Raw genomic sequence first — 72,089 nt, forward strand, 5'->3', positions numbered from 1 at the left:
TGAATGAAATGCGAATTGAACAACAACACCGTAGAGAAAGATTAGTTTACAATGATAAACGTCAGCAGAAATCTTGATATAGATTGAATACGACTACTAGCTTTCCTATTGCGATATTTCTCCCACAAAGATACTTCGGTTATGAGACCGAAAATTCACAATGAGATACAATTAATTATATCAACCGATTAGTACGAACCGATCGAAATAAATAATTATGTGTTTTGAGATCAAAACCAGAAAACAATAAAAGAGTTAATTACTCTCTTCTATGTTTCAAGAGATTGAGAGAAAGATGACAAAAATGGATATTCCAAAGATATAAATAATTTCCATGCACTCACTCTTATTTATAGAGTTGAAATGACATATGGATTCATCCAAAACCATACATAAATGATAACCGATGATAATCAATTAATTATGATGTAAAACATTCGTTCATAACAACACTTTACTCCATGAAACAAAGTTTCGTATCATGAACAAACGTTCTGTTTCAATGTGCTCGAACGAGCATAAGCCAAAACACTTTTCAGAAACTTTCTGACGCGAAAATTTCAAAGTGCTCGAATGAGCAAATGCCAGACCATCAAACAAAAGCATTTGAACCAAACTGTCAAAGTTGCACAAAAGTGCTCGAACAAGCATAATAGTGCTTTAACGAGCACCTCCTTGCTCGAACGAGGTCGAGTAGGCCAATATTGCTTCGTTGTTACGTTCTTGCTTAGTCTATGCTTTAGTACATGTCTTAAGCCTTTGGATATAGTCCTACATGCTCTAAAAACTTAATAGACCCGGACTTTTTTTTGGATCCAGATTCAAATTCGGATTTGCTCGGTCTCAAAAATTTGACCCAAATCCTAAAAATAAAGGCCAATCTAGATCAAATTTAATAGAATCTTGGACTCATAACCACCTGCAATGCTCTTAGTGAGCAGGATTACATGACTGGCTGCTTCAATTAAAAGTAACAAAAATAGAAGTAGGTTCAACTGGATTGTGATGTCAAAATTTGACTACTACCCAGCCCACTTTACCAAACTGCATGTACTTCTGTTTTACCACTCAATTAATTGTACCTACCAAGTACCACCTATATCTCACTATAATTAGTTCCTCGGTTCTTTTTCTTTCTTTTTTTTTTTTTTACTTTGTATACTTTGTGCAGTTTTTTTAAATATATACTTAGAGTATAGGATCAATTAATACGCTTTTTAAAAATATATATGTGTATGTAAAAAAATACACCAAAACAAAATTAACGAGATTTCATTTGCATTTATTTTAACTTTTATATATTTCATATCTCAAACCTATATTCAAACATAATCGGGTCTTATCTTAATTAAAGCATATAATGTTTCTGAAAATTAACAAAAAAAAATAAAAAAAAGAATTTCGGGTAAACTTAAGTACAAAAATAAGCGTCTTTATGTACGAGCCTAAGATCAGGTTAGTTCGCAGAAACTAACAGCAAGTAAAAAAAGGTCAATAAAAGTCAAAATTGATTGTTTGCAGTTATTAACTACGAATAAAAGGGATACAATGCCATAGCATTAGAAGGGCCAAAAAAAACTAAAAACATGTTTGCGAACAAACATAATTTCTATTTTTTTTTTGTTTCTTCTAACAGTATGATATTGTCTCCCTTTTGTTCGTAGTTAATAACTGCGAACTAACCAATTTTAACTTTTTTTGACCAATTTTTTTATTCGCTGTTAGTAATTGAGAACTAACCTATTCTCAAGCTCGGACATAAAGACGCTTATTTTTTTTTAATTAACTTTACCTGAAACTCATTTTTTTTTATTTTTTTGTTAATTTTTCTTGTTTGTTTCACATTTTCATATTTTCTTAGGAGGAACCTAGGTTCAATTCTCATTGCTCCTTTCTTAACCCTTTCCTTCCTCAGCCTATACTAACAAACTATATTCAAATTTCTCTCTCCTTGAATAAAATGTTTTTAATGTTTTCACTATAGTTAAATTCCATAAAGATGAAGAAAAAAGAGTTACCGGTCATCACAACGTAAGTCAACCTGCGAATCAGTCCCATGTTGATGTCAAACAACTTTACGCATCGGTTTAATTTTACTAAATGGTAAAAATGATAAGATCACACTGTATCAATTGCTGATTTGCTGTAAATAAAAAGATCACAGATCATCACAGTGCAGCAGTTGCTGTTATATAACATTGATGTGCTTAACCAAACGCATTATAGATATACAAAAATGGTGCCGGAAGCTACAGAGTAATGTCGTTTGTAAAGAACAGGACACTCAATTACCGATCTTAACTATAATAGGTTAATCGTAGCTTGCAAGACGTGCAGAGAATGTATCAGTACGTATAACTATATGTCTAAGCAATCTATCACGCATGACAGGCAATTCAGAGAACCGAGCAGAGAGGGCATAGAAAACTTCGGGCATACTGTCGAGAACTTCCATGCTCATTATGTAGAGCAGGAAACTCGGATCGCAATGCATTACGTTTGCCGAGTTAGACACAGCTGCACGGCCCTGTACAACACAGCCTGTCGATGATAGCTGGTGTTAGTAGTGAATCATGAACGAAACCCTCTTTTACTCTTATATCTTCTGTATAATTTCCTATCTGACATTAGACAATTTCAATCTTATTACATAGATGCAAAACTATCCCAGTAAGGCTACAACAATGCATTGTCCCTCACATCGTGAAATCGTGGGAAAATACCAATGATGTGTTTTTGTTAATCAATCAATGGCATTGGAACAATAGATAACATCAGACTCGAGAATGATTGATAAGGAAGCCAAAAGTCATGTGTGTGGCATCAGTTGTTGGCTAAAGCTATTAGATGGTTTGACATGTTATAAACATTGGTTGATAAGCTAGTTGTTATGGAGGTATTTGGTATAAATTAATTGTTGATTGTCGTTTGTTGTTTATTAGAAAAAAGCAGGTGAAAAGCCAAAAGCCAAAAGCCAATGAGAAAAGTTACTCCTACACGTTTTGATTTTGACTTAATCCATCTTTTCAGCTAGCTTAAAAGTTGTTTACTAAACATTTTTTATGATTGCTTGACTAACTAAAAAGCAAAAAATCCAAAGCCAACAATAAGGTCACATAATAGTCCTTTGCCAAACACTCTTTAGTGAGTTAGTGACACTTCACACTAGACACAAGCATACACTATAAATTATATATCTACCGGGTCAAAGATTCGTAAATAGAATCTTCACCAATATTCCCGAAGCTCCCAAAAGTATACTTTTAATGAAATTTGTTGGATTGGGGTCGTACTCTAGATGTTGGTAAAACAAAAACAACTCAACTTATACTAAGGGTAGCCTCTATCCAAGACCATCAGGGATTTAGTACCATGGATGACACATGATCATTTTATGGCCTATAAGGTAACAGCAATAATTTCTTTCGGTTACTTTGACGCTTTTGTATTACTATCCATAAAACCCATTATCTATGAAGAATCATCTAAGGGGAAGGTAAAAGTTATTCGTGCAAGATCCTATCTCCATCGGAATTTTGTTTCTTCAGCAATGATCATTCCTCATTGTTTGCTACATTATTCCCATCATTCATCCAGTTTTTGGTCACCAAAAGACTGAACATTGTAATTTCCAACTAGGGTTGCCTTAACAAATTACCTCAACAGATTAAGATAATGTACCCTAAGCAGTCCTGATACTGTTGCAAATGAGAAAAAATAGATGCATTGAGGAGGATGCTATTTACGGATAAGGAGGATCTAATCTAACAACAGCTGCACACTTGAAAAACAATGTTCCAACACTAATTAGGTAAAAAAAACAAAAAAAAAAGAGGCCACACTAGTATAGAAGCACAAAACAAAAGATTACTCCTATTTTGGTAGAATAAAAGAACCAATTATTACACCACTACCAAAATTTTAAAACCAAAATTAATCGAATTTAAAACATGGGTCATGGAAACAAAAGCTACTAGAAATGTAAAAAATGAGAAAAGGCTCAAGTCTCACAATCAATGGCGTTAAGTTATCTATGTATATAATATTATTTCTGTACACAGAAGTCAGCGTACCTCAACAAATAAGTTGAAGCAAACACAAACAGTGCCTCCAATTCTTCATTTTTACATGTTATCGACTGCCTCTGCTTGCTCCGAATCAGCTGGCATGTCTTCCCCATCTTCTGATTGGCTATTCAATTCTGACTCAAGTTTTACAAATCGTTTGCTACGTGCTAGTCTAATTATTCTTCCCATCAGCTCCTACAAGAAAACAATAACAAATAAATGCTCAATAGAGAAACTAGCGTTCAACTAAACTAATACTCCCTCTGTCCCTCTCAATTTGCACCTCTTTTATTTTAGTTTGTTTCATTCATTTTGCACTCTTTCTTTTTTTGGCAATGACCCCATTTTCTGTTGAATCTAAAGTAACGCTTTTAGATTGTTATATGTTTTATATGAATAAAACTTGAAGAGATTAAAAGCACCACTATGAGATTACAAGTCTTTGCAACTTAATACAAATTTCTAAAAATTGAAATTACAACGAACTTAATTAACTTAAAATAAATAATAACCTTAAACCGAAGATACTTTAAGACAATATTGTCTACGGAAACTTGATACCAAACCGAGGCACTATATAGTTTTCCTAAAGGCGTTATTCCGCCTACTTGGTGCTTAGGGTTAAAACCTGGAATACATTTTTGAGATACAACGGTTTGCAATTAATTATAAGCACTATATAACTAATCTTTGTGAAGTATTAGAGATTATATTGAGCAATCTTAGAAATAGAATGAAAAGCAGTGATCAATTTCCTTCACACTTAATAACTTGTAGAGAATTTAACTTGGGGAGGTTGAGAGGAATAATATTGCAATCATTTAAAATAATTAAGAAATTGCACTTATTAATTATTTGTGTATCTCACTTAAGAGAAATTGAGTATATATATATCATGACAGAATTAACTACCTCTAATTCCATGATTTCCTCACTTTCCTATTTTTTAGGAAATAAAATAGAAAATTAATTTTAGGTTATAATTTTTTAAAAATACCCACCACATTTCAATTAGATCAAGCTGAAATTCAGCCGTTTAACGTTAATGCCCTAGAAAATAGCTATTGATACAAATTGATTTGGAAAAATTCAAGCCCAACAGCAAATTAATGGAAAATCATTAAGTCAAAAAATCAAAAAAATGAACCAAATAATACCACTTTCATAATTATTCCAAAAGTAAGCGTGAAAATCCCAAACCAGAGGTTTGGAGCTGTTCGCAGTTAAAAAAAGAAGTTGATCTGCGTATTTGTGCAGCATAACTGTTCACAGTTACTAATTGCGAACATGCAAATAGGACAAAACAGCTATTCGCAGTTACTAACTGCGAACAACTATTTTGTCCTATTTTCCTGTTCGCAATTAGTAACTGCGAACAGCTATGCGGCACAAATACGCAGATCAACTTCTTTTTTTCCCATTTTCCCCAATTCTCAAAACTCTATCTTCACACTCGACATTCTCTCTCTAAAACCATAGATTCAATCCATCAATTCTTGCATTCCTCTTTCAATTCGACACTTCAAAATTAGCCTGGGATACTCTAACTTGCTCAAAGGTAAACTTGTTTGTGTTTTTTTAGTGTATATGTAGTTTTTTAGGGTTATAATTAAATTTGTTTATTTTTTCAAATGTAGGTTACTAGTTGTTAAATCAAGACTCTTCTTAATTATCCATAACTATTCAAGGTAGTTTTTAATTGTTTTTATAGCTTTATGTTGTTTTTTGAAGTAATGTTGTTGAATTAGTTGAATTCAATGTTGATAATATTATTAGAAATGTCGATGTTGATGTTGGTATTAGAAATATTATTTATGAACTTATGAATTGATTTATTATTTGGATTTTATGTGTATTATATATGTATGAACTTAGTTACATTATGGACTTTAATAATTTTTAGACCGAAAAAGATTATAATCAAATGAATATAATGTACTTGTATGGGCATGAAGCTGATGATGATGTTGATTTTCTCTGTATTAATGTAGAAAATGGCATCATTTCGCGTGACTGTAGTATGTTTTTGGAATGGTTGTATTCGAGAAAGTAGTGGCAAAGTTCATTATGTTGGGAAAAGACGTAAGTTGTTTGCATGCAATTCAAACATGATTTGAATCACTTTAAACGTTTTATATGTTCTAAGATTGGATTGGACCCCACTAGAAGCACCGTAAATATAAGCTTTAAATATGACATGAGTGGAGAATTGCTTGCCTTTCTTGTTGAGGATGATGAGGCTATAGATGCTATGTGGGAGCATTCAAAGTCCACCCAAATTCCCTCTTTGGAGTTATACATAGAACTAGTACCCTTAGGGAATGTAGTTGCTTCTAATCTTGCTCCTACCCCTATGCCTATATTATCTCCGGAAACTCCTAATCCTTTCGTTCCTTTTGCATCTTGTACTTTTTCTCAACCCCCTACGAATCAAGTTCCAATTGATTCAATGGTTAACTTAGGAGAAACTGCTAAGATGGGACTTTGAAATGATGGAAATGAGAGTAATGCGCTCATTGACGATCCATCTGAGGACGATGTGGATGTCAATGAGGATGCGCTAGCAAATGACATGACCCTAGGCAACATTCCTACAATCATTTCTCCTACACCTTATGCCCTATGTCCACCTTTAGACGAGCATGAGGAGGACAATTCATAGAGGACTTGGGCTTGTGATACCACTTACACCGAAGACGGAGAGTTGGAGAAGGGTATGATGTTTGATAGTAAGGAAGCGTTGTTGGAAGCTATCAGAGTGTATCATATTCGCAGAAATGTGGAGTACAGAACGACGACCTCGAACCAAACTTTCGTTACCTTGAACTGTAAGCGGGGTCGTTCGTGAAGACTTAGGGCTACGTTTGATTCTTATTTATCTTCATGGCGTATTGTTACGTATAAGGGTAAGCATAGTTCTTGTGTTTCGGCTGGATACATTCACCTGACATCTTCTGTCTTTAACAATGTCATTAGAAATTGTGTTGCTAAAGACCCATCCATTAAGATATTTGTAGTACGGTAGATGGTTAAAGATTGTTTTGGTGTAGATGTGAATTATAAGCGAGTGTGGTGTGCAAAGCAACAAGCCTTGTTGTCCATATACGGGACCTGGGAAGGTTCTTACTCACTCCTTCCACGCTTTTTAGAAGCTTTGCAACATTCCCACCCGGGGTTAGTACTTGAGTGGTATTTTAAGGAGGACAATGATAGGGGTGTATATGTGAGACCTAATATTAGGACCTTCCAACGTGTCTTTTGGGCCTTTAAACTTTGCATTGAAGGCTTCAATCATTGTAAACCTCTTATCGCCATTGACGACACACACTTGTATGATAAATATCGTCATACCTTATTGACTGCCATTGCCCAAGATGGTGATAAGGGAATCTTTCCATTAGCCTTTGCCTTGGTAGAGAAGCAGAATATAAGTGCATGGTCGTGGTTCATGGCTTGTATTCGTAAGCATGTCACACAGATGATGGGTTTAAGCGTTATTTTTGATAGACACACGGGTATTTTAGCCACCATGGAAGAACCGGAGTGGCAACCACCTAATGCCTATCATAGGTTTTGCTTACGTCATTTGCTTAGTAACTTCAATCGTGCTATGGGTAATGTTCAGCTGAAAAAGTTGTTTGGTAAAACAGCTGAGCAAAGACAACAAGCTAAGGTAATGAATGGCTTAAAGGCATTTGCGACTGCAAAATGAGAGGCAATTTTCTGAATTGATGATGTGGGTAATATGTCTAAGTGGTTGTTGTGTCATGATGGAGGTCATAGGTATGGCGTTACTAACACGAACTTAGCTGAAGTTTTCAACTATGTGATGAAGGGTGTACGTTTCTTACCTTTGACAACACACTTGTTGAATTCACCTTCTATTGGGTAAACGACTACTTTGTTCAAAGACGTAAACGTGCTAGTGCATAGTTACTTGGAGGACACATGTACACAGCGCATGCCACCGGGATTATCAAAAGAAACACCGAGAAGGCAAATTTCCATGACATAATTGCCTTTGTTTATAGAAGAGGCGTATTCGAAGTTAAGACTGGGAGGGGAACTAGAGGATCGTCCAAGGGGGGTAAGATTCAAAATGTGGACTTGAATCAAATGAAGTGCACATGTAACAAACCTGAGATATACCACCTACCTTGTTCTAATGTACTTGTTGTTTGCATCAAACGACACCTTTCATACGAGAGATTTGTGGATCCGTGCTATACATCTCAAAGTTATGCAAGTACATACGAACATTACTTTATGCCAATGATCGATAAGAGGTCATGGCCGCAATACACGGGCTTTGAACTTAGACATGATCCTGATCAAATTCGTGGTAAAGGGAGGCCTAAGTCTAGGAGAATTTCCAACGAATGGATGAGGGTAGAAAGAAACGAACTAATTGTCGTCATTGTGGGAGCGAAGGTCAAAACACTAGAACCTGTAACTCCAGGTAATATGTTATATATATTATACTAGCATGATAATCTATAATACATATAATAATGTTAAACTGACAACACAGCAGTAGAGGAGATGGATTCAGCAGCTCCAGGACCCCTAGACCCTAGTGTCTTGACTATGCAGCATGAGCACAGGAGTACTCCTCTTTGGGATGCCCAGGTTAGGTGTACAAGAGTTGTGATTTGCATTTTACTAATGATAACATACAAGTCACTTATTTATATGTCAATATTCATAGGTGTAGATGAGGGTCGTGAACGTTAATGTTTAACTTTTGTGTATTTGGATCGACTATGTATATATATATATATGTTTATTTAGTTGTATATTTAAAAAATTTGTATATATTTCGTTGTATATATATGTTTATTTACTTTATCATAGCCTTCAAGCTTTCACTTACGAATGATCGGAGTTTTGGCGATGAATCATCCCGCCTGAAACATACATTGACTTGTAATTACTTATTTTAATGTCTCTAATGTAAATACAACAAATAATAACTCAAAAATTAGCCAAAAAAAAAATATGTACATAGCTGTTCGAAGTTACTAACTGCGAACAGGCAAATAGGACAAAACAGCTGTTCGCAGTTAGTAACTGTAAACTGTTTTGTCCTATTTGCCTGTGCGCAGTTACTAACTGCGAATAGCTCCAAACCTCAGGTTTGTGATTTTCATGCTTATTTTTGAATAAGTTTGAAAGTTGGATTATTTGGTTCATTTTTTTGATTTTTTGACTTAAATATTTCAAATTTTGAAATTAATGTTGAAACCAATTCAGCCACTAATTGGGCCAGCCCAAGCAGCCCACGAAGCTTTCTTCAAACCCTACCAGCTGCTGGCTTCTAATGAAGCTTTTGAGCTTCAATTTTCAGCCCACTTTATTCCTTTTCAATATTTAGCACTATTTTCTTATTTCTTTTTTGACACAGGTTTTTAGCCTCTTGTCCTTAATTATAAAATTAATATTTTATAATCTCCTTGGTCCTACTATTTTCATAGTATTGCCAATAATTTTCATGGAATTAAATCCTAGTATAATTAGAACTTATAATTATACTTAAACTTTTATGCCTTTTATACTCTAAATTATCCAACGCTTTCTTTTATTAAATCTCTTTTACAAACTTATTTTCTCTCTCCATCTTAACCACTCATCTCTATCATCTACTTACTTTTTGTCTTATTCTCCAAGTCAATTTCACCCACTAAACTTCGCCCAAAATAATTTGGGTGTATTCTCATAGGGACGGAGGGAGTAGCTCAAACAATGGGAAATATATATAAAGGTAATTTATTTTTTTTAAAAAAAAGAAACTCCATGTCAAACGTTATGAAACACAAAGGTGACACTGAGCATTACCTTCGCATCAAAAGTGGTGAGGGCTTCATCAGCTTCTTTTTTAGTCTTAAAAGAAACAAATCCATAACCCAAGGATTGTCTAGGATTTTCACTAAAAATGACCTCAGCTGAAACAACATTACTACCATTTGATTGAAAAAATTCCCTAAGATCTTTAGACCTCGCAGCGAAAGGTAAATTTGCCACGAACAGGTTGTACACAACAGCAGGCTTAGGTTGCACAGGAAGCGGAACTTTCTTCTTCTTTAGCTTAGCATAATTCAACCTTAGAGTTCGCCCTTCATATTCCTAAAAAGCAAAAGGCATAATGTTGAATTATTAAGATATAATGTAAAAATAGGAATTTAAAATACAGGCCATATTAGTATAAATGTGAAAGGTCTTTCAAAGAAGAAGAATAAGGAAAACACTTCAAAGAAAATAAATATAAAAACCAGATAGCCAATTTTATTAGTTTTCTGAAGTCTTTACGCAAACACAATCATGGCACATGAAACAAGTTCTTATATTCAGTTGCTAAGAGCGTATCTACAACAAATGACAGGCATACATGTCAAAGTGTTTAACGACTTGGCTATGTTAAGGGCTATGTTAGTATGTTACCCGAACTTTAGCTATTTTTAACGAAAATGTGTCTTCTCTACCATTTAAGGGCTATGTTAGTATGTTACCCGAACTCATATATCCAAGTCAAACAAGCATACATGTCAAAGTGTTCGACTTGGCTATTTCACGGAAAAATACCATGATTTTGGCCTAAAACCAAGTGTCTAACTTCCTACCATGTTAAAGTGTCAAGGATCCAACACGAGTACTTGATGTAAAATGAAGAATCTCGGCAACAAAAGTTAACGGAAATAACACAGCAATTTCTTCCATGAACTTTTCTTACTCAACAACCTGAAATTGGATTACTTGGGAACCCATGATAGATTAGAAATATTGAAACATTGGTAGTATTGCATACCCTTTACTTACGACTCCTACACAGAATCAAGCACTATTTTTTATTGCTCTCTCTAATCATAATATATCAATATCAATTTTTTCACATAAACTATACAAGTCTATGATATGTAATTTTAGTTATGAGGTGTTGTGACAATGTGCAGATATTTTCTCCTAAGACGTCCACCGCCATATCCTGCCTTGGGTATAGGGGTAAAATACCATATATTTGTACCATAAAACGTAAACACATACATTAGCCAGTGTACGCATCTGTATTGGCTGGTAACCAGTCCTAGAAACAACAAAGATTAATAAAAACACTAAAAGAAACGAAGAATGAAAATATACCCACATGGGTGACATGAAGCTACAGTGTCATACACACTTCTTAAGTGCAAAGTACTAACTACTTTACCAACAAAAGTAGTGTGCTTGTATATTTTGAGCAATAGGGCGAACAATGTTTTTAATGCCCTACTTCTCATCCATAGAAGGACAACTCAGAAAAAAGGTTGACCCATGGTTAATTTGTGCTACTAAACAAAGAGTGACAAGCGAAAAGGCAGAAAAGGAGATGAGCTTTCTAACAGCCATGACATGGGGTATGAAGAGTTTTCAACCAACTTAGGGTTTACTTACTTCACCAACAACATCCTACAATAAACATAACACCTGCCCTTCATTCAAGATGTAGTTAAATGTCTGGTATTCATTCATTATCATTGGATAACCATTGTTTACACTAATGGCATTCATTGGAACATTTACTCACAAAAGACCTCAAGTTAAAGAAATCCAAGTTCATCCAAGCTAAAGGCCATTATTCACACACTTTGAATTAGGAAACCTAGTTACTCATTTCTAACTTAGGCATCGAGTTGGTCCCCAAAGAAAACCCTCAGCACTATCTTACGTGCATTCATTTTGCAGTGGTCATGGAAGAAAAGCTAGATAGCAATTACAGTCCCTCAGTACAAGTCATATTTGTGCTAATTCATTTGTGTCTGGAACAGCCAGGCTGCTTCATCAAAGCAAATACGCATTACACTAAGTCTAAGTTGAGTAAAATATTCCAAAAATCCATCATAGACATCCAAAGCTGAAATTTTCAATCAGTAATTTGAAAAATAAGTAAAATTGGCATAGTATACATAGCCATCATTTCCACAGGAATAAAGTAATAACAAATTGAATTATTAAAAGGATGAAAAGAGAGAAAATAGGAACTTACAAAAGCTTCAAGTTTAGCAAGAGCTGCAGCAGCTTCTTCAGCAGAATCCATCTCAACAAATGCCAATCCCCTGTTCCTTGTCATATTATGCATCGACAACTACCATAAAACAATCAAAAGTTATGAAAATTTTGAAAAAAAATTTAAAAAGCGCGAAAAAAGAACGAAAAAAGGGTAGAAGTAAAAACCTCAACATCAAGAACAGTTCCATGGTTTTGAAATAAAGCACGAATGTCATCAGCAGTAGAGGACCAAGGTACATTTTGGGCAATTAATCTTGTTCGAGAGAACTCTTGTTCTTCTTGGGTTGTTTCAGATTTTTGGTTTTCAATTGTAATACTTGAAGAACAATTAAGAGGGTAAATGCTGTTGAAGCGATTGTAACGTTGAAAGGAAAGGGAAAAGGGTTTTTGTGAGGAGATAGAAAGAGAAGGAAGAAGAGAGAATGAGTTGGGTTCGACTAAAGACAAGGAGATTGGTGAAAAGGCTGCCATTTTTGCTCTGAAATCGGAAGCTCAAGCCTCAAATGGTGTTTACTGTCTTGCTGCTCCCTATAGATAAGGAATTCTAAGATATTTTTCAAGAAAATATCATTCTTTTATCGTTTTATATTATTGGATATTTGCGAAGGTTAAAAGTAAATTAAATAGGGACCAAGTTTGTCTCAATTGGAGAAAATAGAACTTATTCTACGTAGCTACGCTAATTATTTCTTTTTCTCATATAATAATAAATTTTCATTCTGATACAAAACCATTTGAAAGTGTGATATTATGTAATAATGGAAAATTATAAACAAATCAAATTCAAGCTACCTCTCTTAGGAGTGGCTATGAATATAGTTTGTTTGTCGTCTTCCCTAAACAATTTCACCAAGCGGAATTTATGAGATATAATAATATGATACAGTATATAAAATTATAACAAAATTACATATTTGACAATGAGAACTCATTTACCATGAGGACGATAACTTTTATAAACTTTAACTCAATTCATTCTTATCGCCATAAAAAAAATTATTACCAATAAGCAAATGCCCTGATGACGTTGATGACGTACCCCAATGTAGTTCATCTTAATAGAAGAAAATAAAATTATTCAAAACAAAGTTAAATATGTAATTGGGGTGAACATTGCTTGCCCTTTCCCCCTTCTCTTCAAAGAAATTGATCAGTGAGATATACAGGTACAAAACAAGAAAATGTAGCCATCACTTAGTTCCTACGCCTGCATTGCATCTCCTATAAAATAAAAGTATTTGTTCAACGACTTTCCATAACAGGAAACATACATCACACGAATCGACATAAAGAAAAGCAGCTTTCTCTGATTACTAACAAGTTCTACCAACATGTATATAAACTTTCAAACAATTCAATTAGGAAATACAACGATCCTGTGGTGGCCTCATGGATCTATGAATGCACACTTTCAAGTCACTACGATAAGTCACAATCTACAATGTTGTCGCATTTGTTGCTGTTGCTGTTGCTGCTATAGATGTTTCTCGCTTAATGGATATGGAGTCATTTCTCTTCGAGGGGAGAGATAGATAGACACGGAAGGCTAACGGCTTCACTACAAAATATCCTCTGTTGAACTGGTGGACTACTCACCACAGGGCTGGTTCGTTTATACTTCTGCAATACATTCATGGATGAAAATTGTTCCAATAGAGCATAGCTTTGTTTATAAGAAGCAATACGGATAATCAAGTAGTTTAATCTCACCTTTGTTCTAGAGCTACCATCATGTTTCGTTTCTGGATTACTCAGCCTTAGCAACCTCTTGTTCTCTGCTTCCAATATATTGTTTGCTTTAGCTAGCACTGTAACCTCTTCTTCAGCTCGGTGTAAATTCATTATTAGATGTTCCTTGTCCTTTTGTAGTGTCCGCACATGATTTGCCAAGGAGATAATATTTTGGGTTTCTGGTCTCAAACTGTAATACAGAATACACATTCAGCAAAGAATTGAGAAGGGAAGTAATAAGCAGCTCGGTATTTCAATAACAGGTTACCACTAAACATGTGAACATGATCAAATGCCGCAAAATGCTTTTACATTGTAGTTGTCAAAAGGGACAACATTTCGGGTTTTTGGTCTGACTATAACAGAGTTTTCACATTCAGCAAAGAATTTGGAAGGTCACTAGAAAGCAGCCCAGTAACTTAATAAGAAGCTACCACTGAGCAAGTAAACAGTTGTATGCGTCTAGACTCTAGCCCAATATTCTGCAAAGAATTAGGTCACTAAGCTGCCCCGTAACTTAATAAGAAGCTGCCACTGAGCAAGTAAACAGTTGTATACGTCTAGCCCAACATGCTAAGTGTGGGCCAGGCACCGAATGTCCAAATTGGATTAGTAACATGTATCATGAACTGTCTGGAGTTTGGGCCTGAATCGTATAGGATATTCTCATAAAGTCCACCGGTTACCTTGTGTCCCACGATAGGTTACACGAGGGAAATCTTACCCACTATCTACACCATCTGAAAACAACCATGTGATTGAGTAGTGAGAAAAACTTGAAGTCAGCAACAAAATAACTGCTATTAAGGAGAAACGTGGTAGAAGGTTATTCAAGCCTCTGACCTAATTTCTTACTATAGGTACATGTATGTTCATGAATGACAATTACGTATTATTATCTTCCCTCAAAACATTATTATCATCACGAGTCACGACCAATTTTACAAGGATCGAGGGACGACTCAGGTCGAGGAATGGGGTTGGGAACGAAATGCACCGATTTTCAAAATCATAGGTCGGATCGAAATATTTTAGGGTCGAGTTTTCTTGGGTAGCGGGACGATACATTCCGGATTGAAGTAGGAGGAAGGGTCGATTAATAGAATTATACATACAAAAATAACAACTTAGTGAAAAACAAAGAAAATGAAAAAGAAAAAGAAAAAGAAAAGGCATTTAGAGTGCAGTCATGTAAATGATCCCTTAACAAGTCAAAAGAAAAGAAAAGGTGAAAGATATTTTTAAATTGTCTTACAATTTGGCTTAAAGCAAAGGTAGCCTTAAGCCTTGAGTTACACTATAATAAAAGGAAAAACCTGACACTTATAACAATACTCCTATGATAAATAAATTTAAATTAAGACAAAAAGAAAACAAAAAGAAAAGTTGAAATCGACATCCCGCAAAAAGTAAGAACCAATGTAACTTCTCACATGCCTCCATGTACTTTGTTTGAACTTCTTTTTTTTGCTTCTTCTTCCTTATGCTTCTTTCTCTTACCTTCACACATGCCCAGGTACATAATCTGAACTTGTTTCTTTTGCTTCTTCTTTCTTCTTATGCTTCTCTCTTGTCTGTTGTCTTCTTCTTTTCCCCTTACAATTTTTCTCTTCCATTTTCCACTTAAAATTTGAATTACAACTTTTCTCTTTAAATTTTTGAGTAGATCCGAAAATGGATCCCAATCGCGAAACAGAGCGTTTTAGGTCACCAGTGACTCGCAATTCGGATCGAACGATTCAGATCGTGGTTTGCCAACGGATTGAGCAATCCCAGAAACAATGCTCACGACATTAAAGAAATCCTAGTATAGATCATCCAAGCTAAAAGCTACAGTGCACTTGAAATTAGACTATCTAGGTACTCCAACTCATACAAATACTGACTTGAGCATCAGAGACGATCCTCGAAGACACCCAATAGGACCCCTGACATGTGTTACTTGTGCAGTCATAATCTCAGGTGATATTTGGCGAAGAACAAATTAAAGATTAATAAACAAATCTCTCACCAGCATTACATCCAACTATATTTGGAACCAATTAGATAGGAACAATTTGACGCTAGAAAAAGGTATGTTATTCTTTCATAGCTAAAACAATCAAGTATGACAAATCTCAAAAATATCAAGAACAAGAGTTTTTCGAGAGCAAAGAGCAACACGCTCTGACCGACCCAGTCACTCATGATCATGTGACTCAAAACACTCTTAAAGAGAAAGTTTTCAACTCCTATCTCCAACTTCGAGGAAACCGATTTGGGATCCTAACAACCCTATGATCCTTAACCAACAAGGAGTTACAAAAAGATACATCAGGGTACCAAAACACCATTACGCCTGGAGATAGTGAAGTTCCCATCACATGAGTTACAAAGGAGAAACTTTCCCCAGGGTACATCTTGCAACCATCAACAAGGAAATTTTGATGGAAGGCCACAGAAGCCTGCTAGTGCAAAAACTTCATCTTGACTCTCATAGGCATCGCCCAGACGTAGAGGTAAAGTCTCCTAGCTGGATTATAATAACAAGCTTTGATGAGCTAGGAGAAAAATTAAAAAGTACTTCATAGCCAATGCTGCCAGAACAAAGCAATCCTTAAAGATGGTGAAAGCAACGCAAAGATGAATCTCTACGTGATTATATGTCAAGATTTGACAAGGAAAACCACCTAATTTTGAGTTCGGAAGAAAACATCCTAACCCGTGCCTTCAGACAAGGACCGGATGAAAGCAAGGCTAGAGCAGAACCATTAAGCATAACACCATTGGTCGTTCCTTAAGATCATACATGTCGTAAGGGAGTATGCACAGTCCCACGTAGATGTAGAAGATTTCAAAGCAAATCAACAGATAAAATCAGAGCAAAAAGGGCAGATTGACTCCAAAAAGAAGGTGCTGCAGGCCAGGATCGAGATATTCTCAGAATTTAGAATTTCAAAGAGTATACCCCACTAAATGAAAGCAAGGCGAAAATTTATGCGATACATAAAAATGATGATAATTAAAAACGCCTTGGAAGGGATTCAAGAGCTTATTATGATAAATCACAATCATCCAAGGCACAAGACAGCACACTGTAAGTCTTGAAAGAATAATATTGGATATCTCATTAGAAGGTTTCTTCAAACAATATAAGAAGTGGTGTGAGTCCCTTGAAAAAAGCATGAAAGAGAGACGTAGGCGTGTAAAACATCAAAGAGGAGGAAGAACCTGAAACAAAAAAAGCCAGTTTATGTGATCTTTCAAAAAGACGGGCCATCCTGGATACCACGTTCCATCTCAGAGCATGGTGGCTCCAACAACTACTCTAATGGAACTCAGAAAGCAGAGGGAACCTCCTCATATGCCAGACGTAATGTTCACAAGGCATAATTGCAGAGGAGTATTATATCCACACTAATCCTCTAGTCATGGTTGTGGAGATTAATGAACAAAGTGGGCCAGAGGTCAATGTGATTTACATGTCCTTGACCAGATGGAAGTCTAAGACAGGGTAATGAAAACTACAATAGATTTTTCAGAGACTTTGTCTTGAGAGAAGTAAACATTGTCTTCCCAGTCACCATAACAGATGAGGAAGGGGTTACAATAACCACCCCTCAAGAATTTTACATCATACTCCCCAATAAGCTACAATAGCATTTTGGGTAGCAAATTAACTGGAATCCAGTCCACTCACCAACAAACACTCTTATTCGTTGGCTAGGATGAACGCGTTAAAAGGGCATGCAATTTCATATCTGAAGATAGGTCAAAAATTAGAAAACAACCCTCAAGAAAAGAACCAAGTCCTCACCAGAAGTAGAGAAAACACTACCCCAGTTGAAGTAGATCCCAGACCCCTTAGGACAAAGACGTAACAAAATCGTCACCTCAGATGTAAGTAGAATTGAGAATGTAGAGGAAGTGCCCCTAGTAGTAGGGATAGAGAATAATGTGATGATCAAGAAAGAGCTAAATGCAGATGTCTATGTGAGCTTGGTCCAATTGCTAAGGTATAATGTTGATCTCTTTGCATTCTCAGCAACAGATATGCCAAAGAAGGAAAACCCACAAGTTGAGTGTCCAGAAGAAGATAAAATTCAGCCTTGAGAAGGATAAACTAATAGAAAGAGGAAATCAAAAAGCTGTTGGAGGCAAATTTTATCAAGCCATGAAGAGCTTAGAAAAAGTGCAAGTTGTTCTAGATCTAGATTAACCTAGATCGTTAAGATCTGGCAAAACGATGAACCTTGAATGATTGGATACCAAGGTGCAACTTGGTTTATTTTTCAACATGTTTAACAAATGGACATAAAGAAACTCAAAGTCAGCGGGAATCCCATGTAAACAAAAGTTCATATAAAGGACATTATTTTCTTGGTTGCTTAGGGCACCAGTTGGAAAATCATAAATATAATCTTTGCAGTTGAAATCAAAAGTCATGGGCCAACGCCTCATCTGTAAACAACCACAGTTTAACTTTTATCATTATTGTAAAATAACGGTTTCTTGAAGTTCTTGAAAGAAAAGGTCTAAAAAAAAGAGTAATTCTTGAAAGAAAGTCCTTTGATAAAGAAGTTCAAGAAAGAGAGAAAATACAAATGCAAGTTCAAAGAAATGACAGTAGGCAAATGAAGAAAAGTCCTTTTATCATTATCGTTTGTGGGCATGCTCTTTTAAATATTCAAAAAACAGCCAATGGTGTGATCGATGCTAATGAATTTAGTGGATCACGTTACACGCCCAGAAAGAAAACTTGTACAAAACGATAAGTGTAAGTGCAAAAATAAGCAAGAATATGGGCATACACTTAAGCAAGAGGTCTCCTAATATTATCTTCCCAGAAAGTGTCTCCCCAGCGATATGTTTCCAAAGAAAAAACGCCCCAAAAGCATTCTCCTAGAAGAGAGGTGTTCTAGTTACAACCTTCTAAGAGTAGGTTCTTTGAAAATGCTGGACGGAATGAGAGATTCAGAAGCTACAAATGTGTCCTCAAGCAAACCCATGGAACATGTTTTCACAACTTTTAGGGTCTAGTAGCAAATGGAATGCGTCTAGCCCAACATGCTATGTGTGGGCTAGGCCCAAAATGTCCAAATTGGATTAGTAGCGTGTATCATGAGTCATTTGGAGTTTAGCCTAGACCGTACATGATATTCTCATAAAGCCCACCAATTACCTTGTGTCCCAAGGTAGGTTATACAAGGAAAAGTCTTTTCAACTAACTACACATCTGATACGATATCAAGTGATTGAGTAGTGGAAAAACCTAAAAAAGGTCATTAACAAAATAATTGCAAACGGTTAGGAGAAACGTGGGAGGAGGTTATTCAAACCTTTGAACTAATTACTTACAATAAATACTTGTATGTTTATCAATGCCAGGTATGCATTAACTCCTACAAGGTATTCTGTGATTCATTAAGCATTTATTGTGTCTTCACGACTTGTAAAAAATCTAGCATAGATCCTTCTAGATAAAGGCTACAGTGCACTTGGAATCAGAAAATCTAGATTCTCCAAGTTATATAAATACTAACTTGGGCATCGAAGACACCCTCCGCCCCCTAACTTGTGTTACTTTTTCAGTCATAATCTCAGGGAAGAACGAGCTAAGGATTACAAATCTCTCACCCGCATTATATCCAACTCTATTTGGATTGTGTCCAGTATCCAACAACAAAAGAAAGTATTAAAGTGCTGCAAAAGAATTTTGCATTATAACTCAGTAATTTTTTCAAAAAAGGACGCAAATGTAAACTTTGTAAGAATAAACTCACCTATTCAACATTTTAAGCAACTCACTACAAGCTTCGTTCTCACTGTTATCTTGTAGATAAGCTGAAGCCGTCTTTGACACTTCATTATTGTTCACTAAACTTGCAACTAGTGTGCTTACCAACTTTTGCTCTTTTATTGTGTCATGCGCCGATGATCCATCCTAAAGAAATATAGATGTTCTGATTAGTACACTCTTAACACAAATGAACTTAGAATTACTCCCCTAATTTTTTTGCAAAGTATCATGAAGTAAAGCAGCGGGTCAAAGGAATTTACATCCAACTGACTTGCCCACATTCACCAATAGTGTATAAGTTTCGTCTCCATACCCAAAGTGGTAAATGGATACAGGTGCAACGTCTCACTCAATCAGTAAATTGAGGATACACATTCCATAATATTTTCTATTTTCCCTCTCCAAAGACACTGTATAATATTTTCCCCCCTTCCCCCAAAACCCTTCAATTTTCTAACAAGTACCGACACTAGAAGCTATATAGTCACAATCACAAGTCCATGTAGTAACGACCGTCATTCTTGCACAATCAAATGCCGAAAAACATGAATTAAATTCAAAACTTTAACATACGGAGAACCATAATCCTTTTTAAAACTATGATCTAAAAACCAAATTTCGTACAGAAAAATGAACATACAAAATCAAATTAATAACACAGAAGAAAATTGCTTCACTCACCGAAAGCATTTCAATTTGATGCTTATAGTACTGAACTTCAGCAGTACGTTCCTTCAACTCCTCAACCAACTTACAAACTTTAGTCTCAGCCTCTTTGGCTCTTGCATCCGCTTCATTTCCAAAGTCCATTAAAGCATCCCGATCCCGATCATACAGCGAACATTCTTTCTCCAATTTCGAACGTTCACTCAACAAATTCTCACATTCCGCCGCCAATTTAGTATTTTCTTCCACAAATTTCTTCATTGCTTGCGCATTCAAACACGCCTCTGCCTAAGAAAACCCAAAATCAAACATAAGTCAGAATCAAGAAAAGTCGGTAAACCCTAGAATTGAACAAAATTAGGGTTGAAAATCACAAACCCTAGCGAGTTCAACAGCTTGTTCTTTCTGCTTCAATTTGGAAAGAACGGATAAGTACTGATTCCGAAGAATATGACTTGATGATTCAAGTGATCGAATCTTTAATTGAAGGGAATCCTCTGGTACAGGAAGCCCTAACAAGTTATCGATGGAATGTTTGACAAATTCATCAGATTCCTGAGGAAGTTCCATTCTTGAAAAAGCCCTAAAATAGAAGTGAAATTTGTGGTCGGCGATTTGGTGAGGGAAATTGAAGGGAAGAGAGATGAATATGGAAGAAGAGGAGGGTTTTGGGGAGTGAAATTTGAAAAAAAAGACGTTGCCGTTAGTTATCTTATTTTGAAAAAGGAGGAGGGAATGTAACGCATAAACTAATACGTGGGTGCCTCGGTAGTAATCGAATTCGATTTCACTGAGTTGTTTGGAATTGATTTAAAATTAAATTTTGTATTTATGATGATTTTTATAGTAAATTCATTTTTAATAGAAGGTTAGTTCAGTTCGATTATAAGTTTGAATAGATATCAGATCGTCGAGTCTACATTAAACATTTGATCTAATCGTAGTTCTAGTTTCATTTGGACATCTTTTCTTATGCAAGTGAAGTTGTTCTATCTAATATAAATAATAACATAAAGAGTACAGATAAAATACAGATAAAAGTATAAAATATTAAAGAAAATGAAATCATGTAGGGTTCTCATATTGATAAAAGTGCACATATGATATTTTTTGGATAATTGCAGGGTAAGCTTAGGATATGAAGCCATGAAGGACTATATAAAAATCAAATCAAATATCTTACATTACAAAAGCGGTGCTTTAAATTATGACAAATTTCAATTTTTAGAACATTTGATATGTTTACAGAGATTTATTAAAGTAAATTTGTCCATAATCTTTTCATAGAATGAAAAGTGGAACAAATAAAAGAAATAATTTGAATAAGAAAATAAAATATAATATTGGAATGGAGGGAGTAGGTTGATTTAAATTACGATCCCAAAATTATGATTAAGTTTTAATTTTTGATTTGCAATAATGTTTGATTTTGAAATTTTTAAATTGATCAAACCGTAATTTAGAGTAATATTTCACATAGGTTGGGTTTAAACCGTGATGTAAGAATAATTTTTTACTATATTCAATAGGATCCTAAGTAAAGCAAAAATCGAAAAATAAGATCCTAAGTAAAGCAAAAATCGAAAAAGAGACAGAGTACTCTAAACAATCTTCAATACAACAAAATTTCACCCATAAAGTCTATTGTTTTCTACCATTAATTATCTCATTGCCATTTAATAATTAATTTTTACCACTTTTACTTCAATTGGTCATACCAGATGCAAAACCTAATATATATATATATATATATATATATATATATATATATATATATATATATATATATATATATATATATATATATATATATATATATATATATAACGTTAGTATGATCTATATTAATCTATAGGGTTGTTTCTCTTCATAAAAAATATGCCAACAAATTTCTTAGTCGTGCAAGCTAAGGATGTGTTATTGTAAATCATGCCCTACTCTTCTTGATACTAAACCAAACTTTGTACATCCTCTTCTTCATTAGAATATCCTAATACCTTCTATCGTAGTGTTGGTGGTGCATTGCAATACTTAACTTTAACCATATATCTCATATGTTGTTCAACAAGTATATCTTTTTATGTATAACCCAATGTCTTCTCCTATGCACACCCTTCATCGAATTCTAAGATATATTCGTGGAACATTTCATTGTGGTTCACTATTTTATCCCTTATCCACCACCACTCTTGGTTCATACACTAATGTTAGTTGGGCTGGGTGCCCCGATACTCGACGTTCTACTTTTGCGTATTGTGTTTTTATAGGTGACAGTTTGTTGTCTTGGTTCTCAAAATGACAAGCTGCCTTGTCTCGTTCCAATGCCAAAGCCGAATATCGTAGTTTTGCCAATGCAGTCTCTGAATCTTGTTGATTTTTGCAATTTTTTATTTGAATTTCTTAGTCCTATTAAGTGTATTTTGATAATATAAGTGCTATTATGTATTTGTCTAACAATCATGTTCAACATCAAAAAACCAAGCACATTGAGATAAATATTTACTTCATTCGCGAAGAAGTTGCTTGTGGTCAATTTGTGTACATCATGTTCCATCTAAATATGAAATTGTAGGCGTATTCACCAAAAGTCATCATGTTATTCTGTTTTAAGATTTTTAAGACATCTCAGCATCTATGAGCCTTTTACGTCCACTGTGAGGCTATATTAGAATAATCATAGTATCTCAATGATATAATTTTATTCTTGCATATATTGTAAATATTTTATTCTAATAATAACTATTATTGTATAATATTTAGTTATCTAAAATCATCATTTTACACTTTCTATATATTTAAATAGAAAACAAAGAAACATTCAAGATAAATATTACTTTCATTTTGTATAAATCTTATTGGTTATTATCCTAAAATAAATTGACAATTTATACATAGAGTATCTTAAAGTCAAACATCATTCAATGTTTGGGCTATGTGATGATTATATGGGTATTATTTTAAAATGATAAACTCGTCTATAATTGTTTTGTACTCCTACATTCTTAACAAGTTAACTTTGCTTTTGTTTCAAATAATTTTTAATAGAATGTCATATTGAAGTTAGAAAATCATTTTCTTGCTCATACGATATGCCTTTGAATGGGTGTAGGCTGAAGCAAGACGCGTTGAAATTGTTGTTTTTTTTTTTTTTTTCATTTCTTATTACTTTTTCATTTGAATCTCTACGGGAAAATAAATTAATTTTTTCCTATATATAATGAAAATTAAATTCCTTTTATAAGAATAAAAAAGAAAGCATTGAAACATTAAACTAACATGTAATACTTGCTGAAATTGAGATTATCTAACATCAAGATAAGAAGCTGACGCAATACTTTTTTTTATGTAACCTTCATTTTATCACTAATTTTAAATTCTTTTTTTGCACTACTCATTTCTATAATCTACTGATTTTTTGTATTATTCTCAAATTTGATTTTTCATTTCACTAAATTTCACTTATTTTACACTAGATGCGTGCAAAATGAGAGAGACGGATGAAGAGTATTAATGCTTGGTAGTTGCTCTTCTTAAAAAAATGAATATGACTGGCAACCTAGTCATATAAAAAATTTATAATTAGGTTTCATATTATTATGCAAATTTCATTGCTAGTTCTTACCAACCACAACATTACAAATACATTGATAAATTTTAAATTAAGAGATAAAGAAATGGACAAAGACATACAACCGAAGTTTAATAATAAAGTATGTATAGCAATCCGACAGCTAATCGGCTATTAGGTTGTTTAGTTAAATGCTAAGAAACAAATTAACACAATTGTGCACATAGTTTTTTAGCAGGAAGTGAAGGACTAGGAAAGATTATCACTATCGATCCGGTCAATTTTTGATCTGATATGAAATTAATTTAAAAGTTTATAAAAACTAGTGGATTTTTCACTCGAAAAGAGTTTGACCCTAAATAATTCAATAAAAATGATCCAATTAGAAATTTAGGATTGCCACTTATTTTGTTATTTTGACAGGTCTAGTTAGTATCCTATTTTATTTTTTATCTGTTTTAACTTAGCTATAATAAATAATAATAAAGTTAAAAGTTGCAAAAATAAGAAGGAAAGTGTCACACGAATTAATAACCAACAAATGTTTTTTTTTTAAAAAAAAAATTGACTAAAGCACTTGTTTACATTAGTATTAATTTAAACTAATACTTTTACTACTTTTGAAATGATATTAGGAGACCATGAGAAATAGAGAATTGTAAGCATAAAAATACATTTCATGATTAAAAAATATAATAAATTTTCATAGTTAACAAGTTTGGAATTATAATAAGCCTTGCACTTTTCATTAATGTAAATTATAGATTATTTTAATTAGTTAGAGTCACTCAAAAACATCTATTTTAATTTATAAGGGTAACTATATCGAACTCTTTCAAATTTACTCGAGATAAAAGTTTAATAATACTATCTAATGCATATAAAGGTAATTAAATATATACTAGTAATAGTATGTAATGCTATGAAAGGATTTGAATAAAAATGAAGAAGCAATTGGAAAAACCCTAGGATGATACTCCCTTTTTCTCTTAAAAGTACCCAATTTAACTAAAAAAAATTTCACATAAAATGATTATTAATAGCAAAATAATGAAATTTACAAGGAGATCCGAGTAATATAAAAATTCTTACATAAAATAATTTTATGATAAGACCATTTCTATTAAACTGAGCCATATATATTTAGTGAATTAAAATAAGCACTTACAATATGATATAAAAATAGCTATGAGTAACATACAATGACACTAGCAGCTCAAAAATAGTAGTGGCTTACCACCACCTAAAACAAGAAAAAGAAATAATTTTCCAATCACAACAACTTTGTAATCAAATAATAACGTGTACAACAAATCACCTTTTTCTCCTTTGTCTTCTCTTCCACTTCCTCTTCCTTAGGACAACCTAAGGCTTAGCCTTTACTTAGCCTCAATTTCTATTCTTTTTCCCTCCTTTCTTTTCTCCTTGTAGATCTCAAATAATGTCCTAATTATGGCCATTCATATTAGAAAACTATTACCTTCTTTAACTCCCACTACAAATTACACTAATACTATCCCTTGCACTAATTTTTGTGACCCCACTTGTGGTGATTTTGATGAATGCTACACTTTTCCGGCCAATTCGACCTTGCTTCCGCCTCTTCCTCCACCTCTACCACCAACGGCAGTTGTGGCATCCCCGTCTACCACCTTTCATGATGGTTTCCACTTATCACCCCTTATAATAATAATCATTATAGTTTTAGCTTTCGTATATCTTTTAATATCTTATTATGCTATTGTGATCAAATATTGTACGTTTTGGACCCGTCTAATAACTAGACGGGTTCCAAGACATGTACCTCAACATGATCAAAATTCTAACCCGTCTCATAGAACGGATAATAATCCGAATGATATCGAGGCAAATGGGTTTGATCCGGTGGTTGATCATCCGATTTGGTTTATTACAACCCTTGGATTGCATCACTCGGTTATTAACTCAATCACAGTTTTTAGATACAAAAAAGAAGACGGTTTAATAGATGGATCGGATTGCTCGGTTTGTCTTAGTGAGTTTCAAGAAGGGGAGTCTCTTAGACTTTTGCCTAAATGTAAACATGCATTTCATATTGATTGTATTGATACTTGGCTTAGGTCACATACCAATTGCCCTTTATGCCGGGCGGGTATCGTGAATTCTGGTAGACCCTCTATGGGTTCGAGCAACCCAAGTTTTGGGAACTCGAGGCGATACGAGTTCACACCGATGTTTGATTCGGATTATAGTGATATGGTGGAATTAGGTAGCACCCATATAGGGAATAATACGAATAATAATGTTAGTTTGGTAGGTGAAAATAGAGGTGATATACGTACCCATGATTATGAGGTTGATCAAGACCAAAATAAGGTCCAAAATGATATTAATCATGTTACAACACATATAAGGAGGGCTTATTCTATGGATTATAGAAATGATAGTTCTTTATTTTCGCAACAGAACTTAAACCAAAATTTAAATCCAAACTCAAATTTAATTTCGAACTTGAGTTCATATTACATAATGGGTAGTTCTTTATTTTCTCAACAAAGCTTAAATTCGAATTCAAATTCAAACTCAAACTCAGACTTAGACTCAAGCTCGTATCGAATAATGGGTAGTTCTTCTTCAAGGCCAATACCTCAAAGGGAAAGAATTATGAAGAGATCATATTCATGGAGTGGGAGGGTATATTTGTCATCACATAATCATAATGATGGCAATTCAGATAAGTCACCTTGAAGAGTTTTATTAGAGAAACCAATTTTTATGGCTTTGCTCCACGCAAATGGTGGATGGTCATTTATTTTATTTGTTTTAATTTTTTTTTTACCAACAAAAAGTTTGTAGGGTAGAAGTTGAATGTACATATTAGTATAGAAATTAAATTCGTTGAGATGCGAATATATATACATTCGCCATTTTTCGGCTTTGAATGTTGTGTATTATTATTACCACGTAAAAAATGTGATCCTTAGAATAATCATACTATAAACTAAATGAACTACAAAATTCTACGTGGCATCCTCATAAAAATTTGCCACGTGAAATAATTAAATTAATTAATAGCTATATTTACTAAACTAAATAAGGTAAAGTTGATTTATTAAACTAAAATAAATCCCCCAATTATTTATAACCATCTTCAAAGTTTTTTTTGTAACCAAGCAATCATACTATTAACTAAAAGAAGTGGAAATTATTATGTGGCATCCTCACAAAAATTTGCCATATGAAATCATACTATTAATTAAAAGAAGTGAAAATTTTCATGTGACATCCTCACAAAAATTTATCACATGGAATAATCAAATTAATTAATTGATATCATACTATTAACTAAAAGAACTAAAATTCCATGTGGCATCCTCACAAAGTTTGGCGCATGGAATAATTAAATTAATTGATTGCTATATTTACTGAACTAAATAGGTAAAGTTGATTTTATTTTATTAAACTAAAATAAATCCCCCAATCGTTTATAACTATCTTCAAAGCTTATTTGTGACCAAGCAATCATACTATTAACTAAAAGAAGTTGAAAATTCCATGTGGCGTCATACTATTAACTAAAAGAAGTTAAAAATTTCATGTGGCATTCTCACAAAAATTTACCACATGTGATAATCAAATTAATTAATTGGTATATTTGCTAAACTAAATAAGGTAAAGTTAATTTTATTTTATTAAACTAAAATAAATCCCCCAATTGTTTATAACCATCGTTAAAGCTTCTTTGTGACCAAGCAATTAGAAATAAACAATTGTAGAGTTTATTTTCAATATTATACCGAATAGGTGGGTATTTCTATAAATAATCAATATGTGAATTTATTTTCAGCGGATCTAGAAAAGATTAATTTATTTTTGACAATTTACCTAACTAAATAAGGTAGAGTTGATTTTATTCTATCACATGACATTATAATTTATTATATTTCTACTGCATTGATTAATTGATTGAAATAAACACTAAAATATGATTCAACTAATTAAGGTAAAAAAAAAAAAAAAAAAAAAAAAAAACTACAGCTCCCTAATATTTGCTAAGAAATTTTTTTAACAGAACAGTGTAAATAGAATTTTAAAAGTCAAAATTAAATTATATTTAATAGAGCTCCCTTTTATTAACTTTGAAAAAATAATAAATTGTTTGTATACACATCTTAATATAAAACTTACAAAACAAAACATTAGAAAAATCTAAAAATATTAGTCAAGCAGAGGTATATGTAAAATAAATATGAGAGTATAAATTCATTTGAGACACTACTTTTAATGAATATAATTCTTACCAACTAAAAAGTTATGATTGGTTAATTCTACACCTATGTATGCGTGTTTTATAATTTTTGACGATAGTATATTTAATATTTATACAATTAATTATTATTATGATTATAAAATTGCTTTTATATGGAACTTTTACCACGACTATAATATATTGATATTTTTTAAAAAACAATCAATTCAAAGTACGAAATAGTATACTTTAAATATATATATATATATTATAATTATATTGATTATAAAATTTTAATGTGAAAATTTCAACTTCATAATGATAATATATGATTATATTTTTGTTTAAAAATAAGAATATTTTTATATCTTAATAGTAACGGATCCGTGAATTGCACGGGTTTTTATACTAGTTAATACTATTTATCAATCGATTCAATTTTACAATTTTTGAATGTTTGAAGAAATACATAATAAAGTGAGATTTTATTTGATTCATGTTAATACATATTATTTTTATATTACCTTTTTATTATTTTTATCATGCACATTTAAAGATATTCCATAATAAATAGTGCATTAGATAGCATGAAAATTAAAAGTGCAGCCAATAAAAAAATAAAAGAAGTATGACATAAAGTTTCAAATATGAATAAATTTCACAAAAACCCTTAGAGCCTAGTTGTTAAAATATTACATTTGAAACCTAAGGTCTAGGCATTAAATTCGCGTTTATACTTGTAATTATTTTACAAAATAAACTTTTTCTTTTTCGTAATTTTATATTTATTTTTGTTTTTGTGTTATATTTTTGTTACCATAACTTTATTAGTGGTTTTTATTTATTTATTTATTTTACTACGCCAATATATGAAAAAAAATACTTGATTTTTCAAAAATAATAATAATGCAGAAGCTTTAGATCCATGTGTTGAAAATGATTTTTTGTTATTATTTAAATATATTTTTGTCTACTTAGTTTTAAAAATTTTATAGTTTAACTAATTTTATATAAATAATTGACTAGTATATCGTTTATTTGTCTCCTAGTTTAAAATCCTGACTTCTCTCTTGATTATTACTTCCATTCTTTCTCGTGGTTCATACATATATATGGATGTTTGGCTCACTGCTATATTCTTTTCTGAGAATCATTACCAAAAAAAGAAAAAGTTCAAAGTAAGTGGAACAATCCCAAACCGAAAAATGAATGCAAATTAAAGGAGAAAAAGTAATTGTCGATAATAAATGGTGAAATCATGATAGTACGTTAGTGTAATTTGGTAGGAAAATATCTTGACAGGTTTAATAATCATGTTTGTTCTAATAATCATTGGTATTGGGGTTATTATTAACTATGTGTTATAACTAACTTTTTAAGACACCTTGAAACAATAATTCCCATTTGAGCCATAGGTTCTTAATGAGTGCAAGGAAGTATGAGGGCTTATGTTTTGGATCACTTGATGAAGTGATCAAAGTGGGAGATTTAGTGTGCCTTGATGAAGGCAATGGAGTGCTCATGGAAGGTTTTGAGGCTTGTTCGAGGGGTCGAGCTTGATGGATTTCCTTATTTAACGTATCGGTTAATACAATTTCCTTTCTTAAGCATGTATGATAATTTTTTAATGACTAATAAATCATATATTGTAATCCTATTGAGACAATTTAATATCACATTAAAAATTGATCGTTGATTTTCTTATTTTAAGTATATCAGTTAAATAATACAATTTAATACTGAAATTGCTTAGTCTCCATACTCATCCAATCAAATTCATCTAATTGTCAAAATTATTTTGCTCTAGCTTTATTAAAATGTATAATTCAACCATTTTTAAATGAAATAAATAATATTCACATAGAAAAACATCAACTTTGTATAGAACAGCTATTTGGAAGGAAATCAAATGCATTTAATTTTAAGATGTAACATATATCCTTTACAGAAGGAACGAAACAATATTCACATGGATAAGCATCAAAGTTTTTAGCAGTAAATCTCTTTTGATTTTGAAGTGAAATTCTTAGGTCTTTGATATTTGGTAAATGATTTTTATAGACTTTGTAATTGACTTTTATCTTTTAGTTTGTAGGCTTATTAAATAGGTCAGGTTTGGGTTTGGGTTTGAGTTTAGGTTGTATACACGGGTCAAAAACTCCTTAACTCAAAAGTTACGCGTTTAGTTAATTGGATCGAAAATGACAATTATTACCTAATCTATAACATATCACGTCGATCCAATTTCAACTCACTTAATGTATTTAGAGTTTTTTGTTTTGATTTTATGGTTTTAAACGTAGGCTATATCTTATTATTTAAACCTCAATTTTAAACTTTAGTTAATGTGTTGTTTATTTTTTATTTAACTGTAAAAAAATATTAAATAAATTAAATTCTAGTTACGTCTATTGATGTAATTGAAAAGTAACTCGTTTAATTAAATGGTTTATACATGTTTGTTTATGATTTAAAAATTTAACCTTAACATAACCCACTTAATAAATAGATGAGGTCAGATTGACCATTTAATTAATTAGGTTAAAAGTCTCAATCCAAACCCCTATATTAGGTTAATTTCAAATCAAATTAGCAGGTCAGATCAGCTTTTGCCAAGTCTAATTTTTTTTATTAAACTTTTGACTTTTGTCTTTTTAGTTGGTTAAAAAGCCAAAAAATTTTAGTAAATGACTTTTTAGCCGACTAAAAAAGCTAGTTTTTAAGCCAAAATAAAAAAGATAACTTGATACACTATTTTTATTGACTTTTGACTTGTTAGCTCATTTTTTTCTAATCAACACCCAACATTTAATTTATAATTTTACCAAATATTTCTTAAAACAGTCAACACTTTCAACTATTTGACCAAACCAACAATACCCAACAATCATCAATCATTTGCGGAACATCCCTTTTGTATATTGAAAGGGTAACGAGAATCGAACCAGGAAAAAAAGGATTACATGTTTGCTATTAGTTTAAATACTCGACAATTTACAAAGTCTAGACATTTAACCTCCCATATAATTTAAGAATTCAACAATGTATTTCCATTTCTTCCAATTGATCTCCTACTCTTCATCCCTCCCATGCTTACTCTTTGCACTATTCTTGTTCAAAAATCTTATTACCAAATCAATGACCAACAAGAATGAACCACCATCTCCACAAGGCTACCAATCATAGGGAACCTCCACCAAATGGGAGAGTTACCCCACAAGTCTTTTCATTCCCTATCACAACAATTTGTCAAAATCATGTTACTTCACATTGGCAACAAGCCTATCCTTGTGGCATCAACCCCACAATCAGCCAAAGAAATACTAAAAACACAAGATTTAATCTTTTGTAATAGGCCAAATTCAATTGTTACTAACAAACTATTCTATGGTTGTAGAGATATTGGCTTTGCTCCTTATGGAGAGCAATGGAAGATGATGAAAAGTCTAGGAATGATGAAGCTTTTAACCAATAAAAAAGTTCAATCTTACAAAAACATAAGCGAGGATGAAGTGTGTTTTGTTATGAATGAGATTAAGGGGTCCCACAATTTAGTGGTGAACTTAAGTGAATTAATTAAAACACAAACATATAACTTGATATGCATGGCAACATTTGGAAGGAAGTATGGTAGTAATGATCATGAAGGGGATATTAATTTTAAGGAGTATTTGGATGTAACAATGGAGTTATTAGTGGTGTTTATGGTTGGGGATTATGTTCCTTGGCTTAGTTGGATTGATATAGTCAAGGGTTTGGAAGGTAGATTGGAAAGGGTTGCCAAAGAGTTGGATGAAATGCTTGATAAAGTAATTCAATATCATCAAAATTGTTTAGATGCTAAGAATAAAAATGATGCAAATTACTATGTCGAAAGTTTGTTAGAGGAGCACAATGAGAACAAGGATGCTCTTACACTAAGTGATATCAAAGCCGTTATTCTAGTAAGGACTTTTTTAACTTTGGTATCATTTACTATTTATAGTTATTTGTTTCAAATACAAAATTGTTTTTTGGGCTTGTTTGATGAGTTTGCTTTTATAAGTTTTTATTTTTTAAAGTCAAAACTAATTTTAGGTGTCGTTTGATATTGTTTTGCAGGAGTTTTTTAGGTTTTTTTTTTAAAACGAAAACTAATTCGACATAACTGTTTTTAAAAACATCTTTTATTTAATGTTTGCAAAATCTCTGTAGAAAAGTGAAAATCACACTTTGTGGTTATATAATTTTGGTTTTAAATTTTTTTCCTTCAATTACATAATAACCAAGTATGGGTCATGCTCTCGTGGTTCCAATACCTTGTTGGACTTGCCCAAAACTTGAGCCTCAAACCCAATCTTAATGCATCATTTAGGAGAAAATATTTTCACATCATAATTCAAAATAATGCAAAATGAATGAAATAAAAGAGTAAGTCTTATTTTGTGAGACCTTGTGAATTAGGATTAATCCTTGGTTCAAAAAAAAATAATTACATATAACTTTTATATATTTACACTAAAATTGACCAAGTGAACCATAGTCAACCAATACTCGATTCATAGACTCAAATCCTATATAAATGCAACTTAGCCTTACTAATGGGCTATTTTAGATGTAAAAGGTCTATATTTTATTTTTTAGACCAGATTGATTAAGGTTTGTCCCATAAAATTTATTGGTTTAGATAAATTGTATTCTAATCACACGCAATTCTTAAATATTATTCTATCGTGATTCAATCTTTCAACTCGGACCTAACTATACTGCAAACTTAACCCGATCCACAAGTAATTTTAACCTGACTCATACCTTCACCCAATCAATAAACTCAACCCCATCCTAAGTGTGTCTTGATTAACCCATGACCTTTGAGTTTTTGATCCGTTTTAAAAAAATTTTGATCCATATTTCACTCTAATTTAAAGACTTTGTTCTTAATTTTTGATACCCAATGGTTTTAGATCAACAATATTAGCCTAATAAAAATTAATTCGATATGGGTCTAATCTATACAAAAAAAACTCAATCTATAAACTTGATTGACTTAAACTCACTATTTAAACTTTTCCAAAACTCAGATTCAACCTATCTTGTGACCTATTCTAGACATATTACTATATGTATAGTAACTAGTGTAACAGACTCAAAATTCTTAATCATAATCTTCTAATTAATTATTCTGAATTTTCAATTCAAATCTCTAATCCTTTGATTATCCATTTCTAACCATCTTTAATTTCTAAACCTTTTCCGATTTTGTAATTTCTTTCAAATATTAAACTTAAAAAAAATATTATTTTGTTTAAAATCTTTTTATAAACACTAAAATATTATTTTATTATTTTATAGTACGAAAAGTAAATGTTATTATTATATTCATGGTTTTGTAAAACTTAACGTTTTAACTTTCTTCCTTAAACTAACATTACTACTTATTATTTTAACCTTATAACTTTGATTTAATTATTTTATATATAAAAAAGAGTTGTATTTTTATTATTAACTTTAAGTATAGTTTAAGCAAAATTTTCTTTGTAAACTACATATTTTCATTATCAAATTTACCCATTATTTTAAAGTATATTTACTTGTACATACTACAACAAAAATTAGATGAACCAAAATCCTTTCTATGGTAACCATGATATTAATCACTTACACAAGTTATAACCATTTTCTTACACAAGCTAACCTTCTTCTACACTCCAAACTCATACACAATCACTTACACACTCTAACTCTTACACATTCACTTACACACTTTAAATCACTTACACTAGTTAACCTTCTTTTATACTCCTAAAATACTTTTTCATATAATCTAATGAACTACAAAGTTGCCCAAACCCATTATAATATAAATACCCCCTTAGCCATTAGATCACTTACACCACCATCATCAAATCTTTCTAACATTCTTTCTTATATTTTCACTTCATTTAAATCTTACTACCTTAATACCTTTATTATTAGTTGAAGAAATTCAAGAAGATGGGGCTTAGAACACTCTTTATTTAGCTAAATCATCATCATTATGGAGCATTATTGGGTTATTACTTTGGGTACTTAATGTATTATTATTTTTGGAGTTTAGATTTAAGTATTTTGGTAGCTTAGAAGATCATCATTATTTTGGGAGTTTGGATTAAATATCTTTGAAGCGTTATTGTGTATCTTGGAGGGTCTTATTTCTTATTATTTTCCTAATTAGTACCTAGTACTAATCTTTGGTGTTAGTATGATATAACTTCTTACACTACTTTTTTTGTGGAATTTTACATTATATTTACTTTATAATATGCAAAGTATGAAATATGTTGATATGTTTTAGTAGGAAGTTAGTTTAATGAAATTATGATCAAGATTATATTAAGTATGTGTATGCTAAAAGTATTTTTAGTATGTTAATTTAATAATCTTTGAACAAGTTTAGGAAGTTGAGTGCAAAATTATATTCTAGTGATATTAAGTATGATTTATGTTATAAACTAGTGCTAGTATGTTTATGAGTTAAGTGTTACATTAGGAATGTTATTATTTTTTTTATGAATATGTTTATGTTAGCCTTCAAACTAGTTTATAAGGTAGTAAGTTATTTTATGAACGTATTTTACTAAGTATGATTATATTAAGAACATTGTTATTATACTTTATTTTGAGATTTAAGTTTATCCTTAAAGTTATAGTAAATTTCAATGTTATTGCGTAAAGTTTTTATTTTTGTAAATGGTTATGCTAATTATTTAAATCTAGGATTTAGTATGATAAATTAAATTAATTCGTTCTTTTTATGTGAAAAGGGCCCAAAACACTCATAGGTCATTCGACCACTATCATATAATAAAAAAAAAGAGTTTGATTTACTATTTTAAATTATTACAACTATTTTTGTGATAATAATAAGATAACAATTTAAAAAGATATTTTGAGAAATTTTTATAAGTTATTAAATATTGAAGTGTTTTTCTTGAATACATGAGATTTCATAATAAAAGTAACTTTTAATCACTATTTAGAAGAAAATATTTTATTTGCTGACTATTGACCAAAATTTATGTAAAATGATGTAAAAGTATTTTTAGTAAACTTGCCGCTCAAATTATGTGTGATATATTGATTTTGTGAAATTACAAGTTTTACTTGTTTTATAATTAGAAATATTGACTTTTGTGAAAATTATAAGTTTGATTCGTTTTTAAACTCGAAATATTGATTTTTGTGAAATTATAAGTTTTATTTGTTTTACTACTAGAATGTTGATTTTTGCAAACCTAATAAGTTTACTTATTTTTCTAAACTTGAAATATTGATTTTGGGTGAACTTGTAGAATTTTGAAAACTTATCCAATGATGCAATTTTAACTTGAATTTTAATTAGAATATTTGATTTTTTTTTGAAGAGAATTAAGTTTTATTTATTGTAAAGTTGAAAATGTTGATTTTGGAAACTTATTTGAAGAGAAATAGATTTTAATAGCTACTTGTGGATAATATTAATTTGGAGACTATTGATAGAATATTAAGTTATTAGTTTAGCGAGCTATTAAAAATAAAGTTATAAATAAAATTTAATGTGTAAAAATTTAATAATGAATGTATAAGGACATAAACGTTAATTTTACGTTATGATTTAGAATTTCATTAAATAAAAGAGGTTATCACCTAAGTTGATCAAAGTCAAAGTCAATGTCAAATTGTAGTAATAAAAATGTGATGTACTTGTGTGAATGAATATTGATTGTATGACCCTGATAGTAAGGTAATGTCGAACCATGGACCAACATGTAAATTCCCGGAGCTCGTGTTGGCCGGCACGTAAAATGCGGTGTAAGACAGGGTGTTAGCTACCTATCCGGTAAAGCTCGAGCATAAATTGTATTGGAGGGGTGACGACTCCCACCACAGTTAGGGTTTAGGACTACGGTCCTCACTTAACCAGACCCTTACATATACCAGGTGTCATATTGATGTGCTTGTTGATCAGTGATAAACTTGATTAATGTTGATGCTATGATGCATGGTACGGTTATGAGTATTAACCAAATGACTTACTTAAGTGTTAAGATTACCGAATTGTATAAGTGGCAATAACGTACTTCTGTCAGGATTGAGAATGGTATCTTAATGACTTAATAGTATGGAATAGAAAAAGAATATGGTAAAAATATACGGTGATGTCAATTAATTATAAGTTCGTACTTAAATTATTATTTTGTAAATGTAGCGTATAATTTTCGTATTTTGAGCTGGATAGGAAGTTATGCTCGACATTAAGCGCTAACCGATTCAATCGGCTATCATCCGTATCATCGATGCCAACATTTTGCAGGATTTAGTTCAGATTCCGATCCAGGCCGCACCAATTACTATTTATCGAGAACTTAGCTGCTTTTTATATCTTTATTGATGACTTGATGATGATGTATTTTTTCCATTTTTAGCAAATAATGTTTTTTATCAAATGTAATATTTACTTTTGTTTTAAACAATTTCAGTTGTTATGATTTAAAATTTTTAACAGTTCGGCATTTTAAGACTTCCGCAATATTCTTGTATTAAACATTATTATTAAATGTTAATTATGCATCGAGATTGCCGCTCCTGTTACAACTAGTATTGAAAAAAATAAATATTCATCATCATCATCATCCTACCCAGTATATCCCGATCATAGAAAACTAAGGCTAGGGTCTGGGGAGAGAAAGACGACGGCAACTCATACCCATAAAAGAGAGCGCGGCCAAAGGAGCCCCCCAGCTCGAGGAAGATAAAGAGGCGTAATAACACGTAAAAGATAACTTAAAGGCCTTTAAAAAAAGAAGGACCACTACAAAAAGAATACAAAGAACTAATAGAAAGGAAACAATAAAAGCAAGAGGTTAAGAACACTAAAAGGTAAACTAAGAGGTCATCAGTAATCTAAGACATGGATTTGACGTCTCTAACTGCTTCTATCCCTCGTCAGGTCCGCAGAGAGGTTTAACTCATGCAAGTCAACTCTTATTTGCTCATCCCAAGTTCTCCTGGGTTTTCCTCGACTCCTCTTACCCTCTACTATAAAGCTTTCTACCCTCCTCACAGGGGCGTCTAAGGTTGTTCTCTGCACATGTCCAAACCACCTCAATTTATTTTCACGCATTTTTCCAGATATAGGGGCTAATCCTAGTTTGTCCTTAAACTCTTGGTTCTTAAATCGATCCATCAATGTGTTCCCACACATCCACCTCAGCATACGCATTTCTGTAACGTCCATCTTATGTTCGAAAATCTTCTTTATAGGCCAACATTCGGTCTCATATAGCAGAGCAGGTCTGATTGCCGCCCAGTAGAATTTTCCTTTTAACTTGATTGGGAATTTCCTATCACATAGCACTGTGGTGGCTGCTCGTCACTTGAGCCAACCCGCATGTATACGATGATCTACATCCCCGTCAATCTCCCCATCCCTTTGAATGATCGATCTCAAATACTTATACTTGGTTGTACTCTTAACAACTGTTTCTTCTATGGACAACTCTGGTTCACTTACCAATTGTGTCCCACTAAAGTTACAACGCAAATACTCGGTCTTCGTACGGCTAATGCGCAAACCTTTACCTTCTAAAGCTTCCCTCCACTCATCCAATTTGTTACTAACCTTCTTTCTAGTTTCTGCTACCAATACTATGTTGTCCGCGAATATCTTGCACCACGGTACCGTCTCCCAAATAGATTTAGAAATCTCTTCCATTATGACAGTAAAAATGAAAAGGTTTAGAGCCGATCCTTGATGTAGTCCCACTTTAACCGGAAAAGGCTCTATTATCCCCACCGGTGTTTAAATGCTAGTCAAAACTCTGTCATACACATCCCGTATTGCCTCGATGTACACTGAAGAAATACCTCTAGCCTTGAGGCTATCCCATATGACACGTCGTGGTATGCTATCATATGCTTTCTCCAAGTCAATGAACACCATATGCAGATCTTTCTTTCGCTCCCTATATTTCTCCATCAGTCTTCTCAAAATATGAATTGCCTTAGTGGTTGACCTTCATGGTATAAAACTGAATTGGTTTCTCTAATCATCGTATCCTGTCTAATTCTCCCCTCTATCACTCTTTCCCACAATTTCATTGTGTGGCTTAGAAGTTTGATACCTCTATAATTGCCGCATACTTGCGCATCGTCTTTGTTCTTAAACAGAGGTACTAAATATTGTTATGACAAAAACAAAAGCGGAAAACAGAAATGGGTTGTGTTTTAAGAAAACAGAAAACTAAATAACGATAAATAATACTAATTAAATAGACACAAAATTTTAGTGTTTTTTGTTTATTTAAAAACTAGTTTTGATTTTTTAAAAATGAATTATTATTTACTTTCGCAATAATTCAAAAACTTAAACATTACACATCACAAGAACACAAGACCTAAACTAGTAACTCTAAAATACAAACAATATACACAGGTTATTTTTATTTTTTATTTACTTTTTTATATGTAACAACTACACAAATGTAAACGGCACAAACATCAAATTTCAAGTATAAGTTATTCTTTTTTGTTTGGTATGAAAGTTGTAATTAATTTTATAATTGTTGACTTTAAAGCTAATCACTACAACAAATTATAATGTAGAATTTGAAATTTCTGATGATAATTAAATAAAAAAAAAACTTACTAATTTTTTGCATAAATTTTGTCATTTTCCATTTAAAATTTTTTTCAGCATTTTAATGTAATTTTAATAAATAATAAAATCAAATGGCTCATAATTTAACTTAAAATTATGTGATGGTTCACTTGAAAAACAAACCACAGTAGAATTATCAGTAAGTATATTTTATTTTAGTTGTTTAACAATATAATAATAATTATGTGAATAATAAGGTTTATATATGTGGGGTGTGTTTGCTGCCGGAGCCGACACAACTTTCACTCTACTAGAGTGGACAATGACGGAGTTGATACATCACCCAAGAGTTATAACAGAGTTATATCAAGAGGTTAGAAAATTTGTGGGACCCAAATGGTGCAAATTAATGATAAGTGAGGATAATTTAGAGAAAATGACATATTTAAAAGCCATGATTAGGGAATCACTTAGATTACATCCTCCAGCTCCATTATTTATATTTCGAGAGCTTTTACAAGACGTAAAATTAATGATTTTAACATTTCTACTGGGATTCGAGTTTTTATTAATGCATGGGCTATAGAGACCCCACCTTTTGGGAAGAACCTTTAGAGTTTTGTCCCGAAAGGTTTTTAGACACTACGTGTTTGATATGAATGAGAGTGTGGGTAACACTGTTCACAAACGTGATCCTCTCATGCTTATTGCAACTCCATATGTTTATTAGTATGGTTATTGTATGATATGATATGATATAAAAATAAGTATCATAAAACCCTTTTATGTTAAGTGATTAACAATTTCATGGCTGCTTTAAGAATTGATAGACTTTGTTAATTGGAATGTATTACTTTTAAATTGAACCTTCTTATGTGATGGAAACCTTTTGATATTGGAAACATTAGTCTTATTGGGCCATGGTTTATTATGGTTTGATTCTTGGCACTCTTATTTTGAAAAAATTTGAAATGAATAAAATAAATTATCAACAAAATGAACGAAATAAGATAAGTTTCAACTTATTTTCAAAAGTAAGCGTACAATTTTCAAACCTGTGCTTTGGGGTTGTTCCCAGTTACTAACTGCGAACAACTTTGACTTTTTTTTGACCTGCTCGAACAACTACTTCACTTTTTTTTTGACCTGTGCGTATTTGTGGAGCATGCTGTTCGCAGTTACTAACTGCCAACAAATCAAAAAAAAAGTCAAAATTGTTCCCAGTTACTAACTGGGAACAGCTAGTTTGTTTTTTTTTGACCTACGAACAGCCTCAAACCACAGGTTTGGGAATTGCATGCTTATTTTTGGAAATAAGTTGAAACTTATCTTATTTCGTTTATTTTGTTGTTAATTTGTCTTAATCATTTCAAATTTTCTTATTTTGAAGCATATGGATTAAGTTTTGAAACTTGCAGTAAAAAAAACCTTTAATTATACGCAAATTCTTGTATGAGACGATTGCATCATGAGATGCACTGCATGCATGAGTTAAATGGCGCAACTAATACAAATTATTAGTATATGACTTTTTAGTCAGAGTCATTTAATGGGGGGTCGAGTTGGGGCGGGATAATTATTTAATGGGTTGGGTCGAACTGGGTCACATTATTTTTTTAGCTAGCAGATTTGAGCCTAAGGTCCATTTGATCCGGCTCAACCCTGCCCATATACATAAAAATTCTCATTTTATTAACTAATTAACCGGCCTCACTTGTATGAGACCGTCTCACAGTGAGACAACTACAAAATAAGAAGCCCATTAGCTAAAAGTTTTTACTATTGGACTATTTAATCCAAGTGTGAGGCATGTCTCATGATGAGACCATTACTCTTAATAATTTGTGTATGACGGTTATTGTTAAAAGCCCCTAACTCGCTAATTTTTAAAATTTATCCAACTCATTTAAAGCCCAACCCTTAAAACACAATTTAATGGTTAGTGATCAATTCATCCATTGTTAGGGAAAAAGTCTAGTATGGACTTAGTCTACACTAATATTAGCGTGGATCAACATTTACATTCTCCTTCACTCCACTTTTATTCTTTTACACTTCATCCCACTCCACTCCACTCCACTCCACTCTACTCTTATACTCTTGCACTCCACTCCACTCTACTCTTATACTCTTGCACTCCACTCCACTCTTAAAAAATTTTAAAAATTTTAAAAATTAAAATCAAAAAAAATTAAAAGTTAAAATTAAAATTAAAAAAAATTAAAAAATTAACATAATAAAATTAAAACTAAAATTAAAAATATTAAAAAATAATTAAATTATTTTATCTAAAAATAAAATTAAAAATTTGCTAGACATCAGTTAGTGAATGTTCTTACTATTATTATCAGTATTTACTAGGCTCAGATTATGATCTTTTCTAAAAGTTGTTGAAACGTATTAATGACTTATATAATCTTTCTTATAATTTGCTTCTTACTGTGATCATCAATATCATGGTCTTGTGTCTTGAAATTCAGTCCGCACCTGTAAGAAAACAATGGGTCTAACTAGACCTTTCAAAATAGCCCATCTACTGGATTACGGATATAACTATTTATAATAACAAAATAATATAATAAAAATTATAGGAGTCATAATATATTCTATTTAAGCTATTCAAATTTTATGGTAGAAGTTTTTCTAAAGGATAATTTATGTAAAGGCCGGGCATATGTATTTTTTTATGCCAGCTGTTTTAATAATATTAACGGAAATACCACTTTTAATGCGTACCCAAAATATGTACCTTCATTTCAAAGTTGCAAATATTTATTAAAATATCAGCTAAATATATTCCGAAAATACTTGTGTACCCTAATTTAATTTTCACCACTTTACATCATTTTCATCTAATTTATTTCGCCTCAAGACTCTAAACACGTTAACAGATACATGTGTTCATTCTAATTGTTGGGTTGATTTCAAGTCGATTCAAAATCGAATTTTGTGTTTGAGTTTTATTACATAAATCAAAATGCTATTATATATTCGTTCAAACAGAATGTTGCTGTATTTGGAATGACCATTTATAGCAAATTTTGTCTAGTTCTTTTTGGATCATCCAATATAATGGAAATGATTATATTATATTATATTGCCATTGATCAAAATATATGGAGTCCAATTAATATTAAAGTTAAACTTCAATGATTATGTATATGTAATGATATTGTGAAAGAAAACTAGTGGAATTTGTGTTGATCTGTCTATGTCATACCTTCTATTCCCACCTTCCTAAAAGTAAAAATGGGTTAAAATTAGAAAAAAAATAATAAAACTAATAAAAATATATATGCCCTCACTTCCACTCAAAATGTCCCATTTATTTTTTTACGCACTACCCAATGCACTTATTTAATACTTAATATCCGTTATTACACATAACGAAATATTATAAAAAGTGAATATTAATAATCTTTGCATCGAAAAGAATCAAACAAGATCTTACTTAACTATGTTTTAATTTATAGATTAAGAATAAAATACAAATTAAAAATGCTAAGTGAATAATGTTAAAAAAGTAAATGTCTCATTTTATGTGAAATGAAGGGAGTATATTTTATAGGAAAGTGAAAAAAAATAGTGTGAGTTATATATACAGATGAAAATTAAAGAATAAATATATATAATAACAGAAACTACAATTATGATAAATTTGATAAAATAGACTAAAAAGATAAATGTAAGGCAAATAACAAGATTAAATTTTCTCTCACTCAAATCAACTTTTCAATTAATTGTCTATGGTAAGCCGTACAATAATTTCCACTTTGACAAAACTTCTTGGTTTTTAACTAAAAGAAATGATTCTTAGCTAATAGAATAAGTTTATGTCGATTGATAATGTTACTTATAAAAAAGAGAAAATTACTTAAAACTACCTTTTCTATACACTACTTTGCAAAAAACTACCTTTTATAATTTTTTTTGCAAAAAACTACCTTTTATAATAGTTTTTTTTGCGAAAGACTACCACTTAACGTTTTTTAAGGGATTGACCGTTTATTTAAACGGTTGACCATCACGTGACTTGCACGTGATATTTTGAGGCTTATAACCCTTCTTCTTCACTGATTTCTTCAAACCCTAAGTCTTCGAAAACCCAAACTCCTTCTTCTTCATCTTCGTTTCTCCCTTCTTTCTTGTATCAGCAATTGGAATAATTAATTCAGTGAAGCAAGCCAATTTTTTTTTGGAATTAATTTGGAATGTCTTCTTCTTCTTGTAGCGAAAATTCGAGATCTGAGAATTGTCGTTGTGGAGTTCCCTTTGCAATTTCTTCCAGATTTTTTCAGATTTTTCCAGATTTTTCCAGAATTCGAAGTAGTTGGTTTTTTCCAGATTTTCAATTTCTTCATGTTATGAATTTATCTAATTTAAAGAACCCTAATCAATTATTCATAGACAACAACAATCAATTTACAAATTAAACAATAATTTACACGAAATTCAACATTAAAAAACGCAGTGACCAAAACGCAAATTTGAAGACGGATTTGTTTTTTATCGAAAAAAAAAAACTGAAATATATAACCATTAATGAAGAAGACATACCTTTAAATGATGAAATCTTCAAGAGGAAAATGGAGCAAGGAAATGAGAAGGGAATAGAAGAACTTAGATAGAAGAATTGAAGAGCAGAGAAGGTGAAATTCGCACTGTTCTTTGTGTTTTGGAATGAAATGGCAGCAAACAAGCTTAGAACATCACGTGCAAGTCACGTGATGGTCAACCGTTTCAATAAACGGTCAAAGCCTTAAAAAACGTTAAGTGGTAGTCTTTCGCAAAAATAAGTATTATAAAAGGTAGTTTTTTGCAAAAAAATTTATAAAAGGTAGTTTTTTGCAAAGTAGTGTATAGAAAAGGTAGTTTTAAGTAATTTTCTCTATAAAAAAATACTAACTATATGACTAAGCTCATTTTCCATTTACTACATAAATATAAACATTTAAAAATATATTTGATTAATAAAATTAAACGTGAATTGTCAACCACTAAAATAACATTACAAAAGTTAAAATTAGTAGTGCAAAGAAGAAAACAATATTAATCAATAAAATAATCTCAATTTTTTTCAAAAGTTTAATCTATTTAACAAATATAAATTTATTTACGTAAAATTAGTAAAGTTCAACAAAAAAAAATATAAGGAGAAGTAAACATACAAAAAGGAAGTACAAATGTACAATGATATATATGTATTCCTAATTATGTTTTAATTTGGATGACCAAAAAAAATAGAATATAATAATCAGTCATATAAAAAGATAATATTTTGTAAAATAACTTATTTCAATAAAATCTAGTAATGAATGAAACATTAACAAAATGAACAAAAGTAATTTTAGCTTCATAAAAATAAGTTTAGTACATTAAAAATAGTAATTGCTTTTTTTTTTTCACTTTACTTTTTCTCGTATTTCAACGCAAATTTTGAGCCTCGATATATCATAATACAAATAATAAAAAATTTTAAAAATTAGATATTAAAATTTTTTGCATCAAGACGAATCTAACAAGATATCACGTAAATATTTTTTGTCTTTAATATATACTTCAAAAATCAAATTTAAATTTCTCTTATAAAGTGAAAAAATTTAAAGTGGACAAACAAAAAGAAATAAAGGGATTACAACTATATGTTTATGATTAACCAAAAATCAATTGAGCATACAAAATCAAATTCCACTTTTCAATGATATTAACGTACTTTTAAAATTTAATTTCTTAAACGTTTATTAATATTTCTTTTTCTTTTTCTTTTACATTTTATCTTTACTTCTTCCATCATCTCTCTAACTTTTTACACTCCTTCTTCCATCTCATTCTAACACCAATAGTAGCCACAACATTTTTTGTACGTTCTTTTGAATGCTCTCTTTGTCTAAATTATTAAAGTTCATTTTATTATACATAGACAACTTTATTTCTTTAGATTAACACTATAATATTATTGTTGTTTAATTATATTATTAAATTTTTTGGTTATTATATATGCTTTTTTTTAGCTTACATTCACATATTTAATTTATCTTTTCATATTATTTACATATTTCTCTCATATTTTATAATATATTTTTTTTTACAGAATTTATTCAATTTTTATTTTTTACGCAATTTCTTTGAAAAAGAATAAGTACCACATTATCTTGCCGAAAAATACTAATCCACAATTTATGGGCAATTTCACAACAATTGCAGTTCATAATTAAATTGAGACTAACCCCTTTGTCATAGAAACTAATCTACTCATTATTACGGAAATAATCATAAAACTTCAATTAAATCCCTAAACATGCTTCTAAACATCGATTAAAATAGAATGACTGAAAACGAAAAGCAACTAATAATCAATATGAAATGAAGAACAAATAATTGAACATGAATTACAATCTTCATTGAATTAGATCTAACAAAATAAATAATTGAATTAAATAACAAACATAATTAAAATGACAAAAAACTAAATTCATTTAACCCATTTTTTAATTTTCGTGTCATTTCCCTGAAGTGCCATTTTGGACAAGAGAAGTATTTCATTTAATTGTCTAAAGCACAAAAAGGTGTAATCTTTGTCATTATCGTTATTTAATATTAAAAAAATATAAAATAAAAATATAATTAAATAAGTGTGTGGAAAAATAAAGTAAAGTCTAAATAATGACTAAAAATAAAAATGTAACAAATGGAAGAAAAAATCTCAATTTTTAAACTTCGCAACCCTTTTCATTATATCGTCACCCTTTTTTTTTATTAAATTACTAAAATGCCCTTAAATTCATTTTTAGTTATAAAATCAACCATTATTATTACTAAACTAAATTTATTAATAAAATTAAATTAAAATAAAAATATTAATTTTAAAAAAGAAAATAACTTTTTAAAATCGGAAAATAAACCTAATCACACGTTTTGTGTTGAAATTTGATACATAATCACTCTTTTGGCCAAAACTTTTGATAGAAAAATCACATTATTGCAATATTTGCAGCATTAGAACCTAGACTTTAAAATCTTTCCAATAAAATATTACATGCCAAATTCCGGCGAGAAATGATGATCGTTTAAAATTTGCTTGTGTTAAAATTTCATAAATGTTCAATCTTTTGGGTATAACTTTTTATAGAAAAATCTTATCAATGCAAGGTTTGTGGCATTAGAAGCTAGACTTCAAGAGCTTTCCAACAACCTATTATATGCCCAATTTTGACAATCGAGCGAGAAATGACGATCGTTTAAAAATTATAGTGGTTTCTAACATTCAATCGCGCGCGATCGGATTGCGGTATGGTCACGTAAAACGTGCTACCGGATCGCGGTGGAGTCGCGCGTGTTACACAACCATACTGCGCTCCGGTCGCGCGTTTTAAGCGACCATACCGCAGTCCGGTCCAGCACGACTAGATGTTAAAAATCCTTGCAAACTTTAAATGGTCTTCATTTCTCGCTCGGTTGTCGGAATTGGGCATGTAAAGCTCTTGAAGTCTAGTTTTTAATGACGCAAACTTTGCATCAATACGATTCTTTTATAAAAAGTTATGCTCAAAAGATTGAACATGTATCAAATTTCAGCACAAACAAACTTTAAACGATCGTCATTTCTCGCTCGGTCATCGGAATTGGGCATATAATATATCATCGGAAAGATTTTGAAGTGTAGGTTGTAATGCTGCAAATGTTGCAATTATATAATTTCTTATTTAAAGTTATAGCCAAAAGAGTAAACATGTATCAAATTTTAACACAATCATATTGATTCCGCAATCATATTGATGCTCATTTTTGTTGGCCTTTGTAATTCGAGTTTGAGTTTTAGGTTGTTTTAGTTTAATCAGTGTTCAGAGAGAGTTTTTAGAGAGATGTTAGAAATTAAAACTTTGAAAAGTAACTATGGACAATCTTAAAAGTTGAATATATAAGGAGTGGCGATAAAATAAAAAAGACGAAAATAGGTACTAGTAATATTCTAGATGTCATTGTCTAACATCTTTTCATTTGATGTAAATTGCATGCATGTTACATAGAGCCGCACTGTCGGGCCATACAACCTCTTTTCGTTATAGTACAAATTCTTAATAAGTCTAGTGCCTTATTTTAGTATTGATTATTAGCTTTCAATTATTGGAGTCCTTTTTTTCCCCGACGTAGGAATAGAATGATATTCAAAGAATTTAAAAGAAATTGAATAGACGGTTATAAATATTAATTAGTATTTAAATTTTTTATATATTACGACTAATGTATAAGAAAAATATAGTAAAATGTGATTCTTGTTTTAATCGTCTAATTGCATACTTTTATAATATTTAATTTTTATAATTTTTTAGTGTTGCATAATTCAATATATTAATGATCAAAATAAACACATTAAATTGTGTAAAAGTCAAATATAGCGAGTATAATGGAATGAAGGAAGTTTGTAAACACTTAACTAAGATAAAATAATATGCACTTCTTATTTATGGCAATGTGCAAATTATGTTTAGAACTTTCTTTTCGCCTTTGAATTTGCGTTATATAACTTAAAAGTTCTCACATATTTTAGTCGTTTAGTGTTTTTTCTCATAGGGATATAGGAAGTGTTAAAGACTAATTGAAAATAACATCTTTGTTTTCATTAACAAGGATAAAATTACGTACAATTTATCCAAAAACTCCATCTTAAGTAGAAGCCTTTTAATAATATTGTTATAAAATGTTGTAATTGCTTAATGCACAAAGGAAGAATTACCCAATTGTTAACGCAATTGAAAATTTAAAATTATGATTAAATATTGAAAACGATGATGTATTAGAGTTCGAACAATGTGTTTCAAACTCCAATATTGCCAAGATCGAGTGTATGAGGTTTTGTGATAAACAAATTACGCTATCAATGATATCGATGTTTGTAGGAGAAAGTAAAGCAATAAAACGACACAAAAAATTTAACGAGGTTCACCCAACTTAGGCTACGTCCTCCGTTGTGTAGTATCTCTTATATTATTAAAAGGAGTTCAAAGAACTGTCAAATATGGAGAATTACAATAGAGAAGAAATATAGGCTAGTGTTTGGCTTTGGGTGTATTTTGTGGATGTTTACAATGTGAATGAGAGCTCTCTATTTATAGGAGAGATCTCACTAAGTAACATTAAGTACATTATAACTATGAATAAATGACAATGAAACATCTCCAAGAAATTGAAGAGTCAAAAACAGCATCTTAGGAGTATCAGAAACATCGCTCGACCAAAGCAGAGGCTCGCTCGGTCGAACGGCCTGTTCGAGCGGACTACAGGAAGTTTCTGGTTGCATTCTGTCTGCTCGCTCGACCCATCCTGAAGCTCGCTCGGTCGAGCGAGCTGGTCGAGTGGCACTTCAGAGGGCTTCTGACAGTATTGCTCGACTTGCATAGTAGAGCATCTTGAATTAAACCTTTGAACTTCTTCATTTAGTCCCATAACTCCCTTGATTAACTCATTAATTCATACTTTAATCATCATCATAAACCACAAATATTAAGACAAAACTTAACACACCCATTCATGACATACTTATGGGATTCCATCACAAGAGTCACCACATGAATGCACACACCACTTGTGCACTCAAGTCACATTATTCCTAACAAATATTTTTAAAAAAACTCTTTAATACGAGAATATTTTAAGTTGTTGGATTTATAGACGTAACACAAATCTCCACACTCTATATCATGTTTTTCCTTATTTAAAGAGTTGCTTTATCAAAGCCTTTCGCTTACCAGCCAGTCTTTGACAATTGAAGGTAAATCTGAACATTCACCTGGCCATTATTTTTAGTTCAAAGACTCTTTGACTGCACCTTTCTTTATGGGTATGAGTTATTACCTTCTTTTACTTTTCAAAACCCGATCATAATTCCTATGAGCGGAATATATCGGGTATGATGATGATGATTATTATCAAAGTCTTTAAATAGAGCTTGATCGTACTACATTCAAGCATCCAGATGCATGTTCATATGAGCTAGAGAAGGGATTGCGTCTTCTCTTGTGCCTCATTTTGAGTCATTTGTTTCCACAAATGCATATCATTAAACGGTAAAGAGCTAAATAAGGAAAATTCACGAGTGTGACCTTAAACGGTAAAGAGCTATATATGTTTAAATCAATCGAGAGTTGACTTGCTTATTAATTATCTCAGATGATCAAAAGGTGGCATACCTAACCACCCTAAGAGGTCCATGTTATCTAGCTAGGAATAAGCCCATTGACACCCTTGTTTCGAATAAGGCCATTAACGAACAATAGAGGTGCCCAAAATAAGTTGTGAGCAATCAATGTATCTAAAAGAATATTTCACGGATATCTAAGACTGCCTAAGAGGGATGGATTTACATTAGGATTCGAGTATTTTGTAGGACAATTGGTTGTATATATGTTTTTAGAATTTAATCTTCATCACAGAAGTTTTAATCATGTTCAATATTTTTGAACGCAAATGACCCTAAAATGGAGGTGCTCATATATTTTAAGTGTTTGAAAATACAAATTGTTAAAAAATATCATAATTTTTAAAAGTTATACAAAATCTTTAAAAAATTTGTAAATTTTGCTCGTAATCTCTATGATTAATGTAATTTTGGTTCACTTTATAAATGGATTATTATGAGATGACGTTTTTCTATTCAAGTTGAATAGAATGTCATTTTTCTTCTAGTTCATTATCCATATAAGGACTTTGCATTTAAGTTCTTCTAATTCTATGTTGCTCATAATTATGTCTTTAATTTTTTTTTTAAAACGTATCATATGATTTAAAGGTGCTGATTCCCAACACTTGGAACAAGGGAGTTAGAGTTTGTTAGCCGGCGGGTCAAACTAAATTGGGGCTAGTCAGATGTTGGTCAAGAGCTTTAACCATTAGCTTAATTAGAGTATCTGATATTTTCTGGTGCCTTAACTATCAGCATAAGTTTTTAATTAAGTTAGTTCTTTGACATGGTATCAGTAGCCAATATGACAAAAGGTCACAGTTTCAAATCTCAACTATGCCTTAACCATCAGCATACTTTGTCTTGTATTTTGAAGAGGAACGATAAGAATGTGTTGTATGTAAATGATTTAAGGTTTGAAACGATCGATGAGGTGTTTAATGTGAGGCAAATGAGGCTTCACTAAAGGGTGGAATCATACCTTGAACAAGACAAGGCATGGTATGAAAGTTGCTCGAACAAGGAAACATGAAAACTAAGTTAAAAGTGGGCTGGAGAGGTGTACTCGTTCAACGCACTAAAGTACTCGTTCAAGGCACATTCTGCAGGTTGCATCTGAACTAAGTGCTCGTTCAAGCACATGAGGTGCTCGTTCGCACACTGTGCCTCTGATTCCTTTTTGGTCAGTTTGGCCACTTAAAAGGCATAGAAAGGTTGTATAACTCCTTGTTTGATGCTTGTTTATTGTGATGTTTATTATCATACTTAATAGGTATGTTAATTGTGTGATGTAATTGTGCTTTATGGTGTATTGAAGTATGACTCTAAGAATGATACTCACCTTCCTCTATAAAAAGGGAGTATTATTCATAGAGCAAAGGGCATTACAAACACACTTTGAGAGAAAGCTATTACTTTGTTTGAACTTGAAAGTGTTCATCATTGTTCTAGTATTTTGTGATCTTGAGAGGATTGTTCTTAAGATAAGGAGAGGTTTATTACATTGCAATTGTTGAATTCAATCTGATAAACTACATTTGAGGGGGAGGTACACAAGATACCTCATAAAACACATTGTGTCCATTCTATTGCTTTTGTTTGATAATTCTCCTATTGTTTTTCATTGTTGAACCTCTTTGAGGCTTTCATTTCACAATTCAAACTCTAATGTAAGTCTTCAAGCAAACTGAATTAACACTATGTTTGGATAAGATTTTAGGAGGGAAAGATAGGAAGGAAAAAGAAAAGAAGAAAAAGGAAAGGAAGAAGAGGAATTTGTGATAGAAATCTTCATTGTTTGGATAAGGAGAAAATTGAAGGGAAATGAAAGAAATTTAGAGTAAACAAATTCTAAATAAATTAAATACTTTAAGTAATAATACACCCTATAACTGAATGTTAATGAAAGCTTCAAAAAAATTTATATATGAACAATTATCTACTTAATAAATTGATTTTCCTTCCAAATCTTTCTCCTCTTGGAAGGATTTGGTTATTAACAAGATTAGGGGCACTGGTCCCTCTATTTCCCTTCCTTTCAAAATCTCCCATCCTCTACAATTGTTATCTAAACAAAGGAATTCATTCCCCTTCAAATCCCTCTCTTTTCTTTTCCTTCAATTCTCTCTATCCAAACATCTAGTGTTATGTAGCTGAAATGTAATTAGGTAATTAACCAACTACGATGTTGGATTGTTTTCATGAATTGTTGGATGTTTCCTTGAAAGGTAGACTGAAAAGGTGAGTGTGGGTAGAGGATGGTACGTTGTTGCCAATGCCTTATTTTGGTGGAGAAGGATGAAAATATTTTCCCTCCATTCCACCCAAAATCAGTTCCATCACTTTATAACTATTTATTTTTGACTAACATTGTAGTTAGTCTCTTAATTTCTACCCAATAACTTATTTATTAGTTTAACGTTTATTTTTTCCCCAAAATATTTACTCCTAATACATATATGACCAAAGAGACGGGCAAAATACCTCCAACAATGATCAATTCAACAAACAATATTGACAACAAAATGGTCGTATATATAGACAATCTAATAAATGCAAAGTAAATTTAGCAACTACTATGTATGTATAAATAATTTGAAGTTACTTCAATGATTACAAGAGTTATGATCATCCTTTATAAAACTGTTGGAGTACTATTTCTAATAGTCGTAAAATTGTTAACTTTATATCTTTGGAAGATACTTAAAGGTAGAAAAAGACATGCAGACAAAAAAACCTGAATGAACCTCAGAATATTTTTGGCCTTAAAATTTACTCATTTTTTTGTTGATAGGACGCTTGATTTCATTAGACACCTTTAAACCTTGAGAAAGTCGACCCTTTTAACAATGGTAATGTCGATCAAATAAATATGGTGTATTTTATAGCATGTAATATATTTTGAGGCCTTACTTATAAGTTTAAATTTTTGGTTGATTTGGTTTTTTTGACATGATATCAAAAGTCAGTGTGATAAAAGGTCACGAGTTCTAATCTCAATCATTCATCATTCAAAGTGGAATATTCAATACCAGATATGAGGAGGGTATGTGTTGCACTTAAAATTCTAGCCCAAAAGAGTGTGATATGATGTGTTAGAGTATATAATATATTTAAAGTTCTCAATTATAAGTTTAATTTTTTGTTGAGTTGGTTCCTTGACATTCTGCACACTAGTTGAGTTATTAGAACTCTTTTATCCAATAAAATGATTTTGAGATGATATTTTCTTGGCTTATAAAATTTGTATATGTCGTAATTTTACAATTATATGCTGACATTATTAATAAATTGTTGCATCATGAATAATAATAATGCAGAAGTGAAAAACAAACAGCCCTACTGAAATCATGATGCCTTTACCCTACTTTAGAAAGAGAGTAATTTAACAGTAAGATGCAAAGATTGGGATCCTGTAACCGAATTAGGCTGGTTCGTGAATAAAACTTGTCTCATAAGAGTTCTCGATAATTCAACTTCTACAATACAATAATAAAATTAGAAATGGTAACGAGTTAGATTTAGATCGGATTTTAAAATTATAGTTTTTATCATTTTCAATTCTGACTTAAACAAATTAAAGAAAAATAAAAGGACCAATTCATATTAATAACTCGATTAGGCTACTATTTAATTACTCAAATTCTACCAAAAAACAATAATTAAACTCGCAATAATAATAGTGTCTTTTAAATATAGTACATGAAAGTTTTAACTTTGTTGTAGTCTCATGGAAAAGTATCGATTCTGTGATGAATGCATACATAAACAAGAGTCACTCTTTTTATGTCTATATTAAGCTTATATATACAAATTTGTATATAATAAACTACAAAATTAAATATTGGGATAAAGTCAAAGTCAAAGTCAAATTGAATTTGAGTCAATTTATCAAATGTTTTACAAAATTCGACTTTGATTTTGCTCCAATTTAGAATCAGACTATATTAAATTTAAAATTAACATTTTTTCCTCAAACTCAAATCTAATTATTTTTCTCAAATCGAGTTAAATTAAAAATTATTCTAAGGTAATTCACACTTTTTAGTGAATCTTTTTTAGTGAATCCTACTCAATAAGGACGAGCAATAAATTTTTTTACAATCATGAGTGGTACTCCTATATGTTGCCCGTGATTCATTCACTTCTATGGGACATGAATTTCATGCATGTCTGTCAAATTCTACCGCTTACCAAATACTAATACTAATGGTCGGCTTAGTTATTGGTATTAAATGTTACTAATGAGAATGATTTATAGCATAAGTTTTCATTAATTGTACTATGTTATTCCAATGATGATAAAATTTTAATCAGGAAAACAAAATTGTGTTCATAGTATTTTTATTGCTATCTAATGCTACATATTTATACGGTAATACATTCATTATATGAGATATATAGTTGTAGTACCTTGTAGGAGTAACTAGTCAAGAATATTTTTTTTACCAAAACTACACCAATTTTTCATTACCATTTATAGTATTTACAATCAGACGGGATTTAATGTGCTTGTTTAGCATCAAATTTCTTTAAATGTATCAATAAAAAGTTATAAATACCTGATAAAATGAAAACATGCATAAAGACAGATCAAATAAAAATTAACTTAATTATATTTTTCTTTACGATATCCAAAAGAAATCATAAAAAATTAATTAATAACATTTACTATATAACATGTAGTTATTAATTAAAATGGAGGATAATAGCTATAAGGGTTGATGCTATTAGATTAAGTATATAAAAGAAAAAGATAATAGTGATATGATTGGTCCAAAAAGTCCGAACAATCTTTAAAAAGTGGATAATGTTGGCAATCCATTAAGAACAGGAGGGAATAACTTTAAAATAATTGGAAAAAAAAGCCACCCTGTTGCCATTAGTGTTGGTAATTAAGTGCTAATACAGATTAATAACAAGCATAAATTACGGTTTAATCAAAGTAAATGATCTGTAGTTTCTTCTTCGATTTGACCAAGTATATGATTAGCTGCTCCCGCAATATCATCAACTGAGCTCAACTGGCATCCTTCTTCGACCTATATTTCAATGAATAATCAAATAAGTTAAAAATTAATGAAAAAATAAACCAAATTAGTCTTATCTTTTTTATTTAAAAAGTTAATTATCAAAATTATTTTTTATTTAGCTTTTTGACCAATAGAAAATTTAAAAATCAAAAACCAATTAAAAAAATCAATAAAAATCTTTTTTTTAAAACACTCTAAAATAAATGAGATGAAATATTAGGCAGCCCCTAGTGGGATAGTTAAAATAGGGAGGGGAGCAAAAACAAGAATGCACACGGTCCCCTATTTGTCGTATAGATTTGGCTTCTAACTGCGGCTTGTGTTGATTCCCGTTTACATAACTGCTAACCCCGATAGATGCGGTCTACCGCAACACTAAACTAACTATTAGATCCAAATTCTAATGCAATCTTTGTTTCATTCCCTTTTCTATTTTTTACATTATAAGATACGACAACGGAAGGCAGTGCATTCCTGACAATTTTTGTGTTCTCGCCAAAAAATAAAACAGTTGGTCTTGGATGAGACGATGTCATGTTAATTTGGGCCGGTTTAATTTACGCGTGTAACAACTTGGGTATTTTTTTCATTTTTTAGACATTTTTCAATTGTGATCTTAAAGGTATCAATTTTTAAAATTGATAAATGCCCAGAAAATTAAAATGTTGTTACACGCGCGAACTAGGCCAGCCCAAATTGAGACCGTCTTGTCCAAGTTTTTGTGCAAATAAAAAAGGGTCTTTATATAAGTAAAGCTTCGGTTATTTTTTCTCCAATTATGTAGTCCAATAATCATGCTCTTAACTGAGAAACCTAATGCTGCAACTTTGATCTATACTAGAAGCTACTTATGCAAATACTAATTTTGAATTATAAGGATTTACTCAATTTGTGCTCCTTCATGAGTTGGGCCATAGACGGTTACATCTCAAAACATCCCTCACTAATGGCCCTGAAGGAAGGGAAAAGATATTGACTAGAAAAGATAATAGTTGCTTTTACTGCAATAAAACTCGATTATCTTTTATTATATTTTTAGTTGTTTGTGTTTTGTAAATTAATTTTTTGCTTGTTTTAGAAGTTAATTAGCTTTTGAGTCCAAAATTGTTTGATAATTAAGTTGGTTTTTCATTGGATTCACTTTTTAATTTACTTTTCATCTAATAAACAAATAATAATACCTAAAAATTAATTTTTCAATATTTTCATAGTATTTAACTTATTAGCTAACTTATTAGTTAGCCAATCAATTAATACTTTTAATTGGTCAAATTAGTTAAAAACAATTTATAAAACAAAACCAATAGTTTTCGGTTAGTGTTTCCATTCAACACAAATAATTGGTACCAACTAACATATATACATTATATAAAAGAAAACATGTTTAACCAATAAAAAGCCAACAAAAATGTAAATTAAAACATAATAAATAAAAAAGAAAGTAGGAAGAGTAAGGAACAAACCTTGAGACTTAAAGAGTAAAGGACGAAAGAGTGAATAGTAGTGACGTTAAGATGAAGAACATTAAGACGAAGACCCTGAAATCCTGCTATTAATTTAACAAGTTGTTTTGGTTTCTTCTTCGCCATTATCTTCACGTTTGCATGGCTTTCTACCATTGTCACCTCTATGTCTCCTACACTCCTATTACAACTATTCATCACTGAGTTACCCTCCGATTTTGACCGAGTTGAGTATTGTGGGAAGCTGAAGAAATCATTAAATATTTCCGGCCATGCACTTCTTTTTTCACCACCAACGTTGCCTTCTGAAGGAGACGGTGGTGGTGGTGGTTGTTGGTCGTCTTTTTTGGATATCTTCCTTGTCTCCATTGATTGTAATAGTTGCTCTAGCTCTTTCACATAATTTATTGCTCCTCCTACTATTGATGCTTGATCGCCCTATATTATTATTTTCATTATTATAATTATTATTATATTCAACTAATATGAAAGTTCGTGCAATGTACAAGTTTATTAATATGAATTAAATATTACATTATTATGATTAAATTTATCATATTTATGACTTTTTAAAATTAAAAATTAATTATTATTTTTTTAAAATTATTTACCAAATACATCACACATAACAAAGCATTTTTCAGTTGTCAATGTCTCAAATTGGTTATAACTAAAAGTTATAAATATTTAATATTAATAAAATTTACTTAATTATATTTTAATTTAACTTATAGATTCATATTTATTCTTTTTTACAATTATACTTCATATAGAAAAATAAAAATAAAAATAAAAATGCCAACATTATATTAATCATATATTGATTAATGTATATAATTTAATGATAAATTTTGAATTTTTATAAGTCGTACAACAACATATATTATAGCACTTGAAATTTCATTCTATTGCTAAACATTAAATAGCTCATTAATTTATTACCAACTTTTTGATAAAAATCAAATATGTATTTTTGAACAATATAATATTTCTACTTTCTCATAATATAAAAGTAAGATTTTATTAAAGCAAAGTTGAAAAAAGAAAATGGGTATTGAAATTTGAAACTATTATCAAAAATACAATAATTTTGTGTACTTATTAACACTCCATCTTTACAAAAATGAGAATACACTCCTACATCATTATTAATTAAAGGAGTGAAAACAATATGTTTGGTCTAATTAGGCAAAAAAGTGAGCAACTATATAATGCAATTTTGTTTTTTAGTTTAATTGGGGTCCAAGTAGTATAATTATCATCATTTTTTCCTCCGTAAAACTTAAAAGCAGGAAAGGTTACTGAGCATGTTCAACATGTTTAATTGCACAGGACTTTAAAAAATTAAAAGTTTTAATATAAAATTATGTAGTATATGTTAAGTGTTAAAAGTAGAACATTATTAGAAAAAATAAAATCATTTGAATATGCATAGGACCTTGAAAAAATATCTCAATTTTACCTCTCCTAACTTGAGGTACAAATTAAAATCAACATTATTTTTAATTCAAATTTTTTTTATCTGGACTAATTAACAACAATAATATCTAATTAATCTAAACCTTAATAAAAATAAAAAACGTTACGTACGTACCCTTTGAACACAAGAAGGAGGCATCAAGGAACGAATAACAGCCAGATATTCATTCATTTGTTTCCGCCGATTTCTCTCAACGGCAATGTGAGTCATTCTTTGGTGTTCCACTTCCTCTTTATTCTTACTACTCCGCCGCCGCGACTTCCTCCGTGGCCTCACCCCTGTTTTCGTCTGGGCCACGAGATTAATACGTGGCGGCTGAGCTTGACCGGAGAGATATAAACTCTCCTCCGGCGATGACGATAAATTTAGAGGCACATATTGTTGATGATCTGATTGCTGATTCCATTCAATATTCATTAATTCAGAAGGAGTAAATAAATTACATGGAATAACATTATTATTATCATTATTATTAACTTCAAGTAACCCATCATTAAAGGGTACTTTGAGATTATTATCATTATTATTATTATTAGTATTATTATCCTCTAATATAGAGGGATAATAGTAGTAATTAGCAAACTCATAAGTACTCATACCAAAATTACTAGGACAATAATTAAAACTTGGGGTAATTAGTGGGTCTTGTGAGAAGATTACAGCATCTAAAGCCATGATTAATCAAAGTAATTAATGATTAGATTTGGTAATAAAAAGGGAAGAAAAAGATGGTAATGATACCAAGAAAAAAAGGTGGGTTTAAATAAAGAAAGTGATAAAAAAAAAAAAAAAAAAACCCAGAAAGCTGAAAAAGAATTGTATTTCCAAGAAGAGACAGAGTAGTGGGAGTACTAACAGTAACAGTATTATAGGTTACTGGGTAGTAGGTTCTTGCACGTGAGATATTCACAGGGGGGACACTTGAGGGATGTTACAATTGGAGATGGGAGATTTGAGAAGGGAAAATAAAGGAGAAGGTCCTTAAATTTAGAAGGGTATGTATGATTATGGGTGATAGTTTGATTTTAATTTGAGTACTTATAAGCTAGTTGGGGGACTATTAAGAGCCTACTAGTGCTTTTCATGAAACTCTATAAGCAAGTTGAGGATTTTGTTTGCCTAATTTTTATTTGAGAATTGAGACGGTCTGATCATGAGATGAGTTTCTTATATTTAATGACTAATATTTTTTTTGTGTTTTATATTGATGTTTTTATAAGAAAAATTAATGAAAATTAAGAAAAGTTGAATAATTTAGATGGTTAATATATTATTTTATTAGATAATAATAAATTTAATGGAGAAAAATTGGAGACTATAAGCATTGAAAAATAATAAAATAAAGTTAATGGGAAAAATAGGAGGACTAAAATTATTAAAAAAATATTTGTATAAAGTTAGTGGGAAAATGTAAGTCATAAGCAAAATAACAATATTAAAAGTTAGTAGAAAACATGTGGAGACTCTAAGCACTAATAAAATATTAAAATTAGGATAAATAAAATTAATTATGTCTAAAATTTGTGATTTAAATAAAAAGAGTTTTTAGAGAAATATTTGGAACGACATAAAATGCAAAATTAGAACATATGAACTTTTATTTTGAGATCGTCTCACCAAGAAACAATTTCTCTCGAAAATAGCTCTTTTGTAATGACTTTAGGTTGGTGTTGGGCTTGGGCAATGTTGATTTAATTCAACGTATGATTGTGTGCAACCCTTTGATGAGGGGACGTAAGACGAGGGAGTAAGAGTTAGTTCTCTTGTACTTAATACTTATTCTAATACTTGGCAAGTTGACATAATAGAATTCATAAAACCAAATCATATTAGATCTAATCATAAAACCAAATCATATTAGATCTAATCAAATGAAATGGAATGATCTCCTATTTTAGAACTTTTGGAGGCCTCACTCTACAGTTATCAAGTCGTTTGCACGGATATTTAATCTCAGATTCAAAACTATTTTTCTTCAAAGAGTATAAATTCTTCAACCCCTACTAAAATTTTAACATTATAAACTCCTTTAAACTTCGCATATACATATATCCAACTTCTATCGTTACGTAAGTCGATATTGTAGAATTAGTTAACTAATTTAAAAATCAATAGGATAAAAAGAAAAAAATCTACAGACTAAATACTGACTAATAAAAGAGATTTTCGATTAAATACTGACTGTATTTCGGTCGATAATTTTCCAACTGAAATACAGTCGGTATTTATTTGGTGGATACTTATTTTTCTAAAACTGCGCATATATTATCTTACAATTAAGTAAAAAGAAAAAAAATTAAAATTCTACTTAGAAGATAAAATTTAATCTAATATACAATAACATATTTTATTAATATAGCATAAATAACTTAACACATACCTTGGTTAGTTTTTGAAGATATGTGTTTTTTTTAAGTAAAATGAGAAAATATGATATTTTTTAAAGAATAGTGTATGCGAAGTTTTGTTAAATATGATGTGATTTGTTGTATATAAACAAATAATGATGATGAGCGGGAAAAACAAAAAAAATTGAATTCCAATTGATTTGCGGCAAATTTCAGACTAATTGGCGACCTAATAATTTCTGACCAATACGTTGGCTAGTCAGAACATTAGTCGGTAGCATTACAACTAAAATTTCGCCGTTTAGTAGAAAATACAGTCGGAATATCTTACAAACACGCATGCAAATAGTGGGAGATAAGTCAGTAACTCCGACTAACACCTAACAGTTGGAATTTCAGTTAGAAATTTTCGGCTGCTTGGTGTTAGAGTGTGAGTCGGTATTTAGATTTTTGTTGTGGATGAACTACTTATTAGCTGTTATATACGTTATTGTTTCCAACAAAATCACGATTCTACACGGACTATAGAGTGAAAACAAATATACTAAGAAATTTGGTTTATTTGAGCATTAATTGAGCAAATATTCAAGGTCTTGCTGAATATAATGAGCTAATAGTATGTTTAGTGTGCTAGTGTTAATTTGGGTCATCAGATCGATTTTAAATTATATATTTTGAGTCAATTCAAATCGAGTCATCTTAAGTTTTTACTTAATTTTAAGAAGACAAATCAAGTCAAATTTGATTTACAAGATCAGATAAATAATAAGAAATTTGATTTATTTGAGCATTACTTTTATCCGTTTATCTTATTTTATTTAAACTCTAGTCTTATAGCAAATGCTATGGAGTGGCGGAATTGATAAAACCCTAGCCTCCTCTCTCCCCTCTCCTTCTTTTTTCTCTCAAAAAAACCCTAACCTCTATTGTTAATCTTGGGTCTAATATCAACCTTATGATTGATGGTAAACTTCTAATCTCTTTAGTTTTGCTTTTCTCATTTTTAGTTACAATTAAAATTCATTCTCTCTATATTATATAGTCATTCTATCCATTTATTAGATTTGATCTACTCATATATTGGGTTTTAAAGTCTCTCATGGTGAGAGTTTCGAGTCTTGTTATCAATTCGATGGTAAAAATGTATATGGCGTCATCACGGGCGTCAGTTCTGCTAATACAGTCAATAGTATCAAACTTTTCACTATTTCAAAGTCACATCTAAAGACTCCCTGGAAAACGGTTGTATTAAACAACGATGTGATAGAGAGAAGACTTCAGCGTTAGATCTCCTTTATAATGATCATGATTTTTTCTACATAGAAATTTGTTTGATTAAAATTGTTATATATTTAATTAATTATTACTCTGTTGTAATTGTCGTATGATATTTTTATAGATGAATGTGTAGAAAATCTTAATGCAAAAATAAGTTTATTTTGGGTTTTGAATACTTTATTTGTATTGAACAATAATGAGAGGTACTACCTCTATTTATACAAGTAATCAGGACTAAAATAAGAAAACAAAATATTAACTTAAATCCAAATAATTAGGAAATAAAATAACCTTAATATTTCAAATATTAAAAATATCTTAATTTCCTATAAAAATAATATCTTTATTTATTATACTTTCTATTTTCCTACGTTTCTTTCATTAAAAAATAGCAAATGCCACGGAAAGTGATTAAATAGAATGAACAGTAAGTTACTTGAATCAGTGTATTGACTATTGATCAGTGGCAGGGGAATCCATGTGACCAAACTCTGTAATCATCTACTGATACCAACTTAGCAATACTACTACATGTTTCACTTTTCTCAGCCAAACCATTAGAAACGTTACACTTGGTTATTCTTACCTGAATATAATACTCATTTTGCCTCCATTAGATCTAAAATAAATGAAATTTAGTGAAAAAAAGATTTTGATTGAAAAATAAGACAAAAATAAATAGATGATAAAAATAAATGGTTATAATGAAAAAATAGTATAAGTTTGTGAACGGATTAACAGAAAGAAAGTTAGACTATTGTCAAAAAGAATATAAGTTGAGTAGCACATGATAATAAATTCCATGAGATACCTTTCAACTTCTCAAATAATCAACTCAATAATTAAAGGATGTCTCTTAATATGAGAGTGTTCTTTAGACTAAAAATTTGGTCGCAATACATGCCCGACCCTCTGCAAACAAGACGACAATATTTTACTTGAATTGAAAATTGATGAAATTAAAATATGGCGTAATTCCATAGTTTTGGCTTTTAAAGCCAAGCACCTCAACGATCTCGTTGATTGTTCTATTTTAAAGCTCTGTTTCCCTGTAATTAGAAGTTATAAAAAGTTAATATTAATAAATTTTACACTAAGACAAAACAAATAAAAACACTAATAAGTGTATTAACGTATAGTTTAAGAATAAAAAAAATTAAGAGTAATAGATTAGTGGGTGATCGGTAAAATTTGGTTGAAGTTTAGGTGGGCTTTTCTAGTGGTGACCGGTAATTATAACTCTAAAATATATTTTATACTTTATTAAAATACCTTTCTTATTAAAATCTTAGTAATATCATATATTTTGTCATATATATATATATATATATATATATATATGACTAATACATTAATAATTTTATTTTGTCATATATATATATATATATATATATATATATATATATATATATATATATATGCAATTTTACGTTTTTTTAATTTATTTGCTTTCATTATGAAAAATGAGTATTTTATTTGGTGGTTTCATTAAGCTTTGTAATTTATCTGCGAGATGTATACTTATTTCAAGGAACCTTTAGATATATTTGTATATACAATATTTCTCCAACGAAACATACCATTTTCCTTTATTCAGAATTCAAATCTAAATTTTCAACTTGTATAAAATACATTGAAATAAACCAAGTGCACCAAAAAGTCAAATATAAATTTAATACACAATAAGATATTGTGCATTAATGATTAATTGTCTTTTCATTTTTCTAAGCTCTTCATCTTCTACTTTACTAATTTGCACTTTTTAATTGCTATGCTCCATATTAGTGATTGATGCAAATTATTTTAATTATATTATTTTCGTTATTTAAAAAATAACTATATTTCACCTTTTTATATGGAGCTTTATAAATAAAGTGTAGCTATTAATAAATATAAAGGTACTATACGTTAAAACGCTACAGGTAATATGAAATATGTATCCTTAGATACTAAATATGTAAAATGTACCTTTATTCAAGGTTACATATATTTACTAATATTCTACTAAATATTTACCTGGCCAAAGACTAAATATGTACCTTTAAATTTTAATTTCACCATTTAATTAAGTAGTCTTTACATAATCCTTACACTTAGTCACTTAAAAAATCTTCTCTTTGAGAAACGTATCTCAAGTCCTGTTCATTAAAGATTAATGCCTACTTACTGCATTGCCTACTTATATTATCCTTAATGCCTACTTAACGTATCCTTAATGCTTACTTTCAATATCTTAAATGTCTATTTACATTATTCTTAATACCTACATACAATATTATATAAAATATATAATGGGCCGGCCTAATTAGAGATAGTCTCTCAAAGAGACCTTCTTTCACAAGAATTTGTGTAATCTTTATTAGTTTTTACATACTATCTTTCAACTTGCAAAGCAAGTTTTATTTAATCAGCAGATAAATTTAAGGTTTAATTGACTATTCCTCTATTCTATTCAATTTGTTCCAATTTTCATTTTAGTGTGTTATAATAATTTTACCTATTTATATTTTTGGATATGACCGCATCATTTTTACTCTTTATATAATTATCTCTTATATTTCTATATACTCAACTATTTTAATACTCAATCTCGTAATTTTTGTGTCAAAACCAAATGAAGCTAAATAGTTGAGCTAAAGGTATTTTGGGTCTGTTTAAAATCAGATCTTGTATCCACATTGATTTTTATATATTTTAAATTCATTTAAAGTCTGATCAAGTCAGGTTCAATTACAGGATAATCAGATAAGTGTTGAATTATAGGATTTGTTTTGAATATCAATAGTTGGAACAAAAGAGTAGCAGGGGTAGATAATTATAGTATATATAGTTTTAAATTCTTGTGCAGATCATCGTATAGTTTTTGGTAAAAAGGTTGATCACAATTCTCAGTAAGACATTCTCTCAGTATTTCTTGTTAGACTTGATGTCGTCTTCGATTTTCGGGTAGTTACACGTAATATATTCTTATTTATTAAAGCCTAATAATATATTAATTCTAGTAGTATTAATTTATTAAATAAAGTTAAGAAAATGGTTATATGTTGCCAAATTAGTAATACGTTAGTTATTATTATTATTATTATTATTATTATTATTATTATTTATTATGCAACACGAAAAATTCCAATGACAAATTGACCAACTTAGCATCTTTCTTGATTACATGCCTGATGACAGATTCCGGCGTTTAAAATATTCTGCGACCGATTTGCTTTTGCTACTCGTACAACTTTCTAAGTGTTCACATCTTTTAATTACTCTTTTTAACTTTAATTCAGGATTTATTATTATTAATTAATGTTAATTTCACATGAAATAATTAATCTTAGTTAACTTAATCATCTTTATCTCAATACTCACCAAACTACCCCTACTTTACCGTCATGCTGAACTACGTATTTGCATTCAAGCATTTAGACCCGTTTTCTTGCCCCTACTACAAGTGTTTTTATCAAGAATAACAACAAGATTAGAACCGATTAGTTCTTAATATACAATTAAAATACATAACTCTAGAGTATTCTTTTCGTTTTTTTAGATTAGACTCGTTTCTTAATCCTTACCCAAGGCTAAAAAAAGCCAAATATCTCAACTCAGCAATGTTATCACGTAGGACATAGAACATCGTTTATTTTACTTTAGTCGAACACCTTAATTTTAACACGCATCTTTAATAGATTAATTCTTTTATCAATTAAAAAGTATGTGATACATCTACATCTGCATTTATGATAATAATTGTAATACATAGGGCCTAGGGGTCTGTTTTCTGTGATTTTACCAAGTACCCATTAAAAATCAAAATCAGCCCTCGTTAGAGAGCGTTTATTTATTTCATTTTGCCTAAAGTTCATAAAATATCAACGACGACAATATTTGACATTATTATTAACAGTGACATGACATGAGAGAAAATATCACCTTATGTAGAAATTTCAGGGCACATTGCAGTATTATATATAAGCAATTGGAATAACTTAGAATACCAACGTGTTAAAATCATGTGGACGAAGCGCAAAATACGCAGTTTCCACGAGCCTAAGGCATTCCATAGACATAACTTCTAGGCAATGATATGGTTGTGCAAAATTAATCTTCTCCTTAGTCTTGAATGTGTATACTATATACGTTTATGGTTTTGTTTTACTAGCTCCTTATTAAAACTATATGGTATTTTTATTGATTATTTAACTGTTCAATATGTTTAAATCTAGGCATTATATGGTGACATAAGAATTATTTATTGCCTATATTGCCTTGTTCTTTATGAGTATTTTCTTCAAAGTTGTATCATAGAGGGATAGCTAGCCTTATGGACTAGATGAATAGAATTATTACTCCCTTCATCATAAAGAAACGTCACAAGAAATTAGGGGAGGTTCTAAGCATGTTTAATATATTGGACTACATTGGGCCTTAAATAGTTGGAGGCCTTAATATGAGTATTAATTTATGTAGTATATGTTAAGTATTATTTAAAGATACAAAATTGTTAGAAAAATATTATAATTCTTAACATTTGTATAGGGTCTTTAAATATTTATCAATTTTTGCTCCATCCCTGCAAGAAATAGCCATGATAATATATTATACAAAGATTAAGACATGGTGAAATAATTAAATTTATGAGAATAATATTTAAATAGAACAAAAAATGTGTGAATTTGAATACAAAAAGTGGCATAAACATTTCTAAAAAAGAAATTGTGGTAAAGTAATAAGTACGGAAGAACAAAGGGAGTATTAGGTACCAATACCATGGAATATAAGGTTTTAAAATTTAGGATTAGTTGTATATAATATGCTTACGATAGATAAAAGGAGTTGCGAACTAGAAAAATTTAGGATGTAAAGATGCTAATAAACTTTGAATGAGTGTCTTGAATGACATGAAATGTAATAAATTATTAATTTTAAAAACACGTTGTCTAGACAAAAACCTTAGAAGTTCTTAGAACAAGGGATGCGCTTATTCGACCTTTCGTTGCTTATTTGAGCAACTGATCATTGCATCAGAATCATTTTCTGCCCTTGGTATTCTATTAGTATGCGCAATTTAATATCTCCAAAATAATTGATAATTTGGTGGATTTGATGTTCATAACATACATAGTAATTTTAAATTTTAAGATGAGGTTACAAAGAGGTTGTTGTTGAAGAATCTCTGAATGATCTCCATAACGTTCTTCTTAAATGGGGAAGTGGGATGAACATAAGCATTCGTATAAGATATAACACGATTTAACATTTGTTAAAAAATAGTGTAATCACAACGAATTTAGTAGAATCTACCAAAAACCTTGTGGATGTTTTGACAAAAGGATTGTGGGGGAAGTAGAATCTTCACATGTCAAGTGGGACGGGCTAAATCCCAAATCATGAACAATTAAATCTTTCGTTCTTTTATTTTTGAGTGTTGAGTTTGTAAGAAAATTTTTAACGTATCATATATGATCATTTATGGTATTGATCCATCTATGTGCATGTGACGGATGACTCCCTCATGAGAAACTATATATGGGTTTAGTTTTGCTAGAGCATTCATAAAAATAAGGTATATACATATGTTATGATATTAATGTGCACAATAACATCGGCTAAATTTTTACTGAATTAATGTATTATGGAGGTCTCAAGTCAAATATCTCAGAAGCATGGCCTAGTCCATTTGCGTTGATTAAATTTTTGAAATTTGTGACTTGTATAATGCTCAAATACTTGTGAGTTTTTGAGTCATTTTACCAACATAAGCTTAAGATTTAGTTTCCTAATGCTATGTACCTAATCCTTCTCTTAAATATGACATTTAGCAATATAAAAGATCATCTATATGACATTGGGCGATAATCGATTGCGACCTACCCTTAAAAATCGATTAATATGTATTATATGGTAAATACTATCCACAAATTAATTTTACTCTCCCTCATTTTACACGGTTATCGACCTTAAAAAATTTGATGAGGGCACAAATTATTACTAACGTTTTTAAATCTAGTGCCCTCACGTGCAGGTTTTAGAGTGACACCCATAATTTTGAACATAAAGGATTCTCCATGCCCAAACTAAAGGTAGTCGACATTAAAAATAGCATTGAGATAGTTAAATGAAATCTTAATTAATTAATTTTACAACACATTTTCATTTCGTTAACTTAATTAGTAATTTCTTATAACAAATTTAGTTGAATTTCTTGTACCACATGATTATATTCCCATCTAAAAATATCTTTTCCTCTCCATATCCAAATATCTTTATCGATTCTCTTCTTATCATTAACATTAATCACTAGTTATTAATTTATTTTTAAATTGTGAATTTTAAATTTCCAAATTTTATCAAATAAAAAAATGTAATTTAAAACCCATCTATTGAAAATATGGGATTAAAATTTGGAATTTGTGGTAAATTGTATAAGTTCAAACACTATATCTTAGTGAAATTCAATTAAAACAAATTAAGAAGAAACGAATTCTAGGTAAGGCGAAACGTTTTCCATATAAAACGAACATAAAGAGTGAGTCAGTGAGGTCGAAATTTTGCCGCAAATGTCCATTCTATGTCACAACTCACAAACACACACGGCTTGTGAATGTGAAATAGTTTCATGGCTGATCAATTGATCAATAATTGACATGTATGGTTGTGTCTATTTGATTCATTGCATTAATCCATTCTCTCTCAAAATTCCTAACATGACAACATCCTTTTTGTTGGATTATACATAACGGTTCAAAATCAATCCTAAATTCAAATAACACTTATTTCAACCGAGATAAAACTTAATTTTTATTATTGATAATATTGTCAAATCATTAATAGTAAAATATAAAAATGACAATAAATTAGAGTCAAATCAGATTATACATGCTTTAACTTTATTCCGGATGAAAGTCAGACTTTTATGAATGATTATTATAATTTATAACTCATATGCATTTATAAAGTTTTATAAATTGTTATTATTACTCATTTCATGTAGATTAGTATATTTAAGATTTTGAATGTTTGAACAAGTTTTGAGTACGATGTTTTGGATTAGGTTGGTTGTGAGTCTTGTATGTACTTATTAATTAAAAAATCTCGTCAATCAGAACATACATAATATAATGATTAAGTAGTCATCGATTACAACTTTTTTTATGGCAAGATCGTTTAAAACATTGTTATTCCATTAATTAATACTCCCTCTCATTCACCTTAAGAGTCTCATTTGACTTTTCACGGATTTAAGGAGAGTCAAAAGTGGGACCCTAAGGGTAGGAAAGAGAGTGATATTATGGGTTTTTAATGTAAGGGAGGAAAATTAGTATGAGTAATGGAGGGTATAATTGAAAATAGGATGAAGCTACTACGAGCATAAAAGTCAAAAACCCATACAAGGTGACATGACCATAAAAGGAAATGGGACACATAAGCTGAATAGGAGGGAGTATTATTTTTCTTGATTAATCTACCTTTATTTTATGTTCAAGTTTCGTAATATATTTGATGGATCAAACTTGATCAACTACGAGTTACATACTCTCTCAATAATTTGTAAAATCTCATAGTAGAAATATTTGCATAGCGTAAGCATATATCAATCTTTAAATATATAAATTTGTATAAAATACATTTAAATAGTGGAATAAAGTTGAAGTCAGAAGTCAGATATCACGTTGAGTCGGAGTCAAATTCGAGTTGAATTAGTAAATTTTTTTTAGATCTACACCTCTAATCTGATTTCGATTCAAAGTCGGATTATATTATCATATTTAGAGTCAAATCTTTTTTCTCAGATTCAAATCATATTTTTTCCTTCGATCGAATTATGGTCGGATTCAAATTGATTTGTCATCCCTTGCAAAGTAAATAGTAAAATGTTGGTGACGTAAACTGAGACAATGGCTTTAAACCGTCGGGGGATGAACACAACCAATTAAACTCTAAGCTGCGTTTTGGTCTGATTGGAGAAAACAAATGAGAATCAAGTTGTTCGACAAACCTGACATACACGTGGACCTATGAATTCCCGACAACTTGCAATTATTTTATTTTTTTGTTTGGGTACGCCTGAAAACTGCGGCTCAATCTGCTTGCCCCAACGGTCTAAACCATGGTCTTATATTTTCTTGTCTCATTCTGATATCTATGATGAATATTTCTTATAATAGTTAAATTTACATTATTTATTTATTTTTTATTTTTGTTCCTAGTAGTTTCAATAAAATAATTGCTTATCTTTTACAAGGAATCAATAAAATAGAGTTGTTTATGATTAGGCTTGGGCGGATTACGGATCAGATAATACTTTAAAAGTTTACCCGCGGCTTAAATATTCAAAAGTCGGCATATATTTTTGTTGCTACCTACTCAATTTCTTAGCGGACTGGGCCTGCGGAAAAGCAAATATTTCTTATATAAAAATTCTAAATACAATACAAAATATAAAGTTAAGTTTTAATATCAATTAAAATTATACAACACATTGTCCAAAATACTCCAAATATATAAAAAATCTCAAAATATTCAAATACATAAATATAAAAGTAAGGGATTGAGAATTGGGAATTAGGTGGTAGGAATTAACAATTGTAGAGAGTATATGAGAATTAGAAAATGAAAAATTTTAGGAAATTTGAGTATTAAAGTAAGTTGGGTAATGTAGAGCTAACATAAAAAATAATGAAATTATTATTTAATAATTAATATATTATACTAAGCGAACGGATGGATATACCAGCGAGTATTTTTTGATGTCACTGCCTACCCATTATCTTGGTGGGTGGGTATTTAAATTTTTTTTTTAAAAAACATTGTCCAACTCCGCCCATTTTTCAAGTCGCTTGGGTCAAGCCTGGCGGGTAGCCCGCCCATAAACAACTCTACAATAAAAGTAATAATGCATGGTATTAATGTTGGGATAATTTGATTAATATCAATGAATTAATGAATTATGAATGATATGCACGTTCTATATGTCATTGAAGTTCTTCCTTTCATTTCTACATGGTTTTGGGATACTATCTCATTAGTTTATGAAATGTGTGCACCACATGTTTCTTTGATTATGTTGACATTAAATTTAGAAAATTACCTTGAATAATCCAACATTTTCACGATTTTCCTAAAATAATCTCATTTATTGATTAACCATAAATAATCTCAACTTTGGGAGATATTTTCCTAGAGTAAATCCGGTAATCGGATGACTTGCTATAGCAAGCTTTATTTTTCTTAAAAAAAAAAGAAAAATTAAAGTAAAATATCGAAAAAAATGTTAAGTTTTTTATTTTGTTTTATTATTCAGAATTTTTATAAAGTTTTAAAATTTTTCTCTAATTTTACATTATTTTTGAGTTTACTTTTTTTGTAAATAACCTACTAAAGCAGATTATCGGGTTACTCAGATTTACTTTAGGCAAATACCCCTAAAGTTGGGAATTGTGATTATTTATAGTTAATCAATAGGTGAGATTATTCTAGAAAAATCATGAAAACCTTGGATTATTATAGGTAATTTTTCCTTAAACTTCTATGACAATGAAAGGTAGGACTCTAATTATGATTTATAAAGTGTACACACCATTCTATGTTGGACAAATCATCTCAATAATTATTGATTGGAATAATTAATGATCATTATTGATTGAAATTATAAAAATATAAGGGGGTTTACTTAAAAGAGGAAATATTTATAATGTAAAAAAATAACAATTAATATGAAGTAATCAAGTATGTTTTAGAGTTAAAAAGATAAATAATTGATGTGGTTTTTTTAATATGTTTTAGAAAAATAACGTTATTTCAATCTAAAAGATGTCCCAAAATGAAAAGATTCTGAAAAAACTTTATGAAATATTCATGTGGAAATGATGAGAAAAACAGATAAGAAATGAATGGAGTATTCGCGAGTTACCTATAAGACAATAATATAATTATTAGTTAAACGAGTACTTATCAACCATAAACGAGCTAGTAAACGACTAGTAACTGATAGTGACGAAAAGTCAAATTTATATTCAGAGTATTGTGTTAGAAAATCGGGAAAATCTAGGAGTGTACCTGCCTTGAACATGGCCCCCAATCATTTTCTTAATCGACTTACTCTATACTCGTATCTTAGATTTACCATTAATTTTAGAAAACAAGTTGTGAAAATACTAAATTTTAGAAAATAAATTAACGTATAATTTTTACAAAACACTGCCTCCAAAACTTCATATATATATATATATATATATATATATATATATATATATATATATATATATATATATATACATATATATATATATATACATATATATATATATATATATACATATATATATATATATATACATATATATATATATATATATATATATATATATACATATATATATATATACATATATATATATATATATATATATATACATATATATATACATACATATATATATATATACATATACATATATATATATACATATACATATATATATATATATATATACATATACATATATATATATACATATATATATATATATATATATATATATATATATATATATATATATATATACATATATACACACACATATATATATATATATATATATATATATATATATATATATATATATATATATATATATATATATATATATATTTTACACACTACTTGCCCACAATGGCGGACATACACATGGTTTCACCAATTCTGAAAAATTCTATAAAAGGTCTAACTGATTTTAATTAAAAATATAATTTAAAAATACAAAATACAAATTATTGTATGAGAAGATTTCATTATGAGGTGTGCTTCATATGTTAGTTAATATAGCACAACTAATACAAATTATTATAATAAAGACTCCTTATTTTAATATAACCTCATTAAAAGACGATCGCATATAAGAATAGTTGATTATTGCACGATAGTTGAAAACTATACCGAACATGCTTTAAGACCTGTAGTGAGCCATATTAATAAATTCAACGAGTCTTGTATGATACCGTCTCACAGTGAGATGAGCTCATATAAGCAGCCCATGAGTAAAAAACATAAACAAACAACACAATTTGTATGAGACGGTCTCATCACGAGACACGCCTCATATTTGTTAAATAGCCCAATAATAGAAACTTTTAGCTTATGGGTCTCTTGTTTCGAGATCATGTCACCATGAGACGGTCTCATATATAACGGGTTGTTAATAAATTAAAGATAAGAATAAAAAAACTAGTGTTAAATCACTTGTGAAAATCATGTTTTGTTTAGTCAGTTGAGGAACAAATATTGCATTTCAAAAAAATTACAAGTTTGGTTTTCAACTAATTTTCTATTTTTCAGTCTATTCAATAATAATAATAAAAAAAAAACAATTACTAGAATTTGAATGATAGTGGTCTGTTTTGGATCATTAACCATGTTTTTGTGGATGTTCACATTTAATAAATGAGCCCACTTTCTATTAAAAAAAAAAAGACAAACACTTATGTTTTGGGCCTATAAGTATTTCAGCTGGTTTCTTGCGAAGCCTATTTCATGATTATATGATTGGCTCTATTAGGTTGCGAACTTTTCAAATCAGTAAAGAAGAGATTAGAGAACATTTCAAATTCAGTTTACCGATAACGTGTTTTGATGAGACAACT

General features: G+C 30.5%; 4 protein-coding genes and 1 pseudogene across 5 annotated transcripts; 2 read left to right on the top strand and 3 right to left on the bottom strand.

The window, feature by feature from the left end:
* Positions 1-2,163: 2,163 nt before the first annotated feature.
* On the bottom strand, positions 2,164-12,668 carry LOC130811273 (28 kDa ribonucleoprotein, chloroplastic). Of its 2 annotated transcripts, none has more exons than XM_057677501.1 (5): positions 12,273-12,668; positions 12,085-12,183; positions 9,903-10,190; positions 4,074-4,262; positions 2,164-2,541 (listed from the first exon to the last, which is right to left on the bottom strand). In XM_057677501.1, the coding sequence occupies exons 1-4, from the start codon at positions 12,576-12,578 to the stop codon at positions 4,125-4,127; spliced, it is 831 nt and encodes a 276-aa protein (XP_057533484.1). In that variant the 5' UTR covers positions 12,579-12,668; the 3' UTR covers positions 2,164-2,541; positions 4,074-4,124. The 2 variants fall into 2 exon arrangements, with proteins under 2 accessions (XP_057533484.1, XP_057533485.1); XM_057677502.1 differs by having other exon boundaries at positions 2,164-2,621; positions 12,273-12,653.
* Positions 12,669-12,949: 281 nt separating this feature from the next.
* Positions 12,950-20,990, bottom strand: LOC130811272 (uncharacterized). Its single transcript, XM_057677500.1, has 5 exons — positions 20,662-20,990; positions 20,299-20,571; positions 19,601-19,761; positions 13,818-14,028; positions 12,950-13,727 (listed from the first exon to the last, which is right to left on the bottom strand). The coding sequence occupies exons 1-5, from the start codon at positions 20,851-20,853 to the stop codon at positions 13,614-13,616; spliced, it is 951 nt and encodes a 316-aa protein (XP_057533483.1). The 5' UTR covers positions 20,854-20,990; the 3' UTR covers positions 12,950-13,613.
* Positions 20,991-25,258: 4,268 nt separating this feature from the next.
* On the top strand, positions 25,259-26,707 carry LOC130811274 (RING-H2 finger protein ATL54-like). The gene has a single exon (XM_057677503.1). It carries the CDS (start codon positions 25,304-25,306, stop codon positions 26,576-26,578), a length of 1,275 nt encoding a protein of 424 aa, XP_057533486.1. The 5' UTR covers positions 25,259-25,303; the 3' UTR covers positions 26,579-26,707.
* A 4,510-nt stretch (positions 26,708-31,217) lies between these two features.
* Positions 31,218-39,406, top strand: LOC130810924 (cytochrome P450 736A117-like; annotated as a pseudogene).
* Positions 39,407-53,553: 14,147 nt separating this feature from the next.
* LOC130811275 (transcription factor bHLH94-like) lies at positions 53,554-57,872 on the bottom strand. Its single transcript, XM_057677505.1, has 3 exons — positions 56,944-57,872; positions 55,350-55,787; positions 53,554-53,895 (listed from the first exon to the last, which is right to left on the bottom strand). Exons 1-3 carry the CDS (start codon positions 57,502-57,504, stop codon positions 53,794-53,796), a joined length of 1,101 nt encoding a protein of 366 aa, XP_057533488.1. The 5' UTR covers positions 57,505-57,872; the 3' UTR covers positions 53,554-53,793.
* Between the last annotated feature and the right edge of the window lie 14,217 nt (positions 57,873-72,089).

The sequence above is a fragment of the Amaranthus tricolor genome, chromosome 4 (genome assembly GCF_026212465.1).
Source record: "Amaranthus tricolor cultivar Red isolate AtriRed21 chromosome 4, ASM2621246v1, whole genome shotgun sequence".
Lineage (NCBI taxonomy): Eukaryota > Viridiplantae > Streptophyta > Magnoliopsida > Caryophyllales > Amaranthaceae > Amaranthus > Amaranthus tricolor.

Bases quoted from the DNA above. Each gene is read 5' to 3' on its own strand.
- LOC130811274 (XM_057677503.1), top strand. From the start codon at position 25,304: ATGGCCATTCATATTAGAAAACTATTACCTTCTTTAACTCCCACTACA.
- LOC130811272 (XM_057677500.1), bottom strand. From the start codon at position 20,853: ATGGAACTTCCTCAGGAATCTGATGAATTTGTCAAACATTCCATCGAT. The intron at 19,762-20,298 runs GTGAGTGAAGCA...ATATTTCTTTAG, and splicing joins ATCAAATTGAAATGCTTTCG to GATGGATCATCGGCGCATGA. The intron at 13,728-13,817 runs GTGAGATTAAAC...AATGTATTGCAG, and splicing joins ATGGTAGCTCTAGAACAAAG to AAGTATAAACGAACCAGCCC.
- LOC130811273 (XM_057677501.1), bottom strand. From the start codon at position 12,578: ATGGCAGCCTTTTCACCAATCTCCTTGTCTTTAGTCGAACCCAACTCA. The intron at 12,184-12,272 runs GTTTTTACTTCT...GTTTTATGGTAG, and splicing joins GAACTGTTCTTGATGTTGAG to TTGTCGATGCATAATATGAC. The intron at 10,191-12,084 runs GTAAGTTCCTAT...TTTGCTTTTTAG, and splicing joins TTGCTAAACTTGAAGCTTTT to GAATATGAAGGGCGAACTCT.
- LOC130811275 (XM_057677505.1), bottom strand. From the start codon at position 57,504: ATGGCTTTAGATGCTGTAATCTTCTCACAAGACCCACTAATTACCCCA. The intron at 55,788-56,943 runs GTACGTACGTAA...ATAATAATATAG, and splicing joins CTCCTTCTTGTGTTCAAAGG to GGCGATCAAGCATCAATAGT. The intron at 53,896-55,349 runs GTTTGTTCCTTA...ATTGAAATATAG, and splicing joins TTTACTCTTTAAGTCTCAAG to GTCGAAGAAGGATGCCAGTT.